The sequence below is a fragment of the Aulonocara sp. 'chitande type north' Nkhata Bay genome, linkage group LG3 (genome assembly GCF_057382095.1).
Source record: "Aulonocara sp. 'chitande type north' Nkhata Bay isolate Kocher_YH1m ecotype deep benthic linkage group LG3, A_spYH_male_GT1.1, whole genome shotgun sequence".
In the NCBI taxonomy this organism is placed as follows: domain Eukaryota; kingdom Metazoa; phylum Chordata; class Actinopteri; order Cichliformes; family Cichlidae; genus Aulonocara; species Aulonocara sp. 'chitande type north' Nkhata Bay.
The window spans coordinates 51,987,957-52,056,831 of NC_141346.1; the positions used below are offsets into that span (position 1 = coordinate 51,987,957).

Sequence of the window (68,875 nt, forward strand, 5' to 3'; positions counted from 1 at the left end):
CTGACTAGCTGACACTAGTACTACTCCTAAAAAGCATTGGAAAAAATATGTGTTTGTAAAAGTGATGGGGCCAGTTGGGGCCAGCCTTTTTTTTTTTTTTTTTTTTTTTTTTTTTTCCTGTCCCGTTTGGCTCTTTTGCCATCAGAATTATTGTCTAAAGGCAAAGAAAGATGCCCAACGGATTTACTTTACCAAAATGACCATCCCAGCCTTGCCATAATGGTCCATTTGATTCACCTTTTATTGTTTATTTTATTTTCACTTGCTAAATACGGGACAGACTTGACTGGAGAAAGAAGGAGAGAAAGAAAGAGGGAAAGAGAAACAGCTGAGAAGAGGGACGGGGGAGAAGGGCAAAAAACAAAAACCAACAGAATGGGCAGGAAAAAAAATAAATAAATAAAAAAAATAAAAAAGGAAAAAAAAATGCATACATCGATCCCCTGGATCACCTGTTGAGAAAGAAAAAAGAAAACAAGCAGAAGAGAACAAGAGTAATAGAATAAACAACATCACAATGATATATGGGAATATGACAGTAAATACTAAATATTAAACATTATTGTGCAGCACATAAGATCAACAGAACACAGTGTGCTTTGAGGTAGGAGCCAAAAGGGGTGTAGTTTGTGGGTGTGATCACCCGTGTGGACACCTGTGAGCATGGACGCGCTTGTTTTTTTAAAAGGTTCCTTCATGTAATGATCTGCTAGAGGGTGTGGGGGGGCCACAGCCCCGTCCTCCAGGGCATGAAGCAGGTATGGAGGAGATCAAAACTCCAGACATCCAGAGGCCCTCAGAACACAAGAGACCAAGGAAGACTAACAGAGGGGCAGCTGCGCCACTGTCCCAGAAAGAGCTGAGGAGAGTCCCAGATGAGGGTTCACTCAGCAGCCGCGGAGCAGAAGCCAGGGGGAGTTGCAGTGACGCGCCCGTGTGCTCCGCCGGCAGCCAGCTGTGCCTGAGTGACCGAGCCCCAGGCCGAGAGGCCGGGGGCACCCCACCTCCAAAGTGGCCCGAGCGAGCCCCAGGCTCCAGGCCCCGATAAGCGGCCGCCAAGGAGTGAGCCGGCGTGTACCTGGATGCCCATCCCCAGACACAAAGAACCTCCAACGCACCGTTGTCTGAGGGAGTCCGCCACTGGCAGGGGAAGTGGTGGTGGGGGGAGATAGGCCTCCAAACCTTGGAGGGCCTGAGATGTCCCCAGAGAGTTAGGGCCAGCCTAATATGCAGAGGCATCTTATTCCATAATTTGGGGGCCACAACAGCAAAAGCTCAGTACCCCCATTGTTTCAGTTTTGGCATGGGGACACCAAGGAGTGACTGGTCAGTTGCGAAGTATATAGGTGTAGAAGGTCTGACAGGTAAGTTGGAGCCAGGCCATTTAAAATTTTAAAAGCAAACAATTGAATTTTTAAATGAATTCTAAAATGGACAGGCAACCAGTGTAAAGAGGCAAGAACAAGGGTAATGTGCTCATTTTTGCGTGTCCCTGTCAGCAGGCGAGCAGCAGCATTCTGGACCATTCTGAATAGTGAAGCCTGATATAATATAAACCACAATAAAATGCCTTACAATAATCAAGGTGTGTGGTCACAAATCCATCTAAAACTCTCTAAGTCACAAAAAGAAATAAAAGGTTTGACTTTAGAGAGCAGCCTCAGCTGAAAGAAGCTATTTCTCACCACTGTATTTATCTTACGGTCATTGTTTTTCAGGGGTAGATAAATCTGACAGTCGTCTGTATTAAAATTAAATGAGACTTTATGTTTTTTAATAATATGGCCACATTGAAGTAAATGCTAAAAAAGAAGGGGCCCGAGGATGGATCCTTGAGGTACACCACATGGGAGGGGGCGGAGGATAATTAAAATTTCCCAATTGAGACAAAGAAACTTCTGTCACACTGGTATGACTTGAATCACTCCAAGGAAGTGCCTGTAATTCCAACATGATGTTCTAGGCGAGAAATTAAAATGTTGTGATCTACTGTATCAAAACCTGCTGTGAGACCCAAAAGCACAAGTAAGACGGAATTCCCAGATTCAGCAGTTAGTAAGATATCATTTAAAAACTCTCAAAAGTGCAGACTCAGCTGTGAAGTGCTTTAACCCTCCTGCCATCCTTTAAAAAACTCACACCCATCACCCTAGGGACCATTCTCAGCCACGCCATAAAAAGACCATATATCCATATTTTATTCCACTTTAAATTAGCCAACCTTGTAAAACTACTTCTCCCTGAAATATTCATGTAAAGTTTTAATTATATTTTCGTTGTTTTAACCCTTCAAATCCCAGTGTTATTACATGAGCGCCCTGTGTTATAAGCCCCAAAAACCAAAAAACGAAACTAAATATTTCCACAAAAAACCAGTTGAAGTAATATGTGATTGTCATTATAAGTAGGCCTTTAGATGGACCAAAGATTGGCACCAACATACATTTTGACCTGCCATTATTTTTTTTGCATTTTTTTTGCAATTTAAAAATTAAAACTTCAAGGCCCTGAGTCTTCATTGACATCCAAGAAAAGAAGAAAAAATAAAATCATATGATGATAATTTGGGGTTGAAAAATAGCGTTTATAATGGAAGTCAATGGGCAGAAAATGGTCCCCAGGGTGATGGGTGTGGGGATTTCTGCTGCTCAGCCATTTTAGGCTGATTTAAGGAATTCACACTGGAATATTAACATTGACAGGTAAAAACTATCCTGTGGCAAGTTTGGTTATATTCCACTGAACACAGTGGAAATGGCAGCCATTTAACACATAGCAGTGGCACAAAAAGGTCCCAAGAAGGCAGGAAGGTTAATACCTGATTGAAATAGAATAGAATAGAATAGAATAGAATAAACCTTTATTATCCCGCGGATGAGAAATTTCGGTGTTACGGAGCTCTTACAGTAAGGGAAAATAAAATGTAAAAGGAGGGCACAAAGTGGTCCTATAATCATAAGCAACTGAAGTTTGCATGCACAGGTATATACAGGTAACAATATACAGAATATCTATAGAAAAATGTCAAAAAAATTGTATGGAGATATGTTTAAAATGTACAGGGTTATGTATAAAACCTACAGAGCTATGTATAAAATGTACAGTAAACGAACAAGCTGGTGAGTAAGATGACCAAAAGAATGTTAAGCTGCATTATAGAGTCTGACAGCTGCTGGTAAGAATGACCTGCGGTAGCGCTCCTTCCTACACTGTGGGTGTAAAAGTCTACTGCTGAGCGAGCTACTCAGTGCTCGTACAGTCTCATGTAGGGGGTGGGAGGTGTTGTCCATGATAGATGTTAGCTTAGACAACATCTTCTCCTCCCCAACCTGCTTGATGGACTTCAGCGGACAGTCCAGGACAGAGCTGAACCTCCTGACCAGTTTGTTGAGTTTCCCCCTGTCCCTCTCTGCCATTCCACCACTCCAGCAGACCACAACATAGAAAATAGCAGACACCACCACAGTGTCATAAAATGTCCTTAGGAGTGTCCTTAAAACAGACAAAAACGAATACATCCAAAAAGTCTCTGAGCATGTCATTCACAAGCTCCTGGAAGACAGCGGGAGAATTAATTAATCAATCAATCAATCAATCTTTATTTATAAAGCACTTTTCATACAAAAAAAATGTAGCACAAAGTGCTTTACATAGTTAAAAGCAGCCCACCCCACCCTCCAACTCACTCCCCACACTCTCAATACACATATATCCCCCCCCCCCCCACACACACACACACACACACACACACATACACACACGCGCACACTTATTAACCCAAATGGCATAACGAGGTATTCAAAATGTCTCAGAGGTGTGTTAAACACTGTCTTCCATTCATCTACTTTCCGTATCCGGACGAGGTGGTAAGCATTGTGGAGGTCTAACTTGGTGAAGACATTGGCTCCCTGGATTGACTCGAAAGCTGAGTAAATGAGTGGGAGTGGGTATTTATTCTTTATTGTGATGTCATTCATCCCTCTATAATCAATACGTGGCCGGAGAAACCCATCCCTTTTAGGCACAAAAAAGAAGCCAGCACCTTCCGGTGAAGAGGACAGTCTGATAATTCCTGCTGGCAGCGACTCCTGAATGTACTTCTCCATGGATTTGAGACAGGTTGTAAAGTCAGCCAGACGGCAGCAGTGCTCTGGGTAATAGGTCAATAGCACAATCATATGGACGGTGAGGTGGGAGTTAGAGCATTTTATCCATACTGAATGCTTCCTGTAAATCATGATATTCAGAGGGTACCCGGGAAAGACCAGGTGGCTGTGAGATCTGTGGGAAGGAGAACCCTGTGTTTATGGGAACGACTGATCTTAGTGCGGTTAGCGAGACAAAAAGACTCCAGCTAGCAATCGTTTTCCTGGCCCAGTCAATCTGTGGGTTGTGCTTTTGTAACCCTGGGAACCCATTGATGAGCGGAGTGTCAGGGGAGGGGAATGTCCATCCATCCATCCATCTTCATCCGCTTTATCCGGAGCCGGGTCGCGGGGGCAGCAGCCTAAGCAAAGAGGCCCAGACCTCCCTCTCCCCAGCCACCTCCTCCAGCTCATCCGGGGGAACACCAAGGCGTTCCCAGGCCAGCCGAGAGATATAATCTCTCCAGCGTGTCCTGGGTCTGCCCCGGGGCCTCCTCCCGGTGGGACATGCCTGGAACACCTCACCCAGGAGGCGCCCAGGGGGCATCCTTGTCAGATGCCCGAACCACCTCAGCTGGCTCCTTTCGATGTGGAGCAGCAGCTGCTCTACTCTGAGCCCCTCCCGGATGGCCGAACTTCTCACCCTATCTCTAACGGAGAGGCCAGCCACCCTTCGGAGGAAGCTCATTTCCGCCGCTTGTATCCGCGATCTCATTCTTTCGGTCACTACCCACAGCTCGTGGCCATAGGTGAGGGTAGGGACGTAGATCGACCGGTAAATTGAGAGCTTCGCTTTTACACTCAGCTCCCTCTTCACCACAACGGACCGGTGCAGCGTCCGCATTACTGCAGCCGCAGCCCCAATCCGTCTGTCGATCTCCGGCTCCCTTCTCCCATCATTCGCGAACAAGACCCCGAGATACTTGAACTCCTCCACTTGGGGCAGGAACTCATCCCCGACCCGGAGTGGGCACTCCACCCTTTTCCGGCTGAGAACCATGGCCTCAGATTTGGAGGTGCTGATCCTCATTCCCGCTGCTTCACACTCGGCTGCGAACCGTTCCAGTGCGAGCTGGAGGCCCTCACCCGATGAAGCCAACAGAACCACATCATCTGCAAAAATCAGAGATGAGACTCTGAGGCCACCGAAGCGAAAGCCCTCCGCCACTTGGCTGCGCCTAGAAATCCTGTCCATAAAAATTATGAACAGAACCGGAGACAAAGGGCAGCCCTGGCGGAGCCCATCACCCACCGGGAACGAGTCCGACTTATTGCCGGCAATGCGAACCAAGCTCTTGCAACGGTTGTATAGGGATCGAATGGCCCGTAGCAATGGGCCAGACACCCCATACTCCGGAAATTGGCGGGTCATTCGGGACCTTGCCGAAGCTGCTGCATTGAGCTGCGGCCGCAAGGTGCCTGCCGCGGTGGTAATCCCCGAACCAAATGGTGGACACCAGAGGTGAAGGGAGCCACCAGGCTGAAGAAGGAGTCCTATCGGGCTTGGTTAGCCTGTGGGACTCCGGAGGCAGCGGACAGGTATCGACAGGCCAAGCGGAATGCGGCTCGGGCAGTGGCTGAAGCAAAAACTCGGGTGTGGGAGGAGTTCGGAGAGGCCATGGAAAAAGACTTTCGGGAGGGGAATGTGAAAAAGGAAATGGTTTCATTGTGATTGCCGGACGTAATATTACTGATGAGGTCTGGTCTGCCTCTTTCTTTCTTAATTCTATTATTATTTTTATTTTTTGCTTTTAAATTAAACACAACATGCTTATACAGATTCAACTGAGGGCAATTACTACATTTAGCATGTGTGAACTTATAAGCATGAAAAAAAGAAGGAGAAAAAAGAGGAAGAAAAAATTATAACAATATTAACTAAATAAGGAGTAAAATAACATAAGAAAATTCACGCGGAGTGTGAGGCATGAATTATGATCAGTTAATTTTTAAGAATTCTAGAAATGGCTGCCAAATCATTCAAAAACTCGCCAGTTTCCCCTTTCTATCAAATCTTATCTGTTCCACCCTGGCCACAGACACCATCTCATTAAGCCACCTTTTAAAACACGGGGCCGAAGAAGACCGCCACTGTAAAAGAATACGTTTCTTTGCAGCCAGCATACCCATTGTAATTATCTGTTTTTGTGAAAAGGAAAAAGATTTGATAGATGCAAATGATCCAAGTATAGCCAGTGTACCATCAAGTGGTACTTTTTCCCTAAATTGGTTTGAAAACCACGTAAAAATCTGGCTCCAAAAAGCTTTCAAGACAGGGCAATGCCAAAATAGATGTGCAAGGGAACCTTCACCGATATTACATCTATCACATAAGGAGGATACAGAATTATAGATCCGGTTAAGTTTAAGTTTAGAAAAATGTAATCTGTGAATGACTTTAAACTGGATTAGTTTATATCTGCCACTTATTGAGCCTTTCTGAATATTGGACAAACAGTTTGATCATTGGTCCTCAGACAGAGATTCTTTCTTAATTCTTTTGTAATTCTCAGATATCAAGCTTCAAATGGAAAAAATGCAGACAATGATATCTAAAAGCACCTTACAGTTACCCAAATAAAGGCCAGCATATCACTTCCAAATTTAGTATATCTTATGGGTGACATCCAATGTTCCCTCTAATTTTTCATGTGTCTAAGCGAACACACAAACTCCCTGAGCGGCCCCTTGGACCACTGTGAGCAATGAACAATGAGTCTGTGGTCTGGGAGAGAGTCCTGTAACTCTGTCTGCAAAATACAGTATAAAATGACCAATGTTGGGTAATTAATTATATAGTTACTTCTTCAAAAAAGTAACTGAGTTTTGCAAACAACAAAGTTTTTTGCAGCTGTTTGTTGCAGCTGTTTACCTAAAAATGCAGCCAAGGCGATTTTTTAAATAAACATTTCAAACTATTTACAGAACAATCAGCTGTTCTGCATCAAATCTGATGCCACACAAATTATTTGTGCCACTCCAAAAAATAATTTCTGTCCACTATGAGATAAAGGAGAACAACAGCCTGATACCTGCAGGCCTGACAGCAGGAGATGTATCACTCCTGTAACACCTGTAGCATTCAGCAGTCGCCTCATTGTTCTGACACACACAACAAAACTATTGACTACACTACTCACTAACTACACAAGATTTACGCTAAACGTCGCAAATCTCACATGTCAAAACACCGCCATCACTCCTAAAACTTCCCCCTTCCTAAACAACTAAATGCCATGTTGCCATATCATTTTTTGATTGGTCGATATGGTCCTTTTTCGACCAATAGGAAAGGGTGGGGTTTCTTTTGTTTTGTCTTTGCTCACAGGCGGAGAGTGCTTTCGAGCATTTTCCTTATTAAATGCTGTTTTTACCGGCACAGTCTTCTGTAAGAAGAGTGAAGAAAGGTTTGAGATTCTTTTCATTCAGCATGATTATTTCAAGAAGATGACATCTGCGAAGTTTGTCATCTGTCTCACATGTTTGTTCTCGGGGGAAATGGGTCAGTTTGATTTTGAAAGTTTCAATGTATTTTCATGCTTTAAAGAGTCCATAACCTGCATTTGGTCTGTCTTTTATTTCACTTCAGCTCAGACAAACAACCTGAGTACCTCTTCTTCTGTTCCTCAAGAAAGACATTTCATATCAGTTAAAACTGGGGACAGCGTGACTTTGCATTGTTACAGTAAAGGTGATGGAGCTCCACGGTTTTACTGCTATAAGCAAACTTTGGGAGAGAAACCAAGACTCATTTCTACCTTCTATGTATATGAAAACAATCCCACATTTTATGATACATTCAAGAGTGATCCACGCTTCACCCTGGATACTGAAACAGGTCAAAACAACTTAATAATCTCAGATGTGCGCATTTCTGACTCAGGAACTTACTACTGTATATGTTCCAATTTGTACACATCAACATTTTCAGAGAGCATTACTGTTGGTGTTAAAGATTCAGATTTGAACATCAAGGCTGTCGTCCAACAATCAGCATCTGAAACCATCCAGCCAGGAAGCTCTGTGACTCTGAACTGTACAGTATACACTGGGACTTGTCCCACAACGTCACTTGTATGTGACACGAACGCTACAACAAAGGTGGGAGTTGTCATGATCTGCAGCTGCAGATTGTGTGAAGCAGAGAGAGGACCAAGGCGCAATAACACAAGAGAACAGGAACTAGTTTTAACCAAAGATGTGCTGTTTATTAGGTTGAATGTAAAAGTACAAATCAGACAACCCAACTAATAGCTAATCGAAACTGGGAAACACGAAGGAATAGAGACACAGGGGGGTAAGAACAGATGACCTGACAAGGAACAACAGGGAAACCCACACAATATATACACAAAAGGGTGATTGGCGAGAGTGGAGGCACATGGGAGCACAGGAGGGACAAATAACGAGACAGGGGAAGCAAAACTGAATGCACTGAATACTGAATACAGGGCGAGACACTGTCAAAATAAAACAGGAAGTAGCACAAACACAGAGACTCAAAAACACACACAAGCTTGACACCCAGATGGGGATACATGAACATGGAACATGGGGGGGAGGACGACACAGGACACCAACACAAACATGAAAAACAGCACATGACCTGGGGGGAAACAAATAAACACAGAGGAGATGGCAGACTCTCTCTGGAGACATGGGGATGATAACAAGAACCCATAAACCAGAGTACAAATAAACTCAGAGACATAACAAGAACTAAACTGAAGACTAAATAAAACGGAACTTAAACCAATATAATCTTCCTCAAGCCTAGAATATGAAAAAATAAACTCAAAATGCTTGGTCAAAGACGCAGCACCGTGACAGATGTCACGGTGATTTTATACCTGCTGCTTAATCTGTGGTACCTGGTATCAAGTATTATCGCCTAATGGAAAATCCTAAAAACCGTGTGGAGCTGTGCTGAGCTGATTGAAGCAGGTACTAATGGCAGTCTAAAGAGCTTGGATAGAGAGCGACTGGGGTTCTTTAAGTTTCATGAAGACATTTCACCTCACATCCAACAGGCTTCTTTGGTTGTAAAACCAAACGGAGTGTTCCAGGTACTTAAACCCTAGTGGGGGTTGTCACATGAGCCAAGGTGTGAAAAAAGACGTGGATCATTATCACCATAGGTCTTGGGTGAAATCATTGTGAGACTTTGCATCACCCTATCATGTGACCCATTGAGGTCACCGGACAAAAGATATGAGTGGGGGTTTAGATACCTGGGACAGGATCTCAAGACTAAATTGTAGGTGGCGAACAGTTGGTGTCGTAAACCACCCCCTCTGTTCAATGATGGTTGCTTTATGTTGTGCTTTACTTCTGAGCAAACTAAAAGTAACATAGTGTATGCTGTGCAGTGCAGCGAGGAGTGCTCAGACCTCTACATTGGAGAAACTAAACAGTCACTCCATAAACACATAAACACAGGGCACCTCATAGAATAGCCAGCTCTTGTGACGACATCCAGTAATAGTAGAAGTGAGACATTTTTAACCCTTTAAAACTGGTCGGAGCGGGCACGCTCTGTTTTGCAAAACTATTTTTAAATCCCTGTAGAACCGGAATCACGTAAGTGAGCGCAATAATCTTTTTTGCACATGAAACCGGAGGAGTTGTACTTACATCTTATGCCATCAGCTTGTCCTAAGTCAGGGTTTCTTTCCACATATGGCTTGGCAAAAACAACATAAAAAGCATTTCGCTCGTGGAGTCCTTTGGTGCTGCAGAGAGGCACCATCCAGGTACAGAGGGAGAAAATGTGGAGCTGTGGGCGACGTGCAGCACTGTTGCTGAATTTTGGAAAGCAAATTACGTCCAGGCTTAGGTCTTTGTGTTGATGTTTAAACAATGGAAAATCCCTGCATCCTTAAAACTACAGAATCCCATATGTTCAAATTTACATTAATAATTATGGTGTATCTGAAGTAAGTACTGAAATAAATACATGCTACAATAAATAGCTGTAAGAGATTAGCTTGGAATAATATGTGTCCCTGATGTTTAAAAAAAAGCCACCTCCTCTGTTTGCCTGTGGTACATACGGTTCCTCCTCTTCCTCCTCTTTCTAGGGTTTCTGTTGCCTGAGGTATTCACTGAGCACACGGTCACTTGCGGCCATCTTCCTGATGTATTCGTGGATGTAAACTGTCTCATCCTGGACTGTGGTGCTGACTCTCACCAGTCCCCGGCCTCCTTCCTTCCAGTTAGCATACACCCTCAGGGCACTGGACTTGGGGTGAAACCTTCCATGCATGATCAGGAGCTTCCTGGTCTTGGTGTCAGTGGCTTCCATCTCCTCCTTTGGCCAGCTTATTATCCCAGCAGGGTACCTGATCACGGGCAGGGCGTAGGTGTTTATAGCTCGGATCTTGTTCTTACCGTTCAGCTGACTCCTCAGGACTTGCCTAACCCTCTGCAGGTACTCAGTGGTTGCAGCTTGCATATCATTCTCGTCATGGTTCCCATTTGGCTGTGGGATCTGCAGGTACTTGTAGCTGTCCTCGATATCTGCAATGCTGCCTTCTGGTAGTTCGATCTCCTCAGCTTTGACTACCTTCCCTCTCTTTGTTATTATCCAACTATACTTCTTCAGTCCGAATGATATTCCGATGTATATCCTGCTGGTGTGGATCAGTGAATCAATGTCTCATTCGCTCTTGGCATACAGCTTGATGTCATCAAGCTGTATGCAGGAGGTGGCTGACAGCTGCTCCATTCCGTAGTCTGTATCTGTAGCCAGTTCTCGCTGAGGGTTTTCAGACCTATATAATTTATGCTGCACTTGAGGAGCTCTAGCATGCACTGAAGATTTATATATGCAAGTAGATATTAGATTTAATGTGAGAGTCTGACAGTATAGAAACTCATCCTTGAATGAGATTGGCCAAATTTAAATCAGGTATGTTTTTTGTCTTTATTGTTTAAATAATAAAGTAATAAATAAATACATAAATTAATACATAATTACAATATTTACTTTCAGTGTGTTCCTTTTCATTAGCACATGTATGCAGAGATGAATATTTATTGACTTTAAATCAACAAAGAAACTGGTTGATTTATTTCTTTAAACCAACATCAGATTCTTCGTTGTTGCTTACCTGGCATTCAGTTGAAATCCACAGGTATAGCATCGCTAGCAAAGTGACTGACTGTAAGATATGTATATATGTCAAGAGATTACATTTTATATAGCTCTCACCATGCAATATTTCTGAGACACTGAGCTCAACACTATAGGTAGCAGGTGACATGTGATCAAGTTTCCTTAACAGGACATACCATGTCACTTCTGCTTGGCCAATCAGACTCACTCTTCTCTCTTAAAAGAGGGTCAATACTCTTTACAATGAGCAGAACGATATGAGCACAATGACATCTGCACAGTTTGCCTTCTATTTGACATGTTTGTGCTTAGGGAAAATGGGTAAGTTTTTTTTGTGTTTTTGTGTGTGTTTGTGTTTGTGCGTGTATGTGTGTTTTATAAAATGCAGTTTGAATCTTTTAAAATGAATGACGATGATTTCATGAGACCATAATTGTGTTTACTTTGTCTTTCATTTCACTTCAGCTCTGACGAAAGACCTCAAATTCTCTTTTTCTGTTCATCAAGAAAGACGTTTCATAACATCTAACAGAGGGGACAGCGTGACTTTGACTTGTTTCTATGAAGGAGATGTTGCTGCGAGGTTTTACTGGTACAAGCTGACATTGGGACAGAAACCAAAGCTCATTTCTACTCTTTACAAGTTTGACACCAACGCCACCTTTAGTGATGAATTCAAGAGTGATCCACGATTTACAGTTGATGCTGAAAAAGGAAAAATCTACTTAAAAATAACAAATCTCGACATTTCAGACTCTGCTACTTACTATTGTGCAAGTAGCTATTCATTTAAGTTTAAATTTGGAGAGGGCACTATCATCAACATAAGAGGTTCAGAGTTGGATATCCCAACTTTAGTGCAGCAGTCAGCTTCTGAGACCATCCAACCAGGAGGCTCTGTGACTCTGAACTGTACAGTACACACTGGGACCTGTGATGAAGAACACAGTGTTTACTGGTTCAGAGACTCTGAAGAGTCTTTCCCAAGAATCATTTACACCCATGGAGGCAGGAATGATCAGTGTGAGAGGAAACTCAACACACAGACACACACATGTGTCTACAACCTACCAATGAAGAGCCTGAATACGGCTCATGCTGGGACCTACTACTGTGCTGTCGCCTCATGTGGACACATACTGTTTGGAAACAGGACCAAGCTGGACTTTAAGGGTGAGTAACTCGGATGGCTTATATTATAATATTTCATAGGAGCTAGCTGGAAGATATATAATGTTTGCTGGTGTCTTAATGTCCACAGATGATGGGAATGCTGTGTACTTCTTCAGTGGAGCTTTGGCATTCAGCACACTTCTAAATGTTTTAATGGCTTTCTTATTGTATATGGCCCACAAAAGAAACTGCACCAAGCACCAATGCCCAGGTACTGCAACTGCTATTGTTATTGTCAACATCTAGTCAACCAACATAGCATAATAGTAAGAACACTTTATCATTTTCTTTTCAGAGTCTCATTCAAGAATTTCCCCGCCTTCAACAAATGCAGAGGTAAATTTTGGTGTTGACTTTTGCACACTATCATTGTAAAACATTATTAGCCTGTTTTAAGTTGTATATTGTTATTTTGCAATTATATGTTATTATTAGGTCAAGCAAAATGAAGAAAACCTCCATTATGCAGCTTTAAGGCACCACAAGGCTGACAGACCAAGAAGACAGAGAAACAACAGCAAGGCTGAATGTGTCTACTCAAGTATAAAGCAGTAGAAATCAGTGTGTGTTTTTGTGTATTATAGTTATCTTGGTAGTTTTTATACTTAGTATATTTCTTCAAAGCCTTTAAATGCTAAAGAATAAGACACTGACACGATATAAGCATTGCAGTTTTGTAACTTCATGTTTAGTTTTTTCGCCAAATAAAACACTTTTTACTGTGTGTGCTGGAATTCAACCTTTGAAGCATTTGTATGAGATGGTATCTGTTGGAAGTTGTTGCTTTCTTGAGTGTTTTATCTTTCTATAACACAATACTTTTACAGTGACAATAAATTCGGACAAATAATGAGCAGACCTTTTACTTTTTTAATACAAAAAAACGAATCAGTTTCTCTACTGTTTCTACAGACTAACCATAAAGAATAACCAATTCTATCACTTATTTCAAACAGGTCATATCTTGTCACTAAGTACAAGTATTGGTTCCTAACCTAACAGTTTCCTGTTCAAAACCTCCTTATAACTGCTGCTTACAACTACTTTACTAAGAAAATGGATGGAATTACAATCCACTACAGCAATGACATCAGGATGCCACTGATTTTAGCCAAAATCTGTACAATTTGGCATTAGCTGAAAAAAACAAAAAAAAACAATGAGAAATGAGTGGGGAAGGAAACAATTGGCGTAAATAAATGAATTCAGGCACATCCTCATTTGTCAAACTGCCATATGCACACAAGAAAAGATTCATGCATCTGTGTGCGCACACACACACAGACACACACACACATTGAGTTCCCTGGCAATTACTATGTACCCAGTAGACCCTTTCTTCCATTTATCTGAACAACATCCATTTCTTGTAGCTTTAGTGTATGTTTACTTGAGGCCTTGCCCACACGTCACTGTGTGGCAGCTGCAGTGCAGTCCTTACCTTTAAATCTAACCTGTCTTCTTCCTCTATTGTTCTGTCTTTATTATCTTTCTCTATCTCTGAGTGAAGTTGGCTCTCTTTATTTTCTTTCCCTCTGAAATACAGCAGCTGGACCTTAACTAGCAACATACTATGCGACAAACTGCACACAGTTTTGGTGTTTTCTGATATTTGTTGACATGAAAGAAGCTTTTCATCTGACATTACCTGCATGTTGGTCTGGGCTGGTTCTAGACAGGCATATATGAGGGGGCAGACAGAAATGTAAAGGGGGCACATAGAGGCAATCCAGGCAGGTAAGGGGTGGGGATTGGGTGAGGTGCTCTGGATAACTGTTTTTGTCATGTAATTGGGTTGCACTTTGTCAGGCCTCTACCCTAAGACATGACAGACTTCCCACATACCAGACAGGTGTGGCCCGGATCTGGTGTCAAGCAGGCACTACTGGCTGACTTCTGGCATGGTAAGTAGTATGTCATCCAGATAGGAGCCAGGCCTGGTGTTGATGGCACTGCATGCCATATCTGGCCCGATTGTGGTTTGGTTTATGTGGCCCAGGCTTATAGAAAACAGGTCTGGGTAGATTCTGGCATCAAGCTGGCAATTATGGCACTGTTTATGTTCCTATTTTAGTTAGAAGATCTAAATGCCATGTTGAAATACTATACTGCTATGATAGCCAACTTACAAATGCAGTTTTGACAGGTTTGAGTGTACACTTTATCCAAAACCTAGTGAGGGTTTACTCATGTTTACCACTAGGTGGCTGTAGCTCAGGAGGTAGAGCAGGTCACCTACTGATCGGAAGGTTGGTGGGTCGATCCCTGGCTCCTCCAGTCTGTGTGTCAAGAGCGTGAACGGATTTAAGAAGCACTGAGTTTAGAGATAGTGTGTGTGACTCGGTGAATGTGCCATGTTGTATAAAGCATTTTGAGTAATCTGGGAGAATAGAAGCACGCTATATAAGAATCAGTCCATTCACTGTCTGAACAAACATGTTTCTTTTACTCTATTATGTTCCGGCACATGTTGTTATTACATGGCTCGATTAAGGTACATACGCCTGGAAACGGCAAATCACGTCAGACTAAAAGACCGGAATCCAAGTTCCCCAACAGGATTGCTCAGCATCGTCATTGTGAGAAAAAATTAAAATAAAGGAAGTTACATTTAGGAACGTCACTGTATCTTAAACATAAAAATATAATGCTACTTTAGCTTTTCTTACATCTTCAGTGAAAGTAATCAACTTAAACCATCATGCAACATCGTTTGCAATAACGCTGTTATGAAATTAAACCCAGCAAATAAAATTGTAGAAACATAAATACCTGCTTGTTGCGGTTTCAGGGAGCTCAAATTAACATAGACACATTAAGAGCACCACATTGCCTGCTGTAGCGTTCTTCACAGCTGCACTTCATCTCAGAGGTAGGTTAATAAATTGAATTGAACACACGAACACAGTGTACAGTCGAGTCTTAATAGCTTACTTACAACTGCGCTCGTCAGGCACTCTTTTTGGCTGCATTAGTTATTATTTTTACATGCTTCCATCTCCCACTCGGTGACAATTTGTACTTTTCCACTCACTCAACACTGAACACAGTGAACAGAAAAATGTGTTTAATTCCTAAACAGTTCATGCAAACCCTGACTGAAGTTTAACCCTTTAAAGCCGGTCGGAGCGGGCACGCTCCGTTTTGTGTAACTATTTTAAAATCCTGGTAGAACTGCAACCACGTAAGCTAGCGCAATAATTTTTTTTGCATATGAAACCGGAGGAGCTGTACTTACATCTTATGCAATCAGCTTTTCCTAGGTCACGGTTTCCTTCCACATATAGCTTTGCAAAAATTGTATTAAAAGTACTTGCAGTAACAAAAACATAATATTACAGAAACACGCTTTGCTGATCCGATTAGCTGTTCATAACACTTCCTATGTTGGAATAGATGTCAGCGAGAACTATCGCATATCCGCTATTACCTGCCCGAAACCGGACGTTATGTCATTTTCGCGGAAATGTAGTTTTTTACCTTCAGGATCCTATAAGCCTGTACTGGTGTTTTTAAAAGTTATGTTTGAATTTATGACTTTGTTTTTGTTTCTGGGATCCTTAGAACTCAAATTGCACTGCTGGAAATAGTTTATTTTGTTGCACATGCTGTTTTGTTTTTGCAAATTTGCATTATAATAGTTGTTTTAAGTTTTCCTGCAGTATGTAAAAATTGGTGTATTTTAAAAATAAAACTATAAAAACTATTTTGTGCAACTTTTTTGTATTTACAGTTTTGAGGGATAAAGCTCTTAGATTTCTTATAACCTCTTATAACTAGAAATATATGTTAAAAAAACCAAAACGATTTTCAAGTTTTTTGTAGTTTATTGTCTTTTTTTGCAATTTATGTAATTACTATGCACTTAATGCAATACATATTATTAAAATTCGGGCTATAATGGTTGTATTGATGTATAGCAACTTGAAATACTCCCAAAAATGGCACTACAGCATGTAAAAAATACAATATAAGCTCTCGTGGACTTGGTTCTATGGTACGTCTTAAAGGATTAATTTAAAATTCAGAGGCAAAAGTACAAAACAATTGTATTCGTCCAAAGAAGTTCTTACTATGAAAACAGACAATAATGAACATTATATTTCACGTTTACTAAAAGTGTGCTGCAAAAGAAACAGGTTATAATGTAATAGCCGTCTTTTACCATCATTTATGTTGTTTCCTAACAGTCCAGACACTGAGCTTAAGATATATGTGTCAGCCGACACGTGATCAAGCTCCCTAAATAGGACATGCTGTGTCATTTGTGGTTGGCCAGTCAAACACAGTCTTCTTTGAAAAGCAAAGACAGGTTCAAGAATCTTTTCATTCAGCACCAGAGTCTGAACACGATGACATCTGCGCAGTTTGTCTTCTATCTGACGTGTTTGTTCTTGGGGGAAAAGGGTGAGTTTTTTAAAACTGCTTTATAAAACTTTTACCGTCCTTCCTTGTGTCTCAAATGTTCATTTACGTTCTTTCATTTTATTTCAGCTCACACAAATGACCTCAAATTCTCCTTGTCTCTTCATCAAGAAAGACATTTTGTATCAGCTAATACTGGGGACGATGTGACTCTGCGCTGTTTCTATGAAGGTAACGATGTGGCAAGGCTTTACTGGTATAAGTTACATTTGGGAAAGGAATCAAAGCTCATTTGCACTATCACAGTGGACAATCAAGCCATGTTTAATGATGAATTCAAGAGTGATCCACGATTCACAGTGAATTCTGAAAAAGGAAAAATTGACTTAAAGATAGAAGATCTGGACATTTCAGACTCCGCTACTTACTATTGTGCAAGCAGCTATGGGTACATGTTTGCATTTGCAGAGGGTACTGTCATTGATGTAAAAGGTTCAGGGTCGAACATCCCAACTTTAGTGCAGCAGTCAGCATCTGAGACCATCCAACCAGGAGGCTCTGTGACTCTGAACTGTACAGTACACACTGGGACCTGTGATGAAGAACACAGTGTTTACTGGTTCAGAGACTCTGAAGATTCTTTCCCAAGAATCATTTACACCCATGGAGGCAGGAATGATCAGTGTGATAGGAAACCCAACACACAGACACACACCTGTGTCTACAACCTGCCAATGCAGAGCCTGAATACGACTCATGCTGGGACCTACTACTGTGCTGTGGCCTCATGTGGACACATACTGTTTGGAAACGGGACCAAGCTGAAGTTAGAAGGTGAGTCACATTCAAAAATATATTCAATTCCATTCTCAGCTCATTCCTATAACACAGCTGAAGATTCTGCATGTTCTTCTTCTCTTTCAATTTGCAGATGAGGTGGGATTTCTTTACTTGGTGCATGTCCTGAATGGAATTGTTGCATTCACTTGTGTCCTTAGTTTGTGTTTGATGTCCACATTGTTTGTAATGACCAAAAAGAAAAGCATCCACTTCACAGGTAAGTGTTGTTGTAAAGTTGATTCATGCATCGAATGTCATGTGCTAAAAAGATTTTCTTCTTTTTTTCAGAGTCTCATGGAAGCTTTTCAGAGGTAACTAAAAAAATGAAGATGTAATTTCTGTTTTGGTTCAGCAATTTTTATCCTTCAAAGAAGCACATTTGTGATTTACTTGTTGCCCTTTACTAGGATCACCAGAACATTTTAGGGGAGAACAAAACAAACAGATCAAGAAGACAGCGGGATGACACCTGGAGTGAATGCATCTACTTTACTGTAAAGCAGAAGAGCTGAAAATGTTTCATCTTTGTTTTAAAACGCTGTGATATACAGAGACAAAGTACAGAATTCCTTTACCTATAGTTTTGGTTTTATGATTTCACCTAAACGTGCTAACTGTAGAGATGTTCTTTCCAATAAATCTACTGAAGAAGCTTTTTAAAAACAAACATGCAAGTGCTTTTCCAGTTTATACCCATCCCAGGTATTCTGGTACTGTTTTATAGACAGAAAAAAATGAACACAAATAATGTTATTCACTGGCAAACAACTACTTACTTTAAATATTAAGCATGGCACACTGTCAAACGACATAGAGCTGTTAGGATCATTCTTTGTTTCAGTGTCAAAAGCTGAAGCTTGATCGTTTTTTGTGAGGTTTTGCAGATTTTAAGAACTATCTCCATGTGACCCATCATACCTGTGTAGTCATTCATCAACATTAAATTGAAATAAAAATAATAATTACGGGATAACAAAGATCAGCCTTCACACTTTAAATGTTTTAATGAAGTTGATGATCCATGATTTGACTTTTCCATAATGTAATGAGCAACTGTGATATCAGGCTGTAAGAACAGTCATATTTTTAACAGTACTGGAGAGTAAAATTTTACCTCCAATTCTTTGCATCAGCTGTCAATGAAAGCCTCTTGTTCCAGTATATCATAAAAATAAAGGACTGTAAAGAGTACACCGCTGCTGTCTTTTTAGTTCTCCTGATAATGACATGTTTATAATGAGCCCGAGCTTTCCAACCTGTTTATTTAAATTGTTTTTGTGCATCACAACATCACCCTGAACAGGAAAGAGAGGGGGGGGGTTTGGTCATCATGTGCTCTTCAGATTGAAAAATGTTGTAGGACAGATTTAGTCTGGGGATCCATGGTTCATGAGTGTTTATGGAGTATATTTGCTGATCTGCCTTGGGGTGCCGCTCTATGGGCTCAAATTGTGGTCATAAATATTTTGTACTTGTAAATCAAATGCGTAGTTGTGAACTGAGTTTTGTAACCATGTAAACTGAAAGTGTTATGTTTGTGCATCTACATACATCCTGTTTGTATGTCTTCTTTGTGTGTGTGTTTGCAAAAAATATTTACACAAGTTACAAATTATTTTTGTTAAGGTCTGGTTACAGATGCATAGCAAAAAACTATGTGTAAAACTCCACACTCTAGTTCCCTGGCTGTGTGTGACTTCCAACTTGCAAGTAGTGATGTGTCGGTCACGAACAAAACAGCCCTAGAGCCGGGTCTTTGAACTGAATGATGTGAGCCGACTCGTGGGTTTTTTTTTTCTTTCTCTCACCCTCTCTCTCGCACTTTTTTCCGCTTCACTCCGCACACGAGCCTTGTGCTTTGCACTGGGCAGAGGGGGGAGGGGCAGTAGTTACACTCACAGTAGCACAGGAACAGAGTGGGAGGGAGAGAGAGAGAACGAGAGCCAGGGACAACCAGTGTTGCCAACTTAGCGATTTTGTCGCTATATTTAGCGAGTTTTCAGACCCCTTAGCGACTTTTTTTCTAAAAAGAGTCGCTAAAAAAAGACGTGAAAGCGCGTATCGCTTTTACTCTCAACAAGCAGCGGGTGCTGTAACGCAGTCAGTTCTTCTTTTACTCTTATGCTGTTTTGTGGATCACAAGGTTTAAAATTACTTATAAACACACACACAAAGTAACTCCACCAGAGTGCCTATTTCGGGTCACTTTTGCCGGTCCAAGCCCGGGTAAAGGAGCAGGGTTGGAATTGTGACATTAAAAAAAACAATAATTGCTAAAAGAAATTTAATTTGTAGTTCTAAATAAACTCTAAATGCATTTAGGACGTTTTATACTCACTTTATGTCTCTTCCACGATGTTATTTCTCTCTCCAACAATGTAGGTTACAATTAGATTAGCATGACCAATTATGCAAATTAGGCGATGACGTCATTTAGCGACTTCTAGCGACTTTTAGGACAACCAATAGCGATTTTCCTTACTGACGAGTTGGCAACACTGGGGACAACAACGTCACATTAGAAAGGTATAGTAATCATCCACAACTATTTTCAGTTGCAGATGATAAAGGATTCAGAAAGTTTATTCATGCAGGCCTATATGACAGAGAATGTGCATCTTCTTTTTGTTTTCATATTTTCATTTATATTTAATTGTGTTGTGGTTTGCAGTGTTTTGTGTTGTTTCACTTTAAATTTGTTTCAAAGGAAAGAGCTGAAAATGTAAATAATTAAAAGTTGAAATGTGAATAGTAGGGGTGCAACGATACACAAAATTCACGGTTCAGTTTGATTCGATACTTTGGTGTCACGGTTCGATATTTTTTCGATACTAAAAAAATGTTCATGCCTTTTTAATTTGTCATTTATTAAAATTATAAATATATATTTTAACTCAAAAGTACAGTTTTTAAATTTAATGTTGCTGAAACAAAGTAATAAAAAAACAAATCTATCTGATCCAGAGATCACTCATCTTTGGAAAAGAGAGTTTATTACAGAGAAATGTCTCTTTTCAAAATAAAAGCTATACTATACGCTTCTTCTGGGCTATATTCTCAGCAGCATATTAAACATATCAGGTCTCCATAAGGAGAATCATGTGCTAACGGCTGTCTAAATGACTCGGGTAAAGTTTGTAGCATGCATGCTTGTTGTTTTTGTCTGCTTCCACTTGTCTTAACACTAGGATGATGTCGGCGTAAATGTGCAGTCATATTTGTTGTGTTCCCACTAGTGCTGTCAGCGTTAATCTGAAATGACGTTAACGCCACAACACGGCAAATCTCTGTTAACGAGCTACCGCGGATCGCCCCATGCGTGGGGCTGGACGGCCAACACGTTAACGAGCTAACTGCGCTAACACACTAGTTCCCACCCATGTAATTGTACATTGCGTGGCACATCCAACATACTGTTTTACTTTTTTCCATGACGCGCTTACCTTCAGGGTCATACGTCACATGAAAACCAAAAAAGTTCCAAACGCCAGATCTGAATGAGGGTGGGGGAGGTTCAATTTGCCATGTTGCAAGGAGAGCTTAACTTCTGTCTTGCAAGCTTGCCCTGCGCTCAGTGAATCTGCGTTCGACTACTCCGCCTAGGCGGCATTGTCGAGCGCAGATCCACTGAGCGCTCAACACAGACAGCATCGTCAGAAGGAAAGTTGATAAAATACATTAAAAATGTTGTATTGTTCGATGCAAAAGCACTGTATCGAACGGTTCAATATCGATACGAGTATTGTTGCACCCCTAGTGAATAGTTGGTTTTTGTATTATATGATTTTGTCATGCTCCCCGTGTCTGCCCGGCGGACTCAGGTTGGCTACATATGTTTCTTGTTTACATCTGCCTCTGTCACGCTTGCCCTGTCTCACCGGGGCAGAGCTCATTGCAAGCTCCCGTGCCTGGCCCTCGCACCTGAGATTGTATTGTATCTTTATTTCAGACATATACAGAAAAAAACAATATATACACAAGTACACATACTTGCATTTACAAATACAAATATATATGCAAATACACACACGTATGTGCTCAGATAAAACAAAAAAAATAAAATAAATAAAATAAAACGACAATTATTAGGTCTGAAATGAAGTAGGAAGAAGTATAACATACTTATTAATCCCTACCCCATGCTCAACATTCTATTGAATCCCACTATTCCCATCATCACTTACCCCACACAATAAACAAGGAGAACATGTATAAACATAGCTACAGTGATAGATATAATTTAGATACAAATTATATTGTGGCTCATCGCGTAACCTCATCGACTACTTAAGGCAGTGGCTGGAAACATTTAGTTTCTGGATTATTGAGTAACCTCGGTAGTAATCTCCGGAGTACTAGTTCCTTGTTGTCTTTTCACGTCGCTGATTGATGAGATTAATCGCTTATTTTCCGTGAACAGGAATTCCGTTTCCCTTGGAGCCCTGGGTGTGCAAGATTGGTGATGTGCTGTGTTTCGTGGAGTCCCTCGTGTGTGAAGAGCTCCTTTTCCAGATTCCCCTGTGCCCTGGATCCCCCTTGCCCTCTCACTTGTATGAGAGGGCACCTGGTGTTGTATACCAATAAACGGAACTGTATTTTAGCTGCCTCGTCTGCGCTTGAGTCCATCCCACATCATGACAGATTTATTTATTACATTTTATGTGGAGTGAATAGATAAAAGTATATTTACTGTGGCCGCTAGAGACAAAGCACGTACGAACTCCATAGTATGTACAAACTCCGAAGCACATAAAAACTCCAAAATGTAAAAACTCAGAAGCATGTAAAAACTCCAAAACACATACAAAACACAACAGAAGTGCTCCAGGATGCTAGGCACGGTGTTGAGCTTTTGTTACCTAGCGGCTACACAAGCCACGAAGTACCAACGACCGGATTTGGTGTGTGGTAGTAACAGGTAAATGAACATTTTTTTAATTATTTGAATATATATGAGTGCTTGTGTATAAATACACAAACCATACACATATGCTTTCAATTGTGTAATTTAAGTGATCTCGGTAGCTCTGTTTTGGAAGTTCAGTTAACGCTACAAATGTGTTTTGGAGTTTGTACGTGCTTTGTCTCTATGGGCCACCACATATATTTATATATAAACATATCTAAATAAAACCATGTTTCTTTTTTACATTAGTAATTCCTTTTGTGCATATTTTTATATTGTTGTTAATAATTAATTAATTAAAGCAACAAAAGAAGACCTCTTTTTAGTGAGCTGAGCCGAAAGAGCCGGTTCTCTAAAAAGAGCCAGAAATTCCGTCACTACTTGCAAGTATGAATTTTGACCCAGTTTTTCTTCCTTGCTGGTGATTGGTCAATGTAATGTCAATCCCAATTTTAACAATCCAATCAGAGAACAGATGGGTGTGGCTGTCGAAGGAGTGCTTTACTGAGCTTCAGGTCCTGGGACGGTAAATGTCCTTTCACCTGTCAGCATTTTTCACACAAAATTTGAAGGAATATATTTATGTTCATAAATCACACCAACTGTCATGGTCCTCTAGTCCTCCTGCCTCTCTCTCTGTCTGTATGGATGTGTGGTGGGATCCTTCTGGGATCTCCATCCTCCTCCTGGACGCACCTGAAGCAATCAAGCTCACCTGTTTGCGACGTCAATACATGTTTCATTAAAGACTTCCTGGATTTAACACACTCCAAAGCTTCGCCACTGTACATCCCATTACTGAAAGTTATCATCAGAGTTTTTGCTTTCTCTCTGGAGTCCTGCCTTTGGGTCCATCCCCTGAGAGAGCCAGCCTGCAACACCATGACCTTGAATTGGCTTATGGATGGACATATCATGACATCAGCATGCTTTCATAACCACATCACAATTGTTGCTCATGACAGTTCAACTGTCCTGTCTTCTTTCTCTCACCCCAACCGGTCGCAGCAGATGGCCCCGCCTCTCCGTGAGCCTGGTTCTGCCGGAGGTTTTTCCTTCCCACTGTCACCAAAGTGCTTGTACATAGGGGGTCATATGATTGTTGGGTTTTTCTCTGTACCTATGAAGCGCCTTGAGGCGACTTGTGTTGTGATTTGGCGCTATATAAATAAAATTGAATTGAATTGTGTTTGCAAATGAAAATTCTGAAAAGAAGTAAAGAATAATGGATAATTCAGGAAAACAATTGTCTCTTCTTCTGGTACACTGTGTCATTGAACTCAAAATTTTAGAACAGACTGAAAAAATACCTGGAAAATTGGGGGTATTGCAGCATTGTCATCAAGAATCCCTCACCAAGCATACTCACCTGGTAGAGCGTGTCCCACATACTGATGGCTGTGTCCTGACTGTAGACAAATTTGTATGCACCCATCACCTCATGAAGTTGTAGTCTGCACCCATATTAGTCCTCTAGTTCACACATATGTGAAACATATGTATTTCATGTAAAATAATTCAAAATGAATAATGTTGCAAAAAGATGTGAATTTTAAGTGAAGATTCAAAATATTTTATTCAAAACCAATATTTTGAACAACAAATTAAGAGTAAAGATAACATTTATTTAAAGCCTTTTTAAAAAATTTTTTAAAAAGTGGTCACGTAAAAATATAAAATCTGTCCAGCTTTACATAACTATACATCTTCCTGTGTTTCATTTAAAATACTATTATCTTCTTTTTGCATGTCTTAGTGTGTGATTCTGTATAAAGAAATCACACTACAGGAGTTGGAGTTGTAAATAAAATATTTGATGTTCAAATGAAAAAGCGTTAACTTTGTTTCTCATCAATCCAGAATCAAAGCTTACCACTATAGGTCTCAGTGGACATGTGATCAAGCTCCCTAAATAGCACATGCTGAGTCATCTCTGGTTGGCCAATAAAATGCATTCTTCTCTATTAAAAGTGAAGACAGGATTGAGACTCTTTCCATTCACCACAACATGATGACATCGACACAGTTTGCCTTTTATCTCACATGTTTGTTTCTGGGGCAAATGGGTAAGTTTCTCTTTAAACTACTGTCTGAACCTTTTTGCCATGCCTTCTTGTGTCCTGTGTACTTACTTGGTTCTCATTTTATTTCAGCTCACACAAATGATTTGAAATTGTCTGTTGATCAAGAAAGACGTTTTATATCAGTTAATACTGGGCAAAGTGTGACTTTGAATTGTTTTTATAACGGTAACGATGTGGCAAAGTTTTTCTGGTACAAGCTGAACTTGGGACACAAACTGAAGCTCATTTCTACTTTGTACAAGTACGGCACCAATGCTACGCTTCATGATGAATTCAAGAATGATTCACGATTCAGAGCGGCTACTGAGGAAAGAAAAATCTACTTAAAGATAACAAATGTGCAAATTTCAGACTCTGCTATTTACTACTGTGGAGCTTATGGCTACATGTTTGAGTTTGGAGAGGGTACTTTTGTTGATGTAAAGGGTTCAGGGTCGAACATCCCAACTTTAGTGCAGCAGTCAGCATCTGAGACCATCCAACCAGGAGGCTCTGTGACTCTGAACTGTACAGTACACACTGGGACCTGTGATGAAGAACACAGTGTTTACTGGTTCAGAGACTCTGAAGCGTCTTTCCCAAGAATCATTTACACCCATGGAGGCAGGAATGATGAGTGTGAGAGGAAACCCAACACACAGACACACACCTGTGTCTACAACCTGCCAATGAAGAGCCTGAATACGGCTCATGCTGGGACCTACTACTGTGCTATTGCCTCATGTGGACACATACTGTTTGGAAACAGGACCAAGCTGGACTTTAAGGGTGAGTAACTTGGCAATATTATTATAAAGTACATAATAGTATAGTCAAGGATCTTTAATGTTTCCTGGTGTCTGTCCACAGATGAGGGGAACTGTTGTGTCTCTGTGTATTTCTTGAGTGGAGCGTTGGCATTCACCACACTTCTGAGTGTTTTAATGGCTTTTTTATTGTGTGTAACCCACAAGAGAAACAGCACCACGTGCACAGGTACTGCAACTGCTATTGTTACTATCAATATAAACTGAATCAACCCAGCATCATAGTTAGAGAACTTCATCCGTTGTTTTTTTTAGAGTCTCATCCAAGAACGTCACCTCTTTCCTCAGCAGACACAGAGGTAATTTTTGTGTTGACATTCAAATGTTAACAACTGACTCAATTTATTTTCAGTCTTTTAAGTAATTTTATGCAACTGTATATATTTTATATTTTATTATCAGCACAATGAAGGAGACATCCATTATGCGGCTTTAAGGGATCCGAGAGCTGGCAGACCAAGAAGAAAGAGTAACAACAGCAAGGCTGAATGTGTCTACTCTAGTATGAGGCAGTAGAACTGGATGAGTTTCTTATCTGTTTTTGTGCTTTTGTTATTTTTAACAGGCTTCAGCATTTAAAGACCTAAAGACATTTGTTGTCTGTGAACTTCCTGATATGAGTTTTGCAACTTTATATTAAGATGAGTTTGATTTTGTTCCAAACAAAACAGTTTTTAGCCTGTGTGCTGGAATCTGAAAATCACAGTGTTTATATGTAGTAGATCCTGTACTCAGCTCTGCATTTGATTTAAATGCTTATAAACAGTGTCATAAAAAATAACTGCCACTTTCCTGATTTCATTTCTTTTAGCGTTAGTCTTTTAACATTAGTCAAAGATTTTTTTTTAAGTAAATACAACAAATTACAATAAATACAAACATATTAACTATGATTAACCAGATTTTTTGGACAGCTGAGTGGGTGAGAGATTGAAGTCCCCGTGGCCGCCCCCTGCCATCACAGCTGAGGTGGTAAAACAACTTGACACCTAGCCTTACGTGTTAAAAATGAAAAGGAGTGCTAAAACAAAGCTTTTCTATCTGCTACTATGTAGATAATCTTTTTTTAAATCAAAGATAAATCAAAAATATATGTCTGCTCAATATGTTATCAAAGAAATGCAGATTGAGTAGTGGAAATGATTTCTGTAATTTCTAGATTTTAGGTGTGTAGACATGATCCACAGTTTAACTTTTCATTCATGTCTGGGACTGAGAAGGACTGTGTTGCCAACCCTAGCATCACCCATACTTTTGAACAAAAAGAATAGTTTTAAATGTTGCAATGGTTTAACTCTGATTTATGTTTAAGTTGAGCAATATAATAATGCGAAAAGTTACGAATGATTTTAAAGACAAGCTTAATTCAGTCTCAAATTGTGATTGACAAACAGTTTTAAAGAGAAAAAGTATGTGGATTAAAAGGATTATGCTAAAGTGAATGTGCTAATGGAATCTAAACTGGATAAATCGTCATGTGAAGCTTAATCATATATGACTGAATGTTCTAATGTAATGAAATTTTCCATGTTAAAAGAGAGAAAATTATAAAGTGTTGTTGAAGATCAGTGACTGGATATTTAAGGTAGAAAGGTGGGCACTTGACAAAGTATAAACTGAAACGTCCGGAGACACTCTGCTGTTCCCTTCGTCTTCTGCGAGATGAGCAGTTCAGAAGTTTGGATCCCAGAATTTCACTGCTGGAAATTCTAGCAGGGACAACAGAGGGATTAACCAGCTGGGCAGACTGGTGCTGGACACTGGTCATGTCCATGGTTACTGGATGGACAAAGGAAGCAGTCATTAATCTCAGTCATTAATTTAGGATTAAAGATTTTGTCAGGATGAGGTCGTGGACGAAAGAAGGAGGACCCAAACGCTGGACTCACAGGTAGGTGAAGATTGGTGTTTTATTGTCAACGGAGTGAACAAACAGAACAGAAGTAGGAAACGGCTGGCCGGCTGGACGACTGACTGAATGGATGAATGAAAGACTGACTGACAACTGACCGGCTGACCTGACGGAACTGAACAGAGGACAACCTAACGGCGGCGAGAACAACATCACAATAACATCAATGACAAGACATTGGACTGGTTGAACTGAGGGACATAAATACACAGGCTGAGTGATGAGAGATTAGAACCTGGTGAGTACACAGCTGAACATAATGACCTAATGATAAACGGGAAGAGGACGGAACATAATGCACATGGACCAAGGCTAACACGATAAAACAGGAGGTGAAGCAGACAGAATATAAACAGTGAACATGAACTAAGAATACTGGGTCAAAGACCCAGAAACCCTGACAGATTTAAGGTCTTTATGATCAGTACAAAAATATACACAGTATACAGCGTACCGAAATGCCGTTTCACCCCAAGCCCCGCATGGTGCATTTATGAGAATATAAAACAAATTATCTCCAAGAGATATAAAACTATAATAAAATAAGAGCTAAAAAGGTACTATTACTAACTATATCTATGTACAATACACAACGACAGTAACTATGTGACTGAGGTGTGCAGATAAGCATATTGTTCCCACGTCCAGTTTGTAGTAAATTTGTGGAATTTTGTGTTGTTTTTGAGTCTTTTGGTGAGTTTTATGACGTGTTTGTAAAACTGTTTGTGTTTTTCGGTCCTTTGGTGGTAGTGAGTTGAGGGCTCTGAGTGCTTGGGGGCGGAAAGTTCTTGTAGTGTCTGGTCGTTACGGTTTTGATGCTGCGAAACCGTCTGCCAGATGGAAGGAGGGAAACAGTCCATGTGAGGGGTGGAAAGTGTCCTTCACTGTGTTGTGACCATCCAGCCAGGAGGCTCTGTGACTTTGAACTGCACGGTACACACTGGGACCTGTGATGAAGAACACAGTGTTTACTGGTTCAAAGAAACAGAAGCATCTCGTCCAGGACTGATTTACACTTATGGAGGCAAAAATGATCATCGTAGGACGAAAACTAACCCACAAGCAGACGCCTGTGTCTACAACCTGCCAATGAAGGATCTGAATCTGTCTCATGCTGGGACCTACTACTGTGCTGTTGACTCATGTGGACACATAGTGTTTGGAAACGGGACCAAGCTGGACTTTGAAAGTAAGTACATTCAAGAAGAACATCTACTCCCACTCTAAATTCATACAGCTGAACGCAATTTTATTTCTCCTCCTTTATCTGCAGATAACATGGACTCCTTTGTCTTGAAAGGAGCTGTTGCATTCATGACCGTTCTGACTATATCACTGGTTTCCACTTTGTGTGTGATCATCAAGATAAACAGCTGCTGCTGCCCAGAATGTTATCCAAGCTTTTCAAATTTCTCCATGAAACACAAAGAGGTAACTCTTGGGTTAAAAAACAACTTTGTTTCATAAGTCACAACAGATTATGAAGATGTGAATGTTAGAAACTATAACACTTGAACATCGAAAAAAGGTACTTGTGTGAATGGGTAAGTGAGGCATGTTGTATAAAAAGCGCTCTCAGCTGCATTTACCATCGAATGTGTAATTCAATCTTTGTACTTTGTTGTTACCAGGAGAACAAGAGCAAGACTGGTGACTTCTGGAGTGAATGTGTGTACTTCAGCTTCAAGCAGTAAAACTGAAAATGGTTCATCTTTGTTTCTTTATAACAGAGCAGAACCTAATATTTTCACTTTTTAAAGTTTATCATGACTTTTCTAAAGTTTTATTTTTTAAGATTTCAGCTAAATGTGATGACTTTAGATTGCTGCTTTTCAATAAAACTCTTAAACAATTCATACAAGTGTGTTTGCAGTTTATATTTACCTCAGGATTTCTGATACTGACAGAAGAAATAAACACTAACTTCTGAAATAAACTGGGTGCAACTGTATTACTCAAGAAAGTGTTTGCAGCTCTACCAGCTCTACTGCAGAACTAGAAATGTTTCAGAAAAAAATCTCTGCTTCACAAAATAGTGTCGGGGGCCAAACTACACAAAACAGGTGAGGAGGGCAGAAAGAAGGACACAGGAAAGTCTTAGAGAATATTTCAAATTAAAGACCACATGCAGACAAGACCATCAGCTTCTTAAAAACTCCTGATTTGATTTGATAGAACAAAACTGTGTCAGAGACTAAAGTCACTGATATGAAAAGGTTGCCTCTTCACATCATTAGACATATGAGTACCATTCACTAATAGCAATCACATTTGCCATGGGTAGTTTCCAGACTCATCAAAACAAGTTTGTTTTTCCACTGTGGTTAGAGCATGCGGCAGACCTCAGTATACCTCTGTTGTTAAAAGTCAGGATCCCGACTTCACTTCAGAAACTTCGACAGAAAAGCTGAGCAAGCAAGCAGATTCACGGAGCTTTGCTTTTGTGCCACCATACCTCGCTCCAGCTTCTTCACTGTACTTCTCTGCTAAAATGACTAATGCTCTTTTGCTAACAAGTCCTTTCTTTTAAATGACTTGTTCTGTCGTGAGAAGTTGGATTTTATTTTTATCTCTAAGATGTGGCAGCGTGAGAATGAAGTTGCACATCTGTTAGGACTGTGTCCTGGAGACAGTTCATTTTGAGGCAGAACTGCTGTTATTTTTAAAAAGACATTTTTATGCCACACTGTTCTCAGAAGCTCTTATATCAATTTTGGGATGACAATGACTAAAATTGGAAGCAATGAGCTTTTGTAAAGTGTTTTAATATTGTCCATCTGGGTCTGCTACCTCTTTTCTCTCAGATTTTCAAGAACCTTTATGTTCCACTATTAAACTAGGCAGGATCATTACTGTTGGAGCATGGAAAATGTGCGGATTGGAAAAAATGGATTATCTGTTGCATGGACTGCTAAGCTAACAATATATACAGTAACTTTTAAGAACAAGCCTCCAATGTGTGTTTTACCTTGAATGCACAAAAAGCTGCCAGAAAAAGACTACTTGATGTTTGCCAAATGTGAAGTGGTCATCTTGCTGTTACTATGCATGTCCACGCAGATTCATACAAATTTTAGACTTTCAAAGAATTCAGTTCCTGATCGCAATACCTTACAATGGAAAGTGAGAACACTGAGAAGCTCATTGGAGCCTCTCTACCTTCCATCACAGACACTTATTGCACCGGCTGCATCCGCAAAGCAAGACTTTTTGCACAATACTCAGTCTTTTGCGCATTTCTACTGCACTGTTGTGTCTGTATCACGTGGTTTTGCACTGTCTTTGTTTTGGTTTTTTTGCGATTTTTGCAGATTGCACTTTATGCAGTCCTGTGTTGATTGTCTGTTATATGTCATATGTAGCATCATGGTGTTGGAGAAACATCGTCTTGTTTCACTGAGACCTGCTAACCGCCTTAACATTCTTTTGTTTTCTTCTGTTAGTGTGGCAGATGTGGGGGGGCTTCACTGGAGGTGTGAGTAAACTCGTGACATTTTCTATATGGGCGCATGATTAGCTAACTATCTTGTGTAAAGATTTAATGGCAGTAAAATTTATTTTCTTTCAACACAGCAACACAGTGACATTGCCAGGCATAAATCTGAAATGTTTTATCTTTGGCAATATAGGTAAGTTATGTTATGACTAGTGCTGACAATAAATTAAAAAAAATAACTAATGAATCTCACAATTTTCTATCATTAATCGTAATTAATTGCAATTACTTGATCAATAGCCTGGCTGCAATTACACTTTTTCAACTTTATACTTAAGCTTGTAACTGACATTCATGCAATACAGTGGCTTGCAAAAGTATTTGGAACTTCTGAACTTTTCCACATTTTGTCACATTACAGCCACAAACATGAATCAATTTTATTGGAATTCCACGTGAAAGACCAACACAAAGTGGTGTACACGTGAGAAATCATACATGATTCCAAACGTGAAAAAGTTCAAGGGGGGCGAATACTTTTGCAAGCCATTGTATAATGCAGTACATGGAGAATAAACACAAAGAATGTATGCTTAAATTCAAAGAGAATTTGAATAATTTTCTTTAATCTTTTAACACAGGTTATCTCCTGTGAAATACAACTTTTAAAAAAACGTATATACTAATAGGTAATAGGCATAATATATATTAGTGCTGTCAAACAATTACAATTTTTTAACAGCTTCATCACTGGGTTACTATGGATTAATTTTGATTAATCACAATTAAATATCATTTCATTTTTATTCTATATTAATCATATGACATTTTACATGAGCAAACAGACTTGAGAAAAAAGGGAAATATATGCACTTAACATGTTTATTGAACATCTTGAACATTCATATTAACAAAAACTCTGTAAACATTTATCCTCTCTCTCTGTCACTCTTGGAGGCACTTCTAGTCCTAGAAAGCATCCTAGAAAAGTCCTAGAAACGTGGAACCAAAGATATGTAAAGTGCGTGTTCTCAACAAAATTAACATGGCTGCAGTTTGTCGCAATCCACTTGGCAATTGTGTCAGTCAACATGTCTGAGGTACTTATTGAGCCCCCAATGCTCCGTGAGTGGTTTGTTGCAAGCTGGGTGACGCCTTAGCCAAAGTCCTAGCAGCATGCCCGACTAAAGTATGCTTCGCATCAATGGGATATTTTAAGCTGGAAGTGCTTTGGTGAAAAGAAAATTCCTTCTTACACAATGTGCGTAATACTTTATACCGGTCGACCGTTCAGTCTTGTTATTTTTTTAATACTCAAATTTCCCATCGAGAGGGCCAATGTGCATTTATCATCTTCCATATCGAGTTGATTGGTTCACCTGCCCGTCACTACCACTACTATCATGGCTCAAGAGTTGGGAGTTCGCCTTGTAATCGGAAGGTTGCCGGTTCGAGCCCCGGCTTGGACAGTCTCGGTCTTTGCATCCTTGGGTAAGATCCTTCACCCGTTGCTTACCGGTGGTGTTCAGGGGGCCCGGTGGCATTAGTGACCGGCCGCCTCTCCTCTGTCAGTGCGCCCCAGGGTGGCTGTGGCTACAATGTAGCTTGCCATCACCAGTGTGTGAATGGGTGGATGACTGGATGTGTAAAGCGCTTTGGGGTCCTTAGCGACTAGCAAAGTGCTATACAAATACAGGCCATTTACCATTTACCAGATCAGCTGCCCATTTGCGCATGTGCATAGGTAACTCTACTTGGACAAACTGTCCAAAACGCGTTAACATAAACACTTGAGGGATTTCGAGTCATTCTGCACTCTAAATGCGTTAATAGTGTTAACATTTTTCATGATGACGGCTTAATCTGTGTTAACGCATTAATTTTGACAGCACTAGCTATGACTTACACACACACAAACACACAGTTGTGGTCATAGTTTATACAGGTCTTGTCCTCAACCTCAAACATTTGAGGACTATAAGAAAAAGGCTTGAGAAAAAGGTGCATGGATACTAACCAATGTAAATAAACTGTATTATGTGTGAGCGCTCAAATATCCAAGCAGAATTATGCCTGTCTGTCTGAGCTTAACAGTATCAGAAGGGCATCATCAAGGTTTTTTTCATAAAAAGCATATCGTGTCAATTCTAGTTATCCAGTCAGTCTTAGTTTTAAAGCGAAAAAAGTATTAAGGATTTCTTCATATAGCACAGCAGTTTGAGTAAAATGACATCTGCACGATTTGCCTTCTGATATGTTTCTTCTTGGCTGTTGTCAGGGTGTGTTGTGTGGCAGGCAGGAGATTGGACCCAAATACAGGACTCGGTAACAAAGGATAGAACTTAGGGTGCAGCTTTATTGCCGGATGATGATCTTCATGGAAATAAACACTTAAAAAATAAACCAAAACCTCAAGTGTGAAACATAAACTAAACTGGCACTGGAAACTAGGCACAAGGAAGCACAGACTTGAAACACAGCACAAAAAGAGGGTATGAAGATTAATGACGTGAGAACAGGCTATGAATGACGGAGGACTGAAATACACCACAGAGTAATCAGGGAAACCTGAGAAAAACAAACCCGAAGTGAGAGCAAGGATATTTCCTGGAACACGAGGGGGGAAAACACAGCACGGGCAGAGTGTACGACGCGACAACAGACTGAGGACTAAACTACTGTACACAGGCAGGATAACGAGAGGATGGGGAACAGGTGGAAACATGGCTGGGACTAATCAGATGTAAAGAGACACAGGAAGCAAAGCAGACTCCACTGACAGAGGACAAAGACTATCAAAATAAAAACAGGAAACACACAGACTGACAAGATGCGTACACTTAACACAGTAACGTATTCTATGAGAAGGTGTGAAGTGGTTATACTGCATTTAACCCATACATTCTAATTTTATGTAACACATAAACTTTTAGATCAGAAGTTTGTACCACTTGCTGTATGAGCACTTGTTGAAGCATACCGCTTGTTTTGAGATTTAATGATTAGGATTATTAATATGTAACCTTTAATTATGTTATTGCTTATTGTGACAAGAGATGGGCAGAGTACAGTAACATGTTACTGTAATCTGATTACTTTTTTCAAGTAACGAGGATATTAAGGGATTAGAAAAGGTAATTGGATTACCGTTACTTTCCCGTAAGCACGCTGCGTTACTGTGTTACTAATACCGTGATTTTCTTGTGAGAGTGTCTCATGACAATGATGGAAGTACTGAGTTTGATTCCGTAAAAAGTGACAAAAACATTAGCGTCAGCTGTTCACTGCGAGGGAAGAAAACTTCTTTTTACAGTGAAAAACCCCGTAACTTCCAAGCAAGTACGCTACCATGGAATGGGAGATTCACAGACAAACTTGAGGATTCTTCCACTGACCGCTGCGGCACACCTGCACCAGGGCAAACCTCCGCCTAATATACTCCGCCGATGAAAATAGAGCAACAGGACCGCTGAATCTTTGATTTTATTTATTTTCTGCTGTGTTTTACTTGCATTTATTTGAAAAAGTGTAAACACAAAAACCTATTTTATGTTATGTGCTGGAATATGCAGAAAATAGGTTTAAATATTAAACAAATTTCTTCCAGTCAGAGAATGTTGCATATAATTAAAATTTTGCTTGATGCATAAAGTTAAAAGATTAAAACTAATAAAACAAGTTTTAAAAAGAGACTTTTTCCATTTGATTACATTTTATGTGATGAATTGTGCAGAAAAAGTAGAATTGGGCTGAAAGATCTATCGCTTTATCACCTATTCAGGTTGTAAATCATGTTTTTAAAAAGTAACTAAGTAATTAATTCCTTTTAAAAATAAGTAATCAGTAAAGTAACAGGATTACATTTGGGGGGAGTAATCAGTAATTAGTTACTGATTACTTTTTTCAAATAACTTGACCAACACTGATTGTGATAAAACAAGACAGAGGGTTAGCCAGAGTTAGCCCATCAGAAGATGCACCTGGCCTTGCACCTGTTGAAAGTCTAAACTTTAATGACACGTTGATTGTTTAACTTAAAGGTTCTTATATAAAAACAGCCAATACTGAACATCATATCTAAAAAAGAAAATGAAGCTTAGTAAAAGTATGCTGCAAAAAAACATGGAATGAAATGGTTAACAAGAAACACAGGTCCTCGAAAATGCAGTAACCTGCCGTCCCTTACTGAGCTATATACCTTCTTTTACCATCATTTATGTTGTTTCCTAACAGTCCAGACACTGAGCTTAACATATAGGTGTCAGTTGACACGTGATCAAGTTCCCTAAATAGGACATGCTGTGTCATTTGTGGTTGGCCAATCAAACACAGTCTTCTTTGAAAAGCAAAGACAGGTTCAAGAATCTTTTCATTCAGCACCAGAGTCTGAACACGATGACACCTGCGCAGTTTGTCTTCTATCTGACATGTTTGTTCTTGGGGGAAAAGGGTGAGTTTTTTAAAACTGCTTTATAAAACTTTTACCGTCCTTCCTTGTGTCTCAAATGTTCATTTACGTTCTTTCATTTTATTTCAGCTCACACAAATGACCTCAAATTCTCCTTGTCTCTTCATCAAGAAAGACATTTTGTATCAGCTAATACTGGGGACGATGTGACTCTGCGCTGTTTCTATGAAGGTAACGATGTGGCAAGGCTTTACTGGTATAAGTTACATTTGGGAAAGGAATCAAAGCTCATTTGCACTATCACAGTGGACAATCAAGCCATGTTTAATGATGAATTCAAGAGTGATCCACGATTCACAGTGAATTCTGAAAAAGGAAAAATTGACTTAAAGATAGAAGATCTGGACATTTCAGACTCCGCTACTTACTATTGTGCAAGCAGCTATGGGTACATGTTTGCATTTGCAGAGGGTACTGTCATTGATGTAAAAGGTTCAGGGTCGAACATCCCAACTTTAGTGCAGCAGTCAGCATCTGAGACCATCCAACCAGGAGGCTCTGTGACTCTGAACTGTACAGTACACACTGGGACCTGTGATGAAGAACACAGTGTTTACTGGTTCAGAGACTCTGAAGATTCTTTCCCAAGAATCATTTACACCCATGGAGGCAGGAATGATCAGTGTGAGAGGAAACCCAACACACAGACACACACCTGTGTCTACAACCTGCCAATGAGGAGCCTGAATATGTCTCATGCTGGGACCTACTACTGTGCTGTCGCCTCATGTGGACACATACTGTTTGGAAACGGGACCAAGCTGGAGTGTGAGTAACTGTTTTGTTTATATATTACAATCTTACATAGCAGCAAGCTACAGGATCTATAATATTTCCTGGTGTCTGTCCATAGATGAGAGGAACTGTTGTGTCTTTGTGTATTTCTTGAGTGGAGCGTTGGCATTCACCACACTTCTGAGTCTTTTAATGGCTTTCATATTGTATGTGACCCACAAGAGAAACAGCACTAAACACACAGGTACTGCAACTTTTATTGTTATTGACATTATCTAATCAGTACTGACACAGCTTTACAGTAAGAACATTTTATTTGTTCTTTTCAGAGTCTCGTTCAAGAATTTCTCCTGTTTCTTCAGCAGTCGCACAGGTAATTTTTTTGGGCGTTAACATTAAAATGTTAACATAACTGGAACATTTTGGACTCAGTTTGTTTTCATTTTTATTTATTTTGAGCAATTTTAAATAATCTTGCATTTGATATTTTATAATCAGGTTGCTCAAAATGAAGAAAACATCCATTATGCCGCTTTGAAGCACCACAAGGCTGACAGACCAAGAAGACTGAGAAACAACAGCAAGGCTGAATGTGTCTACTCAAGCATAAAGCAGTAGAAGTGGACATGTTTCTTATCTATATCAATACTTTCGATGTCTTGAAAACATTTCCTTTCTGTTTGTCTGTACATATTATGAGCAGGCAAGCTCTGTATTAACCTTAGTTAAATTTTTACCAAATACAAAACAGTTTTTGCTTTTAACATAGGTAAGTGTTTTAAATCTGGGCAGGATTCAAAAATTTGCAGTGCATTGTGAGGTTGAATACACAGAAGTGAAGCCATATTTACCTTTAAATTCATTTTTTTAATGAAAACTTTTTACTGTAGCAGTTGTAGTGATGAGTGATTAAAACTGTCTATTCTCTCAGACGTAAAACAAGGAAAGTACATGACACAATGTTAACTATGCTGTGCAGAGAATCTGCATTGGGCTGTCTCATATTCATGACTTCAGTTCCATGACAATATTTGAAAAGGCTCATAATTTGGCACTACAAAAGCTAATAAATAAGGCTTTTCCAAAATGGCTGAAATACGACTCGTATTTCTACCAGTCTGGAAAATAGATGACACACTTTATTATATTTATATAATAAAGTTTAGCGGGTTTTCCCCATGGTAACATTGGGCATCGGACATTGATTATACTGGGTTTGTATGTGTTCACAAATGGCATTGGGAGCATTTGCTTCATCTGTGGAGTGGATGGACCCTTTTGGACTAGTTTGAAATTAGATGTGTGAGTATTACAAATGACTGTAGATTTTCTCTGCGTGACTATCTGCTGGTTTCTGGGTTGTCTCTTTAATGAGACGTTCAATAGCTGATCGCATAGTAATGTATAATTTGCATATAGGCAGTATTAAACCCGATGAGCTGTTTTGTTCTGCTCTGTTTTTTTCTTGTCTTTTGTCTTTATTTACTTTTTCAAGGAAATTATAAAAAATTCAAATAAAAAAATGTAAAAATACAGTTAAGGGAAAAAAAATTCCTTTCAAACTCTTTTCATAAAGCTGCTAACCACAAATTTTAAGCAAAGATGCTTCCTAAGTTTGAGAGTGTGAATTTAGAAAAAGAAAACTGTTTTGTTGTTTTTTACATTATGCTTTAGAAGTGTAATTTTGTATATATTTGTATATATTTCTCACCATCCAGCCAAGCAGAATGCTTCAATCCTTTACAATTGACACTGCTTTCACTTGGCTTAAGCGTCATTTATTTATTTAGTTTTTTAGTTTTTCCAGGCTTACTGACCTCTAATACAGCTCAGCTTTATATTTATATGGAGGATTTTATCACATACACAGTGACAAAACAGTATTTACTTTGGGAGCAATTTTTTTTGGTATGTTCTTGAAAGAAAATAGATTAATTATTCTGTTATATAATCGTGCTTAAGGGGTCAAAAAACATAATTTTTTTCTTAGAAGATCCCCCATAGACATTTTCAAAACCACAATAATTAATAATTAATAATCATAACATTTTGTTTTTCCACCTCTGGCTATGAAAGTCTTCTTTTTTTAATTTCTGTGAAATTATGAAAACGTTATATTATATAATTACAGCATAGTCTAAGCAATGAACTGGCAGAAATGGTTGTTTTTCTGGAAGGTTCCCCTTTCTCCACAGAGCAATGCTGGATCTCTGTCAGAGTGACCATTGGGTTCTTGGTCACCTCCTTGACTAAGACCCCAGATAGAATAGAATAATCCTTTAATTGTCCCACAAGGGGAAATTTGGATGTAACAGCAGCCAGAAAGACACATATACAAACAAACAGTACACAAGACATAGAACAGAAACATACACATTTTTTTACATATTTACATCAAGGGCAATGGTTACCGAAGACAGAGTACTGTCCCGTTATTAAATTAAATAAAATTAAATACAGATAAGAGGCAAATCCAGGTTGTAGTGTGAGTCAGTTCCAGCGCTGATGTAAGCCTCTATGTTTGTTGGGAGCAGTTCAGATTGTACAGTCTGACAGCTGCAGGGAGGAAGGACCTGCGGAAGCACTCCTTCATGCATCTAGGATGCAGCAGTCTGTCACTGAAGCAGCTCTGCAGTTCAGCAACATTTACATGCATTGGGTGGGAGACTGTCCATCAGAGATTTTGGCCAGAGTCCTTCTGTCTCCCACCACCTGCACTGGGTCCAGGGTGCATCACAGAACAGAGCTGGCCTTCCTGATGAGTTTATCCAACCTCTTCCTCTCAGCTGCTGATAAACTGCTGCTCCAACATACAACACTGTAAATAATGACAGATGCCACCACAGAGTCATAGAAGGTCTTTAAAAGCACTCCCTGGACTCCAAATGACCTCAGGCGCCTCAGCAGGTAGAGTCTGCTCTGACCCTTCCTGTAAATAGCATCAGTGTTGAGGCTCCAGTCCAGTTTATTATTCAGATTATTATTGTTAGATGCAGTCCTGTCTCAGAGGATTGTCTTCTTACACATTCTTCTTGTTTCATTGCATCACCACTTCTATTGCACAACACAGTCTTTCACACCGCAGCCAGGTGAGTTGAACACATTATGTTTTCGTGCTAGTTAAGTTTGTCAGTCCTCAGGTCCACACACTGGCCTTGGGCCATGGGCATTTGTCTGTCTTGCCTGTTAAGAAGAAACACGTTTGCAGATAACTTCTGAAGCAACCTGTAGTACACTAATTTGGTGTTGTTCAAAGGTTGACAGCTATGCAGGCAAGTTTAAATTACAGTACTGTAGTGAGGTTTACAGACATGCACTATACTCAGCTTGTACAGAACAGGGTGGTGTTGATGGTCGCTGTGAGGTTACATCAAGCATAGCAGATGTCAATACATATTTAATATAATGAAGCTGATAAGATTCACTCTCCAAATTCTGCCTGTTCTACTGTCCGCGATCATCATTGACAGAGACTTCAGCATTCATGTTGATGATTTATCTGATAATACTGCCAAAGATGTCCTGTGCATCTTGCAGTTTTTTTTGTCACAGTCAGCGGATGCATAGATAAAACAAAAATGGCAAAGGCGAACCAAGGAGAAACTGAACAACAACCTAAACAAGGTAAACTAAGACAATGAATGCATGACAGCTAAACACATAAACACTAGGGGTGGGAGTTTAACATGATAATTGTGATTAATTAATTTTTAAAAAATAACGCATTTTATCGCACCTTGCATTCCAAGCAAAGGGGAACTTTTGTCAGTGCACAATTTCCTGGTATAACAATTAAACTGACGCACACATTAGAACTACATCAGAGAATCAGAAGAAAGCGCGTTGCTAGGACTAATCGGAGGCAAATTTAATTTCAAAAGACTACTCGATAGAAGCCTTGATAAAAGCATGGGTTTGTGCAAACTGTGCAAAAAGGAGTTTCCATAGCACTGAAGCACTTCAACCTACGGTACCATCTAAATGCAAAACATGCTGCAGTGAACACAGAAACTGTGGGAACTGTTAGCGCTAGCAGTCCAAGTACCAACCATAGGTGCTGCCAGCTGTTTATCTTGCCTTGTTTGGCAAGATAAACAGCTGGCACAACCTCAAATATCTAAAATAGAATTTATTTTATGGACGATCGTGGCTGAAGAGTTGGCGGTTCGTCTTGTAATCGGAAGGTTGCCGGTTTGAGCCCCAGCTCGGAACGTCTCGTCATTGTGTCCTTGGGCAAGACACTTCACCCGTTGCCTACCGGTGATGTTCAGGGGGCCTGGTGGCGCCAGTGTCCGGCAGCCTCTCCTCTGTCAGTGCGCCCCAGGGCGGCTACAATGTAGCTTACCATCACCAGTGAATGAATGAGTGGATGACTGAATGTGTAAAGCTCTTTGGGGTCCTTAGGGATGAGTAAAGCGCTATATAAATACAGGCCATTTACCATTTTTTTTCATTTAGACATACTATATTAGTACAATTGATCTAAATTCTGACAAAAAATGTAAAATCTGAGTAGAAATAAATTATAATTGGGAATACAGAAATGAACTAAACAGGCAGGCGAGCAGACGGAACACACAGTTAAGGTGAGGGTACGACGCAACAATGAGTAGGGGGAGATGCAGACACTAAATACAAGAGGTGAACGGAGCGAAGAGGAAGCAGCTGGGAGACACGGCTGACACAGATGACAAGACAGGGAGAGCACAAAGCTGAACGCACTGACATAAGACACAGGCCTACAAAATAAAACAGGAAGCATACGACAGACACAGAGACCTAGACGAGACACAGAACTTAACAGACGCAGACTCATAAGCAGACATAATGACAACATGGACAGACAGGGGAAACAGGGGAAGTTAGGACCAGGGCAGGCACAGAGCAGAAACCTAACAAATGGCGAATCATAATGGAATATCTAATCAGAATAAACAATAGCATAAAGAAACACAAAACACTGAGTCGACAGCCTCAGGACCATGACAATAGCATTCATTAGTAGGGTTGGGAAAACTTCTGTTTACGTTTGTTATCCTTTTGTATACTCTCACTCATACTCTCTCTCTTTCACTGTTTCTCTGTTTCAAATCAAAATGCAGTTTAAATGCTTTTTTTTTCAGATATTAAAAGAGCTGGATTTTACAATATTCATGTCCATGTAAATTATTTGATTCTGTCGCCGACCAAAACCCTTTTAAATTAAAAAAAAAAAACATTTGTGCTTTGGGGCAAAATTTTTGTGTGGTTAATCAAGATTAATTAATTACAAAGTATCTAATTAATTTGATACATTTTTTTAATGTATCTAATTAATTCGATACATTAACCCACCCCTAATAAATACACATGTGGGTGACAAGGGAAAAGGAAACACACGGGAAACACAGCTGGGACGAATAAACACAATGACAAGACAGGAGGAAGCAAACTGAACACATTGAACATAAAACAAGTCTGTGAAAGTGCAACAGGAAACGCACAGACGAAAAACACAGGGGACTTGACAGACTCTCATACTGAAGACACCATAACCAACATAGAAGGGAAGACAAAGACATGGGAGGAACCTAGACAGACAAGAACTAAATAGGAAAACAGAGAACTCTGACAGAACTAACAAAAGCCAAATTATACAAACTAGAACATAATATTACAAAAAGGCATGAAATGCATGAAACATACAATGTGAACCATGTCACTTTTTAGTTTACCACTCCAGCTCAGTTTAGATGTGGAGTCTTTTAAAAAAAGTTAAAACCTTTCCTGGTCAATCAGGCCTTCTGCTGATATTCCTTTATTTTTTATTTTTTATTTTTTTTACCTTAAATTCTGTTTTTAACATCTTTCTTTGTTGATATTGTGTTGTAAATGTTGTTCAGGCTTTGTGACTATTATGTCTCTGAAAAGTTCTGTTCTGTTCTGTAGTTCTGTTGATATACTGTAGCTCATTTGCAGATATGGCAATTTTGGCAATATGCAGATTTGTTTATCACTCGGAGATCTGCTGACCCCCTATACATTGTTCTTTTTCTTTCAGTGTGGCAAGTATTGTGGTTTTACAGGACGTAAGGCTTTTACTTTCATAGATGCTCAAAAAACCCCATTGCATTTCAGGCAACATAAAAAATGCAACAAAAAATGTTGCAAAATATAAAAGCTATCATGAGAGCATATTTCTCTTATATTTGCTTCCCTTCATTGGCTTCCTGTTAAATCCACAATTGAATTAAAAATCCTGCTCCTCACATACAAGGTCTTAAATAATCAGGCCCCATCTTATCTTAATGACCTCATAGTACCATAATACACTATTAGAGAACTTCACACTCGCACTGCAGGCTTACTTGTTGTTCCTACACTGTGAGAAAAAGTCCTAATATAAAAGTATTTTACTGTGTATTTTACAGTTTTGTTCTGTTCTTCTAGATTATCATTAAATTTACATCAATAGACTGTGATTTCACATTTCAAATGTAAATTAACGTAAAATCACTGTAATGTAATAAAACATAATTTCCTTGTTTTTTAAATGTATCTGTCTGTACATGTGCATATTTAGATTGTTAAAATACATTCACAAATGTATCATGATTGCACAAATATTTGTCCGTTATGTGAAGGATTGAACTGTTAAATTCAAATGTTATGCTATGGAAAAATATATAACATGATTCCTATACACTTTGTTGACATCAAATAATTATTACTATTATTGCTATTTAGGGCGATTGTGGCTCAAGAGTTAGCAGTTCGCCTTGTAATCAAAGGTTGCCGGTTCGAGCCCCGGCTGAGACACTCTCGGTCGTTGCGTCCTTGGTCAAGACACTTCGCCTACTGGTGATGGCCAGAGGGGCCGATGGTGTGATATGGCAGCCTCGCCTCTGTCCCAGGGCATGCAATCCATTATTATTTAAACCAACTGTTAACTGTATATTTCTGTACATTTAAGTATTATTATTCATATACCACATTCATTGACCTTGTTTATAGGTAATTTCATTGTTTGATCACATTAAAATGTACCTAATTTAATGTTTAAAAGCACTTGAAAAAGGCAAAATCCCATGTAAAATTAGGGCAACAAACTGTATTCTCATTTCTGAAAATAACCGTATTTTTATGAGAAAGTTATTTTCTGTTATTTTCTGTTATTATTTTGGCGCCCCAGCTGCCGGAATATTACTGTTTTTCTAGGATTTTTTTTTTTTTTAACAGTGTAGAGTATTTTCAGGTAGAATAGGAGGCAGAGCCTTCAGTTTTCAGGCCACTCTTCCATGGAACCAGCTTCCAGTTTGGATTCAGGTAGCATACACTATCTCTACTTGTAAGATTAGGTTTCTTTTCATTAAAAAGGAGTTTTTCCTTCCCAGTGTTGCCAAAGTGCTTGCTCATAGAGAGTCATATAATTGTTGGGATTTTCTGTGTATGTATTATTGTGTGATTTACCTTACAATATAAAGCACCTTGAGTCGACTGTTGCTGTGATTTGGCGCTTTATAAATAAAAAAATTAATGAACTGCAAGTGGCTTCTTGAACCTTGATGGTGGGTATAAATGGCTGCATCTGTGTGATGACAGTGCAGCAGTGAGTGACGTGAGGGTATATTGGCAGCTTAAGTGTGCTTTGGTTGTAACTGTATGTCTGCTTTAGCTCTGGGAGAGCTACCATGTTCAGTGTTTACTTTGATGCTTGCCGTATAAACACTTGCTTGCTTAAATTGCTGCTTAATTTAGAATTATATAACAAGGAGACAGACATGAAACTGCTTGTTAGTCAATTACTCCATGAATTTGGACCCTTTGAAAATAGGGAATTTGTATATTATAAAAATATATTTAATTCCTTTACAGCTAATGCAACAAACCCTCAAAAACTCTTTGTTTAAAAGCTGAAGTTGTAATGCTGAAAATCAATGACATCTTAATTGTTTAATTAATAATCCACTGTGTTGGACTATACAGGAAAACTACAAAAATTGTCTGTGAACGAAAAACCATGGAACTGCTGTTTGTCATATGGTAAAAGTTCATACTATGAAAACCAGCCGGTGTTGAACACCATATTTCAAACAGGAAATGACACTTTCCTAAAGTATGCTGCAAAAAACATGGAATAGGGTGGTATAATGGAAACAAAGGTCAACTAGAACATGGGTTTTAGATTGCCAGGGAAGACTAGATTGGTCTTCCTTTACCAAACTATTTTTTTACCGTCATTTATGTTGTTTACTAACAGTCCAGACACTGAGCTTAACATATAGACGTCAGTTGACACGTGATCAAACTCCCTAAATAGAACATTCTGTGTTGTTTGTGGTTGGCCAATCAAACACAGTCATCTTTGAACAGCAAAGTGAGGCTGAAGAATCTTTTCATTCAGCACCAGAGTGTGAACACGATGGCATCAGCACAGTTTGTCTTCTATCTGACTGTGTTCTTGGGGGAAATGGGTGAGTTTTTTAAAACTGGAGCATGAAACTTTTTCCGTCCTTCCTTGTGTCTAAAATGTTCATTTGCGTTCTTTCATTTTATTTCAGCTCACACAAATGACCTCAAATTCTCCTTGTCTCTTCATCAAGAAAGACATTTTGTATCAGCTAATACTGGGGACGATGTGACTCTGCGCTGTTTCTATGAAGGTAACGATGTGGCAAGGTTTTACTGGTATAAGTTACATTTGGGAAAGGAGTCAAAGCTCATTTCCTCATTTGTTCTCAACAAAGTGGACACCCAACCCACGCTTCATGATGAATTCAACACTGATCCACGATTCACAGTGAATACTGAAAAAGGCAACATTGACTTAAAGATAGAAGATCTGGACATTTCAGACTCCGCTACTTACTATTGTGCAAGCAGCTATGGGTACATGTTTGCATTTGCAGAGGGTACTGTCATTGATGTAAAAGGTTCAGGGTCGAACATCCCAACTTTAGTGCAGCAGTCAGCATCTGAGACCATCCAACCAGGAGGCTCTGTGACTCTGAACTGTACAGTACACACTGGGACCTGTGATGAAGAACACAGTGTTTACTGGTTCAGAGACTCTGAAGATTCTTTCCCAAGAATCATTTACACCCATGGAGGCAGGAATGATCAGTGTGAGAGGAAACCCAACACACAGACACACACCTGTGTCTACAACCTGCCAATGAAGAGCCTGAATACGACTCATGCTGGGACCTACTACTGTGCTGTCGCCTCATGTGGACACATACTGTTTGGAAACGGGACCAAGCTGGAGTGTGAGTAACTGTTTTGTTTATATATTACAATCTTACATAGCAGCAAGCTACAGGATCTATAATATTTCCTGGTGTCTGTCCACAGATGAGAGGAACTGTTGTGTCTTTGTGTATTTCTTGAGTGGAGCGTTGGCATTCACCACACTTCTGAGTCTTTTAATGGCTTTCATATTGTATGTGACCCACAAGAGAAACAGCACTAAACACGCAGGTACTGCAACCTTTATTGTTATTGACATTATCTAATCAGTACTGACACAGCTTTACAGTAAGAACATTTTATTTGTTTTTCTTCAGAGTCTCGTTCAAGAATTCTTGTTTCTTCAGCAGTCGCACAGGTAATTTTTTTGGGGGGGTTAACGTTAAAATGTTAACATAACCAGAACATTTTGGACTCAGTTTGTTTTCATTTTTTTTATTTTATTTTGAGCAATTTTAAATAATTTTGCATTTGATATTTTATAATCAGGTTGCTCAAAATGAAGAAAACATCCATTATGCCGCTTTGAAGCACCACAAGGCTGACAGACCAAGAAGACTGAGAAACAACAGCAAGGCTGAATGTGTCTACTCAAGCATAAAGCAATAGAAGTGGACGTGTTTCTTATCTATATCAATACTTTAGATGTCTTTAAAGCGTTTGTTGTTTGTTTGTCTGTTCATAAGATGAGCAGTCCAGCTCTGTATCAGTCTCTACCAAATACAAAACAGTTTTTGCTTTTAACATAGGTAAGAGTTTTGAAGCTGGACTGGAGGTCAGAGTTAGATCACATCAAGTGTAGCGAAGGTTAATATGACTTTTAACTGATGATGCTTAGATTCATTCACTTAATTCCACCCTTATTCCATTATAATTTCTAAAAAAAAGACAAGAGGATACAAATCAGCCACAACATCTCATGAAACATCTGCTTACATCTTGTGAAATTCAGTTATGTATATTCACAAAGAGCAGTAAATGTCAGAGCAGCAGGAGCCCAGATCGACTGATCGCATTCTGTACACTAAGAAAATCTAATATAAAGTACTGTTATGTGTGCAGAGAATCTGCATCGGGCAGTGTTTCATAGTCATGACTTAAATCCATTTGCATTGGAAAATATATTTAAAAAGGATGATAATTTTTCACTACAAAAGTTCATGGACGAGTTAAAGGTATTACTGTTATACATGACCTGTATTTTTACATAGATGAAAATAGAACCTTCCCAAATTTAGGATTTGTTTTTTTTACATGGTTACATTGGGCACTGATTATATTGGCGTTGGTGCATGTCGTATGTGATCAGCTATTGAACATGTGCATTTTATTCTATTAAGCCTGGTGAGCAGTTTTGTTCTGCTCTGTTTTTGCTTGTTTGATGTTTTTGTTTACATTTCAAAAGTGGAATTATTAAAAGAAATGTAAAAATACAGTTAACAAAAAAAAATTCCATTTAACACTGTTTTCATAAAGCTGCCAAACACAATGTTTGAGAGCATGAATGTAATAAATTTTTGACATTGTGTTTTAGAACTGTAATCTTCTACAATCTTTCTCATTACTTTTACCATATTAACATTCAGATTTAGGACTTGATATTGCTTTATATGCACTATATGGATTCAAATATGGGGCCAACTAAACATTGCTGCAGGAGCTGCTCATCCATGGAAATACATGCCACAAAACTCCCAGTACGCATTTGTTCTGTCAGCATTAATGCTAGACTAGGATTCAGAGGTGTGGACTCGAGTCACATGACTTGGACTCGAGTCAGACTCGAGTCATTAATTTTATGACTTTAGACTTGACTTGAAAAAATGTTCTAAGACTTGTGACTTGACTTGGACTTTTACACCAATGACTTGGGACTTGAATTGGACTTGAACCGGTTTACTTGAAAAGACTTGATATTCTGGGATTCTGGGAACTCGTGGCAAGCGGTACTAGCGCACGCAGGCTTTCAATTAAAATCAGTTATACAGCGATAAAAAGAAACACAAAAATGTCAAGAAGCCGTTGTATTATTAACTGCAATAGCCGGTCGCATGACAGCCACGGGAAGCCGACGGGTAAAGAGATCGGTTGTTATCGGATTACGTCGTTGAAGAGAAATTGTTCGAGCCATGTTTCCGAAGTAACAAAGAGGCGACTGGATTGCAGCCATTTAAAGACCAAATATAACGTCCCAGAACACTCCAGCTCACAGGTTAGTCTGCTCCAAGCATTTACACGAAGGTCAGTCTGCTGTTGTAGTTAATACGCAGAGGTGGGACCAAGTCATTGTTTTGCAAGTCTCAAGTAAGTCTCAAGTCTTTATCCTCAAGTCTCAAGTCAAGTCTCAAGTAATGTCAGGTAAGTCAGAGTCGAGTCTCAAGTCACTGGTGTAAAAGTCCGAGTCAAGTCACAAGTCTGAAACTTTGAATTTCAAGTCCTTTCGAGTCTTTAAAAAAAAAAAAGAAAAAAGAATGTTGCAGTTATATGCTAAATGTAAATATTAGACCATGTAATTTTTAAATCTGTGTTTTTCTCAACACATGACAAAATAGTGAACTTAGAAAATATACACAAATTGTGAAATTGCACCTCTTTAAAATGCAGCTCAATTAAACTTAGCTCCAAGAATAATTTTCACCGACAGTTCTGTGATAAGCTGCATGTTATTCTTGGATGCGGTTGTAGGACTGGCTTTAAAATCGCATGACAAAAATATCATACACATTAAAAAAACTGTATCACCAACGTAGCCTGGACAACATTTGCTAGTTAGATGAAGTCAGCTATCTCATCGTAGCATATTTATATGCATATTTATAATCATACGGTTCTTGGAGTGAGTGCATACACTCATGAAGTTTAGTAACTTTAGGTCACTGCAACAAGCCCAGGTACAGTTTACCGACAGATGGGTGCAGGACCTTGAAATGCACCGTGTAGAACGAAAGACCATCGTACGTATCATAAGTTTACCAGTCTCACAAATCGTCGTCATAAATACACATTCGTTAACCGTTTATTAATAGGACCTTTGAGCTCAACGGTAATTAATTAGTAGTGGAAATAATTTCTGGTAGCATCACAGAAATGTAGCAGTGACAACAATATTGTATGCTGTAATCGTACTGGGCAATTAGTGATACAAAAAACCTGTTTTATCCTGTGAATAAAAGTATATGTTTTTGTCAATGTACCATAATAACAGAAGCGAAACGCAATATTGTGTCAGGACAATTCACTATTTATGCACAATAAATAAAGGAGCATAGCGTGACAATTTCTGTTCAGCGCCAGACTTGCTTGTAACCTATATCACTAATTATGTTATGAAAATGACGTATTAACTACTAAAAAACACTGACCTTCGTGTAAATGCTTGGGGCAGACTAACCTGTGAGCTGGAGTGTTCTGGGACGTTATATTTGATCTTTGAATGGCTGCAATCCAGGCCATCCGTCGCGTCTTTGTTACTTCGGAAACATGGCTCGAACAATTTCTCCTCAACGACGTAATCCGATAACAACCGATCTCTTTACCCGTCGGCTTCCCGTGGCTGTCATGCGACCGGCTGTTGCAGTTAATAATACAACAGCTTCTTGACATTTTTGTGTTTCTTTTTATCGCTGTGTGACTGATTTCAATTGAAAGCCTGCGTGCGCTACTACCGCTTGCCACGAGTTCCCAGAATCCTTTGCGGTTCTACCCGTGAATGACGTCACATTTTCAATCTCTATATAATATGCATGTTAAATTTTATATTTGGGGTAAAATATCAAGTCTTTTCAAGTAAACCGGTTCAAGTCCAATTCAAGTCCCAAGTCATTGGTGTAAAAGTCCAAGTCAAGTCACAAGTCTTAGAACATTTTTTCAAGTCAAGTCTAAAGTCATAAAATTAATGACTCGAGTCTGACTCGAGTCCAAGTCATGTGACTCGAGTCCACACCTCTGTTAATACGTCATTTTTCTTAACATAATTGGTGATATAGGTTACAAGCAAGTCTGGCGCTGAACAGAAATTGTCGCGCTATGCTCCTTTATTTATTGTGTTTATTGTGCATAAATAGTGAATTGTCCTGACACAATATTGCGTTTCACTTCTGTTATTATGGTACATTGACAAAAACATATACTTTTATTCACAGGATAAAACAGTTGTTTTGTATCACTAATTGTCCAGTACGATTACAGCATACAATATTGTTGTCACTGCTACATTTCTGTGATGCTACCAGAAATTATTTCCACTGCTAATTAATTACCATTGAGCTCAAAGGTCCTATTAATAAACGGTTAAGGAATGTGTATTTATGACGACGATTTGTGAGACTGGTAAACTTATGATACGTACGATGGTCTTTACTTTCTACACGGTGCATTTCAAGGTCCTGCACCCATCCGTCGGTAAACTGTACCTGGGCTTGTTGCAGTGACCGGAAGTTACTAAACTTCATGAGTGTATGCACTCACTCCAAGAAGCGTATGATTATAAATATGCATATAAATATGCTACGATGAGATAGCTGACTTCATCTAACTAGCAAATGTTTTCCAGGCTACGTTGGTGATGCAGTTTTTTTTTAAATGATATTTTAAAAAAAATATCATTTATTTATGTATGATATTTTTGTCATACGGTTTTAAAGCCGGTCCTACAACCGCATCCAAGAATAACATGCAGCTTATCTCAGAACTGTCGGTGAAAATTATTCTTGGAGCTAGGTTTAATTGAGCTGCATTTTAAAGAGGTGCAATTTCACAATTTGTGTATATTTTCTAAGTTCACTATTTTGTCATGTGTTGAGAAAAACACAGATTTAAAAATTACATGGTCTAATATTTACATTTAGCATATAACTGCAACATGCTTTTTTTCGTTGTTTTTTTTAAAGACTCGAAAGGACTTGAAATTCAAAGTTTCAGACTTGTGACTTGACTCGGACTTTTACACCAGTGACTTGAGACTCGACTCTGACTTGCCTGACATTACTTGAGACTTGACTTGAGACTTGAGGATAAAGACTTGAGACTTACTTGAGACTTGCAAAACAATGACTTGGTCCCACCTCTGCTAGGATTGAAACTCTTCTTGATTATGTAGAGCATTAGCAACCTTCATGCACTATGCGCCGCTCAGGTCACACACTTTGTTCTCAATGTGTATCTCTCATCACGTTTTGACACTATGCTGTGAATGTGAAGCTCTTTCTTTGCATACAGTGTGACTTTAAATCAGCCAATCAAATACAGTCTTGCCCCTGAAGACACTATGAACAGAAAGATTCTTTCCATTCAAGTCACGGATTTGAACATGATGATATCTCCACCATCTGTTTTCTATTTGATGCTTTTGTTCTTTGGGGAAATGGGTGAGTTGTGTTTTTTCCTCAGTAACGTTTATCTTTTAGAGATCAAGGTCACTGTCAGTGATGTACCTACGTGTTTCTAAATCAGTTGTCTTTGCTTTTTTCCTTCTATCATTTCAGCTCAGAAGAGTCATCAACTCTCATCTGTTCGTCAAGACAGAGTTTTTATATCCACTAATGTCGGGGAGAGTGTAACTTTGCAGTGTTTCTATGAAGGTGAAGTGGTAGCAAGGTTTTACTGGTATAAGCAAACCCTAGGCGAGAAGCCAAGACTCATTTCTAGCTTCTATTCGTATCATAAAAATGGCACTTTTTATGATGAATGTGAGAACAATCCACGCTTCACACTGTCTACTGAAAAAGCTCAAAACCATTTGACGATAAAAAATCTTCAAGTTTCGGACTCAGCTACCTATTTCTGCGCGAGTAGCTTTTCGGTAAGTTTTGAATTTGCAGAAGGAATCACTGTGAGTGTTAAAGGTTCAGGTTTGAACAGCCGGCCTTTAATTCAGCAGTCTGCATCTAAGACCATCCAACCAGGAGGCTCTGTGACTCTGAACTGTACAGTACACACTGGGACCTGTGATGAAGAACACCGTGTTTACTGGTTCAGAGACTCTGAAGAGTCTCATTCAGGACTCATTTACAGCCATGGAGGCAGGAATGATGAGTGTGAGAGGAAACCAAAGACACACACAAACACCTGTGTGTACAGCCTGCCAATGAAGAACCTGGATGTTTCTCATGCTGGGATCTACTACTGTGCTGTTGCCTCGTGTGGATACATGCTTTTTGGAAACGGGACCAAGCTGGACTTTAAGGGTAAGTACAGTTAAGAAAAGTTTTTACTCCCACTTTGAAGTCAATATTTTAACAAAGTTGAAAACTCCATAATGTCTCCTGCTGTTTGAATATGTAGACAAGCTGGACTCTCTTCTCTTGGCGTATGTCTTACATGGAGCAGTCGCATTCAATACAATCCTGATTGTATTTCTAATTTCCTCAATGAGTTTGAAGAAGATAAAACACTGTCTCTGCACAGGTAACTTGTGCTGTAATGTATGCATATATACAAGATGCATATACACTGAATTTCATGTTACTTTGATATCAAATCTATTCTTTGGCTTTCCAGAAACTCACAGAAGATTTTCAGATCTCACCATGACAAATGAAACGGTAATGTCTTCTTGGATTGATGGGAAATTGTGTTGTTGTTTTTCCCCCACTAACCACATTTGTGATTTTCATCTTTTCTTTACCAGGGCTATGAAAGTGCGAACAAGATCAACAACACAGGAAGACAGGGGGATGACACCTGGAGTGAATGTGTTTACTTCAGTGTAAATTAGTAAAACTAATGTTTCATCTGTGTTTAACAGAACAAGAGATCATGCTTTCTCATTTTAAAGTATATCATGGTAAAGTTTTCAAACATCTGTGATGACTGTAGAGTTTTGCATCAAAAAATTATTAAACAAACCTTTCAAAAGAAAATGAACACAAGTGGATTTCTGATATACACTCACTTGTCAGTTGGAGACAACTTTTTGCCTTCAGAGCTGCCTTTAACCTTACATGCTGTTTATATTCTAGGCCTTCACAAGACTCATAAATGTATACAACAGATTTTGAGCTACAGATCAATTAAAATGTATAAATACCCTGTCTGACATGAATAAATGTATGATTAATCCTAGTGTGTGGTGACTTTTACAGAAAGCTAAGCATGATGATTACAGGTGGACCACCACTGACCGCTTTCATGAGCTCAGAAACACAGACCTGGATTTTGAGTTTATTAAAATATATAAATAACAACAAAATCAGCTGAATGAAATGGTTTGAACAGTGTGTGATGGATAAAATCTACAGGGGACAAAATAAAAAATTAAGCTTGTTAAACACTTTACATTCAGACATTCTCATAGATGCTAATCTAACGTGTCTGTTTTATTAAACTGGACACAGTCAGACCAGCCATCCCCTCTGCATCACGCTCAGCTTCCTTTGCTAACATACTAAAGGAGGTACTAACAACTTTTTTACCCTCCAGCTTCTTTACATCAGACATGTTGGCCAAGGTGATTGGCAAGAAGAAACTCATCTGTTATGATGATGCCTCAGTTGCTAATGCTAATGCAACACAAAGCACAGATCATGGATCGAAAAACACTGGAAACAGAGCCATTCCCACCTTGCCTAGCATGCTGGTGTCCCATCAGTTTACCTTGAATGACAAGTGGTTTTTGCACAATGAACATGCACAAACCACAAGAAAAAAGCTGCTGACCTCAGTCATTACAGTCAATTTTGAATGTATCACTATGAATATAGCGGAGATTTCATCAACAAATCTGACTATGGACAAATGATGGTAGAAATGTAAAAGATTGACAGGAGAGGAGCTGTATGACAGCGCTGCCTGAGATGAAAGGTGAAAGGTGAAAGACTGATTTTCTTTGGTACTTTTAATTTATGCCCATTTTTAGAGAAAAACATTTATGTTCAAACAATTTCATGTTCTGTTTTTTCATAAGATATAAAAACATAACAACCATAATAGTTTAATTATATTTTACCTAAAGTTGGAGAGAACATTCTATAAATGCTGTGATTTATTGAACAAAACCTTTTTAACTGCCATCTATAATAACCAATATCAGTTCAACATAGTGATGTTCGATTCGTGAACGAATCGTTCAATACTCGAGAATCACTTTACTGACTCGTGAATCATGATTCACAAGCCCAACTGACTCACTGACTCATCCCTGTTTCGGTTAGCAAACTAATTCGCTTAGTAGAAATATATCTAGCTTATAATTAAAATTGGGGGGGGGAGACACACAACAGCCAGTTTCTTAACAAAAGCATTTCTGCTCTGAACTGGAAGAAAAAACCCTGAGTAGAAGCTCACATCAAGAAAATAGCTCCTCGGTTCACAGTAGCATCGCTCTGCTAACATGCTAACAGCACATTTGAGCTACTCACCGTTGTCACTACCCGATCCGTACCGGAAACCCGATCGGTACCCCGCATGCGCAAATCTTATGTCACTTCCTCTCTTTGCCAACATTGCGACATTTAATATATTTGAATGATACGGTTAGCGCCCAGTTAGCTCCTAGCATTTCTCAACAGCTCTGCCTCCTTTTCGACTGCCCGGGACATTTAAACAATGGACACCTCCGTATACAAACAAATTCATGCTTTTCTCCTCAACAGAGAGCGTCCCCCGATTGAACAACAGCGCCGTAAAATAAGAAGAATGTGTCACGTGAAGATTCATCAGCCGGATTAAGTGTTTACTGACAATTGACAGTGATAGCAGACATCATCATCACTATTCCAGTCAATCCTCTCCAAACAGACAAGCATAAACACACTCGACTATCACTAAATCAAATTTAACACACGTTTGTAATGACGCCAATTCAGTTTAAAATAGGGTTCATTCGCTCGGTCAGCAGGTGGCAGTATCCTCGTACACTGGGGAGTAAACTGCCATTAAACGAACAGAAGAAGAAGAAAACATCTGCACATGCGCGGTATGGATCGGGTAGACCCGATTTGTACGGTCCGACTTTGCACATGCGCAGTAAGGATCGGGGAGTCCCGATCCTTAAGTATCTTTTTATTTTTCGTTTTTTGTCTACATTGTACTGAAATGCTTCATTATTGCAAACATTTTAAGATATACTTATTATTCTTAATGTCTTAACAGATACTCTAACCCATAACTATCGTAAAATGCTACGACCGGAAGTAGACACCTTTCGTGCATGCGGGGTATCGATCGGGTTTCCGGTACGGATCGGGTAGTGACAACCCCCTCCCTTCCTGTGTTGAATCGTAAGCATAAGCAAATCACTCAGGACTCGCTCACCCCCTCCCTCCTGTGCTGAATCATAGAGCGAACGAACAAATCACTCACTCACTCACCCCCTCCCTCCTGGCTCACAGCGTCTTCTTCTTCTTGGTTGGCAACCAATGTTAAGGCGCATTACCGTCCCCTGGCTCACAGCTCAGTGGACATTTAGATGAGAAAATATATATTTAACACATTTAAGGAAAATACTAATAAAATAAAAATAAACAAAATAAATGTTTATTAAGCAATTTTGATAGGAAATTGCTTAATTTTAGAAATGTTTTTGCTCTTTTTTGCTCTATAAAATAGTTGGGATTTTTTTTAAGAATCATTCATCTTAGCAGTGGGATTTACATGAAAAGAGAAACAAATTAAGTTTGAGTGAAAATGTAAATTTTTTGCACTCTCTGTAAATCCCACTGCTAAGATGAATGATTTTCAGTGAATCAAATGACTCAAAAAACCCGATTCACTTTGGTGAGTGACTCATTAAAACTCGATTCAGTAAAAAGAATCAAATTTACCATCACTAGTTCAACATTAGTTAGAGAAAACAAACTGTTTGCTTATAGTTATCTAGTCTGTGCATTTAAAACAGCTGTGGGAAATCTGTGTTTGGGATTTGCAAATACTTCCCACATCATTATTACTATTATTATCATTGTTGTTGTTGTTCACAATTAAGTGTAGTCCATTAATAATAGCTATAGCCAATACCTACAAACAGAATGGCATTTGGCTGGGAAGTAAACTCCAGATGTTGGCTTCCATTAACATTCTCACCACAACTGAAAGACTGTAGCTATGCTGTCATCTCAGATATAAAGATGAAGGCTTGGGTAGCTCTCTGAGGGACCAGAGTGAGATGAGGATGGGGAAGAAGAAGAGCACATAAATGTAAAGCACACAGAATAGAAGCTGACTGACTCACAGAAAGTGGTCCAAAAAAATATTGCACTACAGTAATAATGTCAGTATTGAATAAGAAGAACAGACTAACATCCAAATATCCACGAATTGCTGCAGTGCAACAATCCCACCAATAACCAGTGACTGCACGAAGATCAGTAAAGCACACTGAAATGAAACTGACAGACTCATTGAAGGTGGGATAGAAAGTGACTGGGCTGGGATTTGCAACAGTCCCAGTATATGTTATTGGCGTCTGCCATTTTACTTCTTTTTCACCGACTAAAAGACCATTCATACTTCAAAGCGACTGGCTCAGTTGTGTGCTGTGTCTCTATTCAGATTTTCAAAATTTTGTACTGTCTATTGGCTTAATGGCAGATTTGACACACTCTGTTCTCTCTTGTATGTTGATAGTTGTGAGTTCAAATGCAGCATAAAACATCTTTCACCATGCCGTCTTTCTTTTTGTGTGTTATGTTGTGTATTACATATCAACACAGTTTTTAGAAATCTTTTTTTCTCTCCTTATAATCTAAAGCACAAACTGTCATTTCCCCATGTACACAATTATTTCATGCTGCAGAGGGACAGCTTTACTACAACAAGGTAAATGACCCTGAACAGTGAAGGCGACTACACTTTGAATACAAATCAAAGGTGGCATCAAGAGAGGTTGAAGTCAAACAGAGTTGTAAGGAGAAAAAGTAATAGAATGAATTCCTCTGTGATTTAGTTGAAAAGGAATTATGCTAAAATGAATGTTCATGTGAGAATGTGCTAAAGACAAATCTAATTGAAGTAGTGATGAAAAAAGGGATGAAACGATTTTCAAGTTTAAACTTTGTTTTAAAACATGTATGTGGGGAAATAGAGAGAGAATGATAGGGTTTGGCTGGACAGCAGAAGATTTCATGTAAACAACATGATTGTCTGTCTAGATAAGGGGGAGAGGTGTGTGGGCTCTTGACAGAGCATACATTAAAGCACCCATAGACATTCTTGAACGGCTCCCTGCGCCTTCTGTAAGATGAGCAGTTGGAAATTCCAGCAGAGATGCCAGTGGGATCATTCGCTGCCCAGATGTTGGATTTCCAAATTGGACTTTGGCTCTGCTCATCATCATCATTGGTGTTTTGGATTGTATTTCTGAGAAGAATTTGTACTTTCATTGCTTACATGGTGGATTGCAGCTTCCCAAGCTTCTCGCAGCCTTTCCCAACTATGTGAAGATTTGGGATCCCACTGTATTCCTGAAGGGCTGAATATCCACAAAGTCCTGCTTTCCTGTTAGATTATTTTGTTTAACATTGAACGATGTGCTCTCTAGTGCTCTCTCCTCCAAGCTTGCTCCAAGTAAAAGTAAAAATGTGAATCTTATGAATCCTACACCAGCCCTTTAAAAATAACAGTCCCATGGCCATACAAATCCAGGCCTCTAAAATCAGCCCAGAAATTCCAAGGACCACAACTGAGAGGGGAGTTCCTGCTAACGGTGTGGCTTATCAGATGAAACAGGGAAGACACACCTGGACTTCTAGGCAGTGAGAACTGGGCGAGTCCTCTCACCCACACCAGTTCCATCTGAACTCTGCATTGCCTTGGCTAGTACTCATAGGGTCAGAGGATGGGATGTTTTAAACAGAGAGCCGACACAGGCATGTTGCATTGGGGTGCTGGTTCTGCAGATCTACACTACACTGTAAAAAAAAAAAAATCCTAGAAAAACAGTAATATTCCGGCAGCTGGGGCGCCAAAATAATACCAGAAAATAACAGAAAATAACTTTCTCATAAAAATATGATTATTTTCAGAAATGACAATACAGTTTGTTGCCCTAATTTTACATGGGATTTTGCCTTTTTCAAGTGCTTTTAAACATTAAATTAGGAACATTTTAATCTGATTAAACAATGAAATTACCTATAAACAAAGTCAATGAATGTGGCAATATGAATAATAATACTTAAATGTACAGAAATATACAGTTAACAGTTGGTTTAAATAATAATGGATTGCATGCCCTGGGACAGACTGACAGAGGCGAGGCTGCCATATCGCACCATCGGCCCCTCTGGCCATCACTAGTAGGCGGTAGGTGAAGTGTCTTGACCAAGGACGCAACGACCAAGAGTGTCCGAGCCGGGGCTCGAACCAGCAACCTTCTGATTACAAGATGAACTGCCAACTCTTGAGCCACGATCGCCCTAAATAACAATAATAATAATAATTATTATTTGATGTAACAAAAGTTACAATCATGTAATCATCAGTTAGAATCATGTTATATATTTTTCCATAGCATTTCATTTGAATTTAACACTTCAATCTTTGAAATAACGGACAAATATTTGTGAAATTATGATACATTCGTGAATGTATTTTAACAATCTAAATATGCATATGTACAGACAAATACATTTAAAAAACAAGAAAATTGTTTTTTGATTTTATGTTAATTTACATTTGAAATGTAAAATCACAGTTTCTTTATGTAATTTTAATGATATTCTAAAAAAAAACAGTACAAAACTGTAAAATACACAGTAAAATACTTTTATATTTTTATATTATATATTTTTTTTTTACAGTGTAGTAAATAGCACAAAGAAAAAACCACAGGATCATACAGTGACATTTCCCAAATGGCACTTCTTCAGTTCTTCGTTCTAATTTCTTTCTTTGACTCATCTCCTAACATCTAGCAGTACTATACTCACTGTTTTAGAGTAATGTCAATTAATATAATATTTGACAAATGCATCAAAGATCGGAAAAAAACATTGATAAAATTGGTCATCATGAATAACTGTGGATAAATATGATTTATATTGCTGGAACCAGTATGGATTTATTTTTAACCCTGTTAAAAATAAGCTGGTTTTAAGATACACAAAATATTGCAGGTTAAAGCGTGAAATATTTTGCATTTTTCAAGGAAATGAATAACTGAAAAAAAATTCTAAATCTCTTAAATGCATTTAAAAATAACCTTCAGTTTACTTATGAATAGAATAAAGAAACTGTACACTTCCTTGATATGTAGGTTACATGTAAAAGTGGCGAATTGATCACTTTCTTATATAGTAAAGATGGTGATAGAAATACATTATTTTTAGCCACTAGTGCAAATCCAAAGTCACTTCAGACATGCTTATCTGAAAGTTTCCTTATGCTCTTATTTGATCCAAGGTGTTTTTTGTTTAATATGCATTTTTTCCCCAATGAACCTCCTCTCTTGATTTGAACTAGTTACAAAAAAATGTCAATAACAACATGTAAGAACATGCACACAGAAAAGGGTAAAGATTATAAGTTCAGGCAGTGGCGAAGGAAATTGGTACTGCCAGCAGTGTCCTTCACCACTGAGCTATTTGTTGTACAAACAACACTTACACTAAGTTGAAGTTGCTACATTTTCCTGTACTAGACTAGATATTAAAAAATAATATTTAGATCAGTGAGATCCGTGAAGTGCAATCCGAGTAAGACTGAGTGGTCAGTTAAATTTCAATAACTTGAAGTTCAGTGGAAAGTTCAAGAGCCACTTTGTTCTCCATGTGAATCTCTCATCACGTTTTGACACTATGCTGTGAATGTGAAGCTGTTTCCTTGCATACAGTGTGACTTTAAATCAACCAATCAAATACAGTCTTGCCCCTGAAGACACTATGAACAGAAAGATTCTTTCCATTCAAGTCACGGATTTGAACATGATGATATCTCCACCATCTGTTTTCTATTTGATGCTGTTGTTCTTTGGGGAAATGAGTGAGTTGTGTTTTTTCCTCAGTAACTTTTATCTTTTAGAGATTAAGGTCACTCAGTGACATGAGTTCTACTTTTTTTAAATCAGTTTTCTTTGTTTTGTTTCTTTCCTTCTATCATTTCAGCTCCGAAGAGTCATCAACTCTCGTCTGTTCGTCAAGACAGAGTTTTTATATCCACTAATGTCGGGGAGAGTGTAACTTTGCAGTGTTTCTATGAAGGTGAAGTGGTAGCAAGGTTTTACTGGTATAAGCAAACACTGGGAGAGAAGCCAAGACTCATTTCTAGCTTCTATTCGTATGATAAAAATGGCACTTTCTATGATGAATGTGAGAACAATCCACGCTTCACACTGTCTACTGAAAAAGCTCAAAACCATTTGATGATAAAAAATCTTCAAGTTTCGGACTCAGCTACCTATTTCTGCGCGAGTAGCTTTTCGGTAAGTTTTGAATTTGCAGAAGGAATCACTGTGAGTGTTAAAGGTTCAGGTTTGAACAGCCGGCCTTTAATTCAGCAGTCTGCATCTAAGACCATCCAACCAGGAGGCTCTGTGACTCTGAACTGTACAGTACACACTGGGACCTGTGATGAAGAACACAGTGTTTACTGGTTCAAAGACTCTGAAGAGCCTCATTCAGGACTCATTTACAGCCATGGAGGCAGGAATGATGAGTGTGAGAGGAAACCAAAGACACACACAAACACCTGTGTGTACAGCCTGCCAATGAAGAACCTGGATGTTTCTCATGCTGGGATCTACTACTGTGCTGTTGCCTCGTGTGGATACATGCTTTTTGGAAATGGGACCGAGCTGGATTTTGGGTGTGAGTAGAAGCTTAGCACACATTTCTTTTACTGATGAATAGTTCTGTTTACAATTAAAATGTTATTACAAATTGGAAAAGCTGCTAACATAATATCTTATTGTCATATTTGTTACTGCAGCTCAGGAGACTTTTCTTCTCTCTGTGTATTTCTTAATTGCTGCCTTGGCATTCACCACAATCCTGATCTTTATACTGGCTTTCTTAATTTATGGTATAAGCAGATGGCAGTGTACAGGTAAATGTTGCTGTTCATATACTATTTATATAAAATTACCATCCAGTATGGTTGAAATATGATTTGTGTGTCTGTCTGTTTGTTTCAGGGTCTAATGCAAAATTTTCAGCTTCCTCTATAACAAACACAGAGGTAGAATAATACAATTCTAAATCATTTTGTTATTATGACAAATATCTGTCATTTTTAAAATTTTATAACATGTGCCATATTGTGATTTGTGGATTTATTTCATTATCAGAATTGTGAACCTGAAGAAACCCTTCATTATGCTGCTTTGAGGGTAAAAAAGACCAGCAGATCTACAAGAAAAAGAGAGAATCCAGAGGATAAATGTCTGTATTCTAGTATCAAATAATAAAACTTTACATGTTTACTTCTGTGTAATAGGGCTTAAGCGTAGCAGTATCATGTGTAATTTTGTCTCAAATATGACTAGTTTAAAAGTACATTGGTTGCTGTATTTCTCTTCTTTTTCTCATTTATTGCTAATATAAATTACAACTGAAAAGTTGATTATAACATCGCAATATTTGCTGAATGTCCAAACATTAAATGCTTGTTTTCTTTTTTTATTCACAGAGTCTATATTTCCTAATTGGCTGATAAATTATTGACATACTAAAACGGTATCATTTTAATATGAAATTTGTTATGTCAATATCCAGTATTTGCTACATACATAAATATATGTAACAAATACTCTTGGGCAAGATACTAATGCCAAGTTGCTCCCCAATGCATTCACTGAAGTATGAATGTGTGTGAATGTTAAATAGAAATCATTTACATTGTGTAAATGTGTGAATAAGGCAAGTTGTGTAAAGTGCTTTGAGTGTTCAGTTAGAGTTGTATCAAGTTGTACAGAATATCATTACAGTTAATGTCAAAGACAAACAGTTTCTATTAAAGTGTCGATCTGAGCAACCGACATTAAGTTGTTGATTTCCACAAGTTTTATACTTATTATAATAATAATGATAATATTTGTATAAGTATGAGTATTATAATATTTGACAAAAAAATACTTAAGTATTTGGAGGTTTTGTTAGTTTTATCACTGATTTTGATCATTCTATTATAGATCGTAACATTAAAATTAGAATAGAATAAATAAACGGTATACCAACATCTGAGGATGTTATTTTTACAGAAGAACATTATGAAAAGTTCAAAATTGATTTTGAATAATGTGTGGAATTTGTTTCACAATAAATGTTCTGTTTTTATACCATCTTTATTTTATTTGCAACTATCTGAATGGCTTTATTTTAAAACTGACCTTACAGCTGGTTTTAAAATGTTAAATGATTATTATAAAACGACGACAGTCAGGATTTATCATCTCATCCACATCTGCCTGACTATTAACCCGGCAGCTTCTCTTTTGCAATGCACGCCGTTCTGCCTCAGTCGACAGCTTCACCTCCTCGGCTCTTCTGCTCAGGCCTGAAACTGTCAAATTTTGATCATTCTGCTCTAGATTACCAAGTCCGGGATCGTAATTAATATGTGATGGGAACACTACCACAAAGGTAACGGTTGACGCAAAAATATAAATGCTGCTCAGTCTGTGGCTTTTAGTCAGACTCTTGGAAACCCCGGGCGAGCATGTACTAAAAAAGTACCTAGTACACAGCAAATCCAGTATACACAAATTAACACTGTCAGCTTTGATTTCAACACTATTAAAGTGTCTATATGGGTCCACACCAAAGAGTGTGAATTTAACTCTTTTTGGAGAGTTGGTATCTTAACTCAGATTTAGTGTTAAATACCAAATCTGTCTGGAGTTGATAATTTAACACTTATCAATGCTAACTAGGTGTTAAGAGTTTAGATATCAAGTCTCACAGAGTATTTTATTTTAACTACATAAGAGTTATCTTCTAATTAATTCTAAAATGTTTAAATTTTACTCTTCTGAACTTTCAGAAATTCCTTGGGAAATACACATTTATTAAAAAGAGCCAATGTTTTTCTGAAAAACATTTATTTTGAACTGTGAACCTCAATTTTCAATCATTTTCTAAAACATGGAACAGTGTACACGCTCTCATTGGAATATTGTTTATCAAAGGGTCTGACATAGGTGTGCTGGTCAATGCAAATGACAGCATGTTCATTACTCTTTTCTTCAATACAATATGCATGTCCTCCATTCATCACTTTGTGGAACTTTAACGTACTTCTGCTCGCCCCCATATTCCATCTTCGTAAGCACATCCTGTGTGGAGATCAGTGTTGGTCAAGTTACTTGAAAAAAGTAATCAGTAACTAATTACTGATTACTCCCCCCAAAAAGTAATCCCGTTACTTTACTGATTACTTATTTTCAAAAGTAATTAATTACTTAGTTACTTAGTTACTTTTTAAAAACACGATTTACAACCTGAAGAGGTGATAAAGTGATAGATCTTTCAGCCCAATTCTACTTTTTCTACATAATCCATCATACAAAATGTAATCAAATGGAAAAGTCTCTTTTTTTAAACTTGTTTTATCAGTTTTAATCTTTTAACTTTATGCATCAAGCAAAACATTTAATTATATGCAACATTCTCTGACTGGAAGAAACTTGTTTAACATTTAAACCTATTTTCTACACATTCCAGCACATAAAATAAAATATTTTTTGTGTTTTCACTCACTCTTTCAAACAGATGCAAGTAAAACACAGCAGAAAATAAATAAAGTCAAAGACTCAGCGGTCCTTTTGCTCTATTTTCACCTGTAAAGCAGGAGCAGGGTAGGCGGAGGGTTACCCTGGTGTAGGTGTGCTGCGGTCAGTTGAAGAATCCGCGCGAGTGTCTCTGTGAGTTTCCCATCACGTCGTAGCTACTCGGTGCTTGCTCGGAAGTTTAGGGGTTTTTTTCGCTGTAAAAAGAAGTTTTCTTCCCACGCACGATGGACGCTAATGTTTTTGCCACTTTTTATGGAATCAAACTCAAAGTAAGGTCAGTACTTCCACACTTTAAACGCTGCACGCTCATACTCTCTCCCGCACTCGATATATTATCCATTGTTGATCTGCACACAGCTGCTGTCACCAACGTCGCACTTGCTTACGTCACTGTCATGAGACATTCTCGCAAAAAAAATCACGGTTTTAGTAACGCAGTAACGCAGCGTTCCTACGGGAAAGTAACGGTAATCTAATTACCGATTTTGCAATAGTAATCCCTTACTTTACTCGTTACTTGAAAAAAGTAATCAGATTACAGTAACGCGTTACAAGTAACGCGTTACTGCCCATCTCTGGTGGAGATGCAGTCAAAATTAGTTGTGCAGTAATTAATTGCAGCACAGTTTAAAAAAAAGGTTAAAAAACACCTGTTTGCTCAGTTTTTGTGGGACGTTTTCAGGCTTGCGCCATAGTTCTATGCCAACATTTCACGATCTCAACATAGTTTTAGGTGTACTGGACTGAATATTCATATATAAGCATTTTTAACACTATTGTATTTGCCCCCAAACAATACATTTCAGCTAGCTAAAACAGGCTATTATGCTATCACCGAGCAACGTGGCTGTACCTTTCACACAGCTTTGTCTCACAGCCTGCCCACCATCACCACGACTATAGGGTGATGGTGTCCTGACGCAGCAAGGCACAGAAACTTTAAGGTGTGAGGATAACCTAGAGGAAAACGTGTGGTGTGTTTGTGTTATTTTAATGCTCTTATCATTACAGGGAGAAGCCTGCTGCAGAAGGCAAAGTATGAGTTAGGCACGGGAAGAAAGACCAATAGGAAGGCCGAGTTTAAACCACGGCAGCGCCACAACGTTTTTAAACTAATCCCAGGTGGTCAAAATAACCAACTATTTTATGTGAGTCAAAGAATAGAAGATAGATAGAGTTGAGTTTGAAATTAGTAATGACAGGACCACTTTAATGTTAGTGCCACACAGTGTCACATCTGAAACAAAGCAAACCAGATGAGCGTCGTAGTTTTCTTTCTCTAAATGGAAACTGAAGCAAATCTTCAAAGAAAGCACGACCCATTTTACGTCCACAATGTTGCACAACCAAGGATGTCTGTGGTTTTTCATTTTTCAAGCGCTAAACATGACAGCGATGAGCATGTTTCCTTTACGGGACATTACACATATTCTGTGGTTGGCCGGTCACATGAAATTTCCTCTTTGAAGAGCAGAAAAATTATTTTACCATAATGACACATTTAATATTTGTAGTTTATCTGATACGTGTGTGCGTAGGAATAATAGGTGAGTTCTAATTTTGCTGTTTTGAGATGTCATTTCTCAATTAGGTTTCAGATGTCCACTGCACTAAATATATATGCAATGAAAGAAATGTGTGTGCGTTGTCTTGTATCTTGTTTCAGCTCAGCCAGCTGAACCGCACTCATCTCTTCATCAAGAGACTGATTTTGTTTCTGCTGATGTTGGTGATGAAGTAACTCTGCACTGTTCTTACGAAGGTGAAGCTGCAAGACTTTACTGGTACAAACAAACTCTGGGACAAAAACCAAGGCTCATCTCTACCTACTACAGATATGAGGGAAATGGCATATTTTATAATGAATTCAAAAGTAATCCACGCTTTACGTTAGTTACTGGCATCAGTAAAAATCACTTGAAAATAACAGATCTGCGTGTCTCAGATTCAGCTACTTACTACTGCGCAACAAGCTTTACTTTTATTTTAGAGTTTACCAAAGAAACATATCTCAATGTAAAAGGTTCCAGTTTGGACATCCAGACTTTTGTCCTACAATCACTATCTGAGACCATCCAGCCAGGAGGCTCTGTGACTCTGAACTGTACAGTCCGCACTGGGACCTGTGATGAAGACCACAAGGTTTACTGGTTCAAAGACTCTGAAGAATCTCATCCAGGGCTCATATACACCCATGGAGGCAGGAATGATGAGTGCAAGAAGAAATCTGAGGCACAAGCACACACCTGTGTGTACAGCCTGCCAATGAAGAACTTGAATGTCTCTCATGCTGGGTCCTACTACTGTGCTGTTGCTTTATGTGGACGCTTACTGTTTGGCAATGGGACCAAGCTGAATGTTGAGGGTAAGTAATTTTGGGAAAGGTTCTATTATCTGAACAAGCTACTCACTATCATGTCAAAGTGTGTAAAGGCAGGCCAGTCCACCATGTAAATACATATTAACTGCTTATCTTAATGACCTTTTGCTTTTTAAAGCATTTCCCACTTTGCCTCTCCAAAGCATGAAATGGACATTCATGCAGAAGTTGTAGTAACTTGCACTAAGCTGCACTAACAGCGGAAAATAAAAATATTTTCTTTCCAGCCAACATAAAAATAATCATGGGAAAACCTTTAAACATATTGTTCAGACATTTACAAGTAAATACGTATTAGGTCCCTAGCTTAATGACCTTTTGCTTTATAACTTAACTGATTAAGACACAAATAAGGCTAGACAACGCTGTTATAATGCTGACATAAGGAGGGAGACAGCCTTTCTAACAGTACAGACAAATACGCTTATTATCCAGCACGCTTTAAAATGGTAAATTTAAATGGTCACATGTTATTAGGTAGAATTGTTTAACTATAAATACATTTAAAAATGTCCATGCAGTATTGTTAATCTCTGTCCGCTACTTGCAGCAGACATTGACCCATAATAAAAAAATAGTGTCATCAGTATTACCAGACATGGTCGACATCTGTTTGTCTATGGCACAGTTTGCGTTGTATGAGGTGGGTGTATGAGTGGTTGCCTGGCTGCTTCAGTCTACATGTAACACACTAACCCCAAACTGCTCTCTGATGCATCAATGAGTGAGTGTGTTACAGAAATTCAAAAACACTTAAACAGAAAAAAATGTGCTTGTCTGTATGAGGCATGTTGTATAGAGTGCTCCTGGAGAGTACAAAAGTGCTCTATAAGAATCAGTCTATTTAGTGGGTGATCGTGGCTCAAGAGTTGGGAGTTCGCCTTGTAATCGTAAGGTTGCCGGTTTAAGCCCCGGCTTGGACAGTCTCGGTCTTTGCATCCTTGGGCAAGATACTTCACCCGTTGCCTACTGGTGGTGGTTAGAGGGCCTGGTGGCGCCAGTGTCCGGCAGCCTCGCCTCTGTCAGTGCGCCCCAGGGTGGCTGTGGCTACAATGTAGCTTGCCATCACCAGTGTGTGAATGTGTGGATGACTGAATGTGTAAAGTGCTTTGGGGTTCTTAGGGACTAGTAAAGCGCTATACAAATACAGGCCATTTAGCATTTTACCAACCAAGCCAGTTTTGCTGACAAGACAACATCTGTGTTTTAACTTTATTTGTTGGGTTACTATCTCAGTAGATGAAGGGGACACTCTTCTCTTGTTGTATTTCTGGAGGGGGGTTTCAGCTTTCACCAGCGTCCTGAGTGTTTTACTGGCTTCCTTAATGTGCATGACAAGAAAGAAAAACAGGAGCACATACACAGGCAAGTGGTTTAGTATTCCTTATGTTTGTTTTTTATCCTCCGGTGAATTTGACATTATATTGACACAGTTTTCTGTTTTCCAGATTATCCAGCAAAAAACTCCCCCTTTTTCAAAGCAAATGTAAGTGCATTTTCTTTTGAAAGAAAAAGCACAGTTTTACGTTCCATCCATGTTTGTTAGTTTTTTTTAATAAATGTGAAAGTGACTCAGCTGTTGTACTGTTTTTCATCCCCAGGGTGACCAAGGAGGAGGCTACCTCTATTTCAAACCTTTGAGGGACATGAAGATGAACAGATCAGAAATGCAGATGGACAACACCTGGAGTAAATGTGTCTATTCTAGTGTAAAGCAGTAAAGTGGACAGGCTTTTGGTCTCTGTGTATAAACACAGGACCTTGTGAGGTTCTCTTTGAAGCATGACTTCCCTTATAAAAGACATTTATAAGTTACTATTTCATTCATTTCCTCACACCACAATTTAACATGGACAATAATGACATTTGTATTTCAGACTATTAAAAGTGTCTGTTATGTATATAAAAGAATTATGTGCATTTGTATTTTAATATCATGATAATAATGATCACTTTTTTTTTGCATCGTGAATTTTAGTCCCTCCCCCCTCTCAACCAAAATAATAAAAATATTTTGAATATTCTGACGTTTGTGTGTTGAGATCAGACGTGAGTATGAGTGGAGCGTGAATACAGTGGTTTGAAGTGCCCGCCCCCTTCCCTTCCACCGCACTGTAAAAGACTCATTGCCCTCAAACGCTTTGTTTGTTGCTAAGCGTGGCCCAACCAGTTATTAGGTTTTACGGGGTGAACACTTTTTCACACAGGGCCATGTAGGGTTTTTCTTCCTAATAGTAAACACCTTCATTTGGAAAGTCCCTTGTTTGTTTATATGTGTTATCTTTGTCTAATATTTAAATGTGTTTGATGGTCTAAAACTTTAAGTGTGACAAACATACAAAAAAACAGGAAATCAGGAAGGGGACAAATGCTTGATCACACCACTGAATGCGTGTAGCCACAAACTACAGCTGTAGTAGTAATTAGCTCAGGAAGAATATTCAAAATATGCCTGGATTTGCTTTGTTTTTATGGATGACTGGCCTATTGACATCGCAGCAAGTCCAGAATATGGGCAGTCCTCTCTCCCTCTATGCATCTCTGCTGGAATTCTGAGATCCAATGATCTAAACTGTTAATGTTACAGGACCGCTGGGAACAAACCGAAAACACCTCCATACATCCCAGTTTAGACTTTGTCAAGTGCCCACTCGCCCCATCTCTCTCTCTCTCTCTAATATCTACTCAATCAACCAGGTCAATAGATCCTCAGCCACACGTTATCATTCTCTCTCTTTTATCAAAGATAATTCAGTTACATTTGAACATTCAATCATATCTGAATAAGCTTCACTTTCCATTCTTCACATTCACTTTTAATCCGAATACTTTTTCTCTTGCAAACTGTTTCTCCGTCACAATTTACTCAATACAATCCCCCTTTTTACTAAGTCATGCACTTTAACTGTGAGACATTCAGAGATCAGAGTGTCCTGTGTGCACTCTCATTTAGTTTCTGTCTCTCTCTCTCTCTCTCTCTCTCTCTCTCTCTCTCTCTCTCTCTCTCTCTCTCTCTCTCTCTCACACACACACACACACACATACACACACACACACACACACACACACATTCGCACACTCATATCTCTCAAGACATTTTCTACATAGGTTTTCAGCGCAGCCTGGATTAAACCTGTCTTTAAAGTCATTTTTTTTCACAATATTAAAATTGTCAACCTAAACATAATTAACGTTAACTGATTATTTTTTAATTAGTATTGAGCACATTTAACTGTCAGCACAATGACAATGAACTGACAATTGAGTGTTTGACGTTTACAACATTTAACATTGTTTTTGTTGTTCAAAAGTATATTGACTGGTTAGTGACACAGTCCTTATCTTCTCAGTCCAACGAACAAAAGGTTGATTATGGCTCATGTCTACACACAAAACTCTAAACATTAGAACAGACATTTCCACAATTTAAACTGCATTTCTCTGCATATTGATCACTTACATTTTTTATTTGTCCTTGATTACAAATGAAGATGATGACCAAACTATAGGAAAAAGCTCTGTTTTACCACTTTTTATTAACACATTTTTAACACATAAGGCTGAATGTCAAGTCCTTTTACCCCCTCAGCTTTGATGGCAGGGGGCGGCCAGGCCTCA

At 38.9% G+C, this 68,875-nt stretch overlaps 8 protein-coding genes across 15 annotated transcripts; all 8 read left to right on the forward strand.

Moving 5' to 3' along the window:
• The first annotated feature begins 7,592 nt into the window (after positions 1-7,592).
• Positions 7,593-12,990, forward strand: LOC147336121 (immunoglobulin kappa light chain-like). Of its 3 annotated transcripts, none has more exons than XM_086285181.1 (5): positions 7,593-7,647; positions 11,728-12,435; positions 12,524-12,646; positions 12,731-12,771; positions 12,871-12,990. In XM_086285181.1, exons 1-5 carry the CDS (start codon positions 7,593-7,595, stop codon positions 12,988-12,990), a joined length of 1,047 nt encoding a protein of 348 aa, XP_086141307.1. The 3 variants fall into 3 exon arrangements, with proteins under 3 accessions (XP_086141307.1, XP_086141306.1, XP_086141308.1); XM_086285180.1 differs by lacking the exon at positions 7,593-7,647 and adding an exon at positions 11,520-11,583; XM_086285182.1 differs by lacking the exons at positions 7,593-7,647; positions 12,731-12,771 and adding an exon at positions 11,529-11,583 and having other exon boundaries at positions 12,524-12,651; positions 12,877-12,990.
• Positions 12,991-16,786: 3,796 nt separating this feature from the next.
• LOC147336122 (polymeric immunoglobulin receptor-like) lies at positions 16,787-18,161 on the forward strand. The gene is made up of 5 exons (XM_086287626.1): positions 16,787-16,842; positions 16,930-17,634; positions 17,732-17,857; positions 17,929-17,951; positions 18,048-18,161. Exons 1-5 carry the CDS (start codon positions 16,788-16,790, stop codon positions 18,150-18,152), a joined length of 1,014 nt encoding a protein of 337 aa, XP_086143752.1. The 5' UTR covers position 16,787; the 3' UTR covers positions 18,153-18,161.
• Positions 18,162-24,554: 6,393 nt separating this feature from the next.
• LOC147336123 (uncharacterized) lies at positions 24,555-26,375 on the forward strand. Its single transcript, XM_086285187.1, has 5 exons — positions 24,555-24,612; positions 24,700-25,398; positions 25,480-25,605; positions 25,692-25,735; positions 25,839-26,375. Exons 1-5 carry the CDS (start codon positions 24,555-24,557, stop codon positions 25,950-25,952), a joined length of 1,041 nt encoding a protein of 346 aa, XP_086141313.1. The 3' UTR covers positions 25,953-26,375.
• Positions 26,376-35,161: 8,786 nt separating this feature from the next.
• On the forward strand, positions 35,162-36,605 carry LOC147336124 (uncharacterized). Of its 5 annotated transcripts, none has more exons than XM_086285193.1 (5): positions 35,162-35,234; positions 35,322-36,018; positions 36,068-36,231; positions 36,317-36,360; positions 36,486-36,605. In XM_086285193.1, exons 1-5 carry the CDS (start codon positions 35,180-35,182, stop codon positions 36,603-36,605), a joined length of 1,080 nt encoding a protein of 359 aa, XP_086141319.1. In that variant the 5' UTR covers positions 35,162-35,179. The 5 variants fall into 5 exon arrangements, with proteins under 5 accessions (XP_086141319.1, XP_086141317.1, XP_086141314.1 ...); XM_086285191.1 differs by having other exon boundaries at positions 35,180-35,234; positions 35,322-36,020; positions 36,106-36,231; XM_086285188.1 differs by having other exon boundaries at positions 35,180-35,234; positions 36,317-36,354.
• A 7,780-nt stretch (positions 36,606-44,385) lies between these two features.
• Positions 44,386-45,824, forward strand: LOC147336125 (uncharacterized). 2 transcript variants are annotated; one of them, XM_086287628.1, is made up of 5 exons: positions 44,386-44,440; positions 44,528-45,233; positions 45,283-45,446; positions 45,533-45,573; positions 45,705-45,824. In XM_086287628.1, the coding sequence occupies exons 1-5, from the start codon at positions 44,389-44,391 to the stop codon at positions 45,822-45,824; spliced, it is 1,083 nt and encodes a 360-aa protein (XP_086143754.1). In that variant the 5' UTR covers positions 44,386-44,388. The 2 variants fall into 2 exon arrangements, with proteins under 2 accessions (XP_086143754.1, XP_086143753.1); XM_086287627.1 differs by lacking the exon at positions 45,533-45,573 and having other exon boundaries at positions 44,389-44,440; positions 44,528-45,239; positions 45,328-45,446; positions 45,703-45,824.
• A 4,657-nt stretch (positions 45,825-50,481) lies between these two features.
• Positions 50,482-51,930, forward strand: LOC147336126 (uncharacterized). Its single transcript, XM_086285194.1, has 4 exons — positions 50,482-50,581; positions 50,699-51,400; positions 51,498-51,757; positions 51,844-51,930. Exons 1-4 carry the CDS (start codon positions 50,482-50,484, stop codon positions 51,928-51,930), a joined length of 1,149 nt encoding a protein of 382 aa, XP_086141320.1.
• A 7,102-nt stretch (positions 51,931-59,032) lies between these two features.
• On the forward strand, positions 59,033-60,770 carry LOC147336127 (uncharacterized). The gene is made up of 5 exons (XM_086285195.1): positions 59,033-59,132; positions 59,255-59,956; positions 60,078-60,194; positions 60,283-60,326; positions 60,436-60,770. The coding sequence occupies exons 1-5, from the start codon at positions 59,033-59,035 to the stop codon at positions 60,550-60,552; spliced, it is 1,080 nt and encodes a 359-aa protein (XP_086141321.1). The 3' UTR covers positions 60,553-60,770.
• Positions 60,771-64,356: 3,586 nt separating this feature from the next.
• On the forward strand, positions 64,357-65,250 carry LOC147336128 (uncharacterized). Its single transcript, XM_086285200.1, has 2 exons — positions 64,357-64,424; positions 64,544-65,250. Exons 1-2 carry the CDS (start codon positions 64,370-64,372, stop codon positions 65,248-65,250), a joined length of 762 nt encoding a protein of 253 aa, XP_086141326.1. The 5' UTR covers positions 64,357-64,369.
• The last annotated feature ends 3,625 nt before the right edge of the window (positions 65,251-68,875 follow it).

Excerpts from the sequence above, each read along its gene's own strand:
- LOC147336127 (XM_086285195.1), top strand. The coding sequence starts at position 59,033 with ATGAACAGAAAGATTCTTTCCATTCAAGTCACGGATTTGAACATGATG. Across the intron at positions 60,195-60,282 it reads AAGCAGATGGCAGTGTACAG|GGTCTAATGCAAAATTTTCA; the intron begins GTAAATGTTGCT and ends TGTTTGTTTCAG. Across the intron at positions 60,327-60,435 it reads CCTCTATAACAAACACAGAG|AATTGTGAACCTGAAGAAAC; the intron begins GTAGAATAATAC and ends TTTCATTATCAG.
- LOC147336121 (XM_086285180.1), top strand. The coding sequence starts at position 11,520 with ATGAGCACAATGACATCTGCACAGTTTGCCTTCTATTTGACATGTTTG. Across the intron at positions 12,436-12,523 it reads GACCAAGCTGGACTTTAAGG|ATGATGGGAATGCTGTGTAC; the intron begins GTGAGTAACTCG and ends TAATGTCCACAG. Across the intron at positions 12,772-12,870 it reads CGCCTTCAACAAATGCAGAG|GTCAAGCAAAATGAAGAAAA; the intron begins GTAAATTTTGGT and ends TGTTATTATTAG.
- LOC147336122 (XM_086287626.1), top strand. The coding sequence starts at position 16,788 with ATGACATCTGCGCAGTTTGTCTTCTATCTGACGTGTTTGTTCTTGGGG. Across the intron at positions 17,635-17,731 it reads GACCAAGCTGAAGTTAGAAG|ATGAGGTGGGATTTCTTTAC; the intron begins GTGAGTCACATT and ends TTCAATTTGCAG. Across the intron at positions 17,858-17,928 it reads GAAAAGCATCCACTTCACAG|AGTCTCATGGAAGCTTTTCA; the intron begins GTAAGTGTTGTT and ends TCTTTTTTTCAG.
- LOC147336124 (XM_086285193.1), top strand. The coding sequence starts at position 35,180 with ATGACACCTGCGCAGTTTGTCTTCTATCTGACATGTTTGTTCTTGGGG. Across the intron at positions 35,235-35,321 it reads TTTGTTCTTGGGGGAAAAGG|CTCACACAAATGACCTCAAA; the intron begins GTGAGTTTTTTA and ends ATTTTATTTCAG. Across the intron at positions 36,019-36,067 it reads GGAAACGGGACCAAGCTGGA|CTACAGGATCTATAATATTT; the intron begins GTGTGAGTAACT and ends CATAGCAGCAAG.
- LOC147336123 (XM_086285187.1), top strand. The coding sequence starts at position 24,555 with ATGATGACATCGACACAGTTTGCCTTTTATCTCACATGTTTGTTTCTG. Across the intron at positions 25,606-25,691 it reads AAACAGCACCACGTGCACAG|AGTCTCATCCAAGAACGTCA; the intron begins GTACTGCAACTG and ends TGTTTTTTTTAG. Across the intron at positions 25,736-25,838 it reads TTTCCTCAGCAGACACAGAG|CACAATGAAGGAGACATCCA; the intron begins GTAATTTTTGTG and ends TTTTATTATCAG.
- LOC147336128 (XM_086285200.1), top strand. The coding sequence starts at position 64,370 with ATGACACATTTAATATTTGTAGTTTATCTGATACGTGTGTGCGTAGGA. Across the intron at positions 64,425-64,543 it reads TGTGTGCGTAGGAATAATAG|CTCAGCCAGCTGAACCGCAC; the intron begins GTGAGTTCTAAT and ends ATCTTGTTTCAG.
- LOC147336126 (XM_086285194.1), top strand. The coding sequence starts at position 50,482 with ATGAACAGAAAGATTCTTTCCATTCAAGTCACGGATTTGAACATGATG. Across the intron at positions 50,582-50,698 it reads TTTGTTCTTTGGGGAAATGG|CTCAGAAGAGTCATCAACTC; the intron begins GTGAGTTGTGTT and ends CTATCATTTCAG. Across the intron at positions 51,758-51,843 it reads TCACCATGACAAATGAAACG|GGCTATGAAAGTGCGAACAA; the intron begins GTAATGTCTTCT and ends TTTCTTTACCAG.
- LOC147336125 (XM_086287628.1), top strand. The coding sequence starts at position 44,389 with ATGGCATCAGCACAGTTTGTCTTCTATCTGACTGTGTTCTTGGGGGAA. Across the intron at positions 45,447-45,532 it reads AAACAGCACTAAACACGCAG|AGTCTCGTTCAAGAATTCTT; the intron begins GTACTGCAACCT and ends GTTTTTCTTCAG. Across the intron at positions 45,574-45,704 it reads TTTCTTCAGCAGTCGCACAG|GTTGCTCAAAATGAAGAAAA; the intron begins GTAATTTTTTTG and ends TTTTATAATCAG.